At 37.1% G+C, this 51,674-nt stretch overlaps 2 protein-coding genes and 1 pseudogene across 2 annotated transcripts; 1 reads left to right on the forward strand and 2 right to left on the reverse strand.

The window, feature by feature from the left end:
• Positions 1-14,253: 14,253 nt before the first annotated feature.
• On the reverse strand, positions 14,254-21,593 carry LOC141250217 (uncharacterized; annotated as a pseudogene).
• Positions 21,594-39,039: 17,446 nt separating this feature from the next.
• Positions 39,040-41,567, forward strand: LOC141250218 (uncharacterized). Its single transcript, XM_073669886.1, has 3 exons — positions 39,040-39,877; positions 39,956-40,096; positions 40,402-41,567. Exons 1-3 carry the CDS (start codon positions 39,040-39,042, stop codon positions 41,565-41,567), a joined length of 2,145 nt encoding a protein of 714 aa, XP_073525987.1.
• A 1,937-nt stretch (positions 41,568-43,504) lies between these two features.
• Positions 43,505-45,946, reverse strand: LOC141250219 (uncharacterized). Its single transcript, XM_073669887.1, has 7 exons — positions 45,566-45,946; positions 45,337-45,428; positions 44,300-45,000; positions 44,151-44,221; positions 43,992-44,081; positions 43,725-43,913; positions 43,505-43,651 (listed from the first exon to the last, which is right to left on the reverse strand). The coding sequence occupies exons 1-7, from the start codon at positions 45,944-45,946 to the stop codon at positions 43,505-43,507; spliced, it is 1,671 nt and encodes a 556-aa protein (XP_073525988.1).
• Positions 45,947-51,674: the final 5,728 nt, after the last annotated feature.

Consider the following 51,674-nt stretch of genomic DNA (forward strand, 5'->3'; position numbering starts at 1 on the left):
ATATGTTGATATGTTGTTAATATGTTGTTGTTTATATACATGTTGTTGTATGTTGTTAATATGTTTGCAATATGTTGTTAATATGTAGTTCTTTATATACATGTTGTTGTATTTTTATATAATTTCTTGCTTTTTCATAAAATAATTTGTGGATATATATTAAATTTGTATAGATATGTTGTTAATATGTTTGAAATGTTGTTAATAAGTTTTTACTTTATATGTTGAAATTTGTATAGAAATTTTGTTTTGAAATTTATTAATGTAATATGTTGTTGATATGTTGTTTATATACATGTTGAGAATGACCCTAATTTGTATATATGTTGTGTTAGATCACGGATCCTTCATCAATAGGCAAGACCCCTATAGTTGATCGAGAATCATGTGAGGGGCGTGTTGTCTTGCGGGACCACAAGAAGAAAAAACAGGCCGCATGAATACCTATCTACAAGCCGAGAAAGAGGAAGGGTAACACCTCTATGCCCGATTCGTCGGACGAGGTCGCTATGGATATTGTAGGTGCTACACCTCCATAGTACTACCAGTCTCCTCCTGGCCAGTGCTTCCTGACTCCTCCACTGCCTGCACAACATTACCAGCCTCCTCTAGGTCAGTATTACCCGACTCCACCGCCTGGACATCATTACCAGTCTCCTCCAGGCCACTTTTACCCCCCCCCCCCCCCCCCCTCCACAGTACTACCCGCCTCCTCCACAGTACTACCCTCCCCCTCCACATACTATCCAAGTTAACCATCTTATCCTTCTCCCATTTTCCAGCATCAAATCCCTTACCCTCCTCATCCCATGTATTCATCTCCCAATCCACAATTTGTCTCACAATCTGGCGATTATTACTGAGTGTCTTTTGATTTACTCAACGCAACAGGCACATCTTCCAGTATTCGTATTACAGAGGTAAGACAAATGATAACTTTTATATCATGACGTAAATGTGTTCAAAATTACTCACTTATGCATTTTATTATTTCTGAATGAGGACAGGTTGATCCAGAAGATCATGCTGAGAGGACGGAGGAGAGGGTACATGGAAGTGAAGAAGAAGAAAGGGAGGCGGAGAGGCCGGATGAAAGGGAGGAACCACCGGTTGAGGAGAGAGCAGAGGAGGATACTAGGGAAGCTTCTTCGTCTCGGACGCGACCAAGAAGATCAAATGAACAATATATCCCTAAGTTATTACAAGGGGTGGACGGAGGACCCATGAACCCGGAATTGCTAATAGGGTTTGAGAATCATGTAACTTACGACATATATCGTAACAAGGTAATATTCTAAAATCTTCTATTGTCATTGAATTTATATAAGTTATTTTTCTATAATTATGTGTAATTTTAAATTGTAGGAGAGACAAACTATGACTTTTGAACGTCGAATTCACATGCTCTTGAAATGGAAACTGTCGAAGAAGAAATCATGGGGGGTATTTTTCTACGGGTCTTGTTTTGGGCACATACCGGATTTGATGTATACAGATATCAACATAAAGTTGATAGAGGCGTTCATCGAACATTGGCAGCCGGAGACAAGCTCGTTCCACTTGCCATTTAGAGAGATGACGGTCACTCTCCTTGACGTTCATCTCAATCTGGATGTGCCCATATTTGGTGACAGCATGGCATTCAGCTCAGAACTCAAGCTTTTAGGGACCTACAAGGCTAGGCACGATTACCTGGTACAACAGGCTTTGGAGTACTTTAATATAGATCCAGATCTTGCACCGTCGGGGATGATTCGGTCCGATATATTTATCGACATGATGAAGGACGTGTCGAAGGTGCATAAGTGGACTTCAACCGATAGGGCAACGACGTATTTGATTTTCTTGATGTCGACGACGATATTTCCTGACAAGTCATCAAATAAGATCGATCTCAAGTATTTAAAGTACGTCAACCCTCTCGAAAAGGTTGACAAATTAGCTTGGGGGACAGGCATCCTATGCCACTTGTACCGGTCCTTGGGCGAGTGTACACAGACTGGGTGTTGACAAGTATCGATGTGCTATACTCTTCTACAGGTAAATTCTATTTCAAAACATTATATTCATTTCACAAATGCTTATGACCATGTATGAATTTTCAATTGTTTTTTACCATAATAACAGGCTTGGATATATCAGTACTTTCCACAGTTCAGGCCTATTCAATCATCCGGATGGAGCCAGGATGCTCCAAATCCATGGGCATCTAAATGGTACCATCCCGAGAGACCGTCAGTAGTAGGGGGGGGTATCGAGCAATCCTCGACAGGATGACCGCTCGTGATGTAAGTACATTCTTATCCTACAATTATTACCTTATTAATCACACTTAATGCTAAATTAATTCAATTTGTATCTTATGCGTAGATTGATTGGATGACATACGGTCATCTTGACTTCAATAACACGGCATTACGTCCCTCCCTATTCCATGGGGTCTTGACATTGTTGTACCACACAGAGCCGTACATGCCAGACCGGGTGGCGCGTCAATTTGGGCGTACGCAACGGATCCCAAAGCCGGTGAGTGATCCTATTACAGCTCATAGACTACCCAAGACATTGGCATACAAGGTGGACTATGACCAAGGGTATTGGATATGGAGTTCTCAAGGATGGCATACCTTATCCATCGAGGAATTAGGTGTTGCCGCTAATGTGCCATGGCAGTCCGAGGAGCCTTACATGTCTTGGTTCTTACAAAGGACGCACCCTACATTACTTCTTCCGGTGTGAGATCATACCAGGTAATAATATGAATTTTTGCTCTTAAATTACGATTTTTAATTTTTATTTATTCTACTACATCCTATATTTTATACTTGTCAAGCAGAGTGCCAGCCGAGTACACGAGTACCTTCTACCATTTTACGATGATCAACCACCATATGAGCGAGTAGATGAGGTATATGAGGCAGTAAGGAAGTCAGTTGATGAGTTTCGACCTTTCTACAACCGGCCAAACCATTGATGAGCATGAAGCTATTTTGTATATGTTTATGTTTTGAATTTTGGTTTATGTTTTGGATTTGGTGTATGTTTTGGCCGTTGTTGACAATAAGTGTTATTTGCCCGTTTTAGTTATATGTGTTGTTTCTTTATTTTTACTATGATATATTCATTTCACAAACCTCATATAACAACATTCACCTTAATGAATTGAAAAATGGTTATAGGCTTGTAAAACATACTATTTTTTATCCAAATCAAATAGTTACGTATCTTAATATACAGACTTGTAAAATATATTATTTTTTGTAAAAATATAATTAAAAGGACTACATATGTGTTATGTTTTGTAAAAAATTAAGCAAAAGTGATTTATCGTATGCCAATTGGCATTTACACTGAATCGAGAGTTTATAACAGTGACTAACCGGCGGTTAATGGTGTCGAATAACCGGTGGTTAGCTCCAGATACGGACCGACAGTTGGTGCTCTCTACAAACCGACGGTTTATAAATACGAGGAACTGGCGGTTCCTACCTCGTAGTAACCATCAGTTCCTGCGCTGCGTTAGAAAGCAAAAAAAATGCGTCAAAAAGAATTGCCGTTATTTTATTGTGTAGTTTTTTTTGTTTTTTCTTATCTTTTCTTTTTTTTGTGCCCTAGTGGTTTTATTGTATTTTTTTCTATAAAGAATAATAATGCATTAAAATACTATATGAATATTATTATCCTGGTTTTATTGTAAATACATTTTGAATTTTTCAACAACTCTATCTAATTGACCTAATTAAAATGTTTTCTGTACAAAGCAATAATACAATTTAAAATACTCTATTAACATTTTAATCTAGTTTTATTTGATCTATATTTCGAATAATCCACCAACCTTATCTAATTTATACCATGAAAATGATAATCATTTACTTTTTCTATATATAAGTGTGTTTATATTAGTGACCTAACACTAATAATTGTCCCTTATTTTGGTATTTTATAAATTTTCATGTCATTGTACTTCATGATATTAGATACCGTAATATATTTGTCTACTAATTCTCATTGTTTTCCTTGAATAAAACTTACGAACATATCAACAACCCTATCTAATAAGCCAATAAAATGATAATCACTTAATTTTTATATGTATAAATGTGTTTATATTAGTCAGTCAACATAATAATTTCTCTCCCTCCATATTGTTAGTGGTGTAGTTAATCTTGTTGTGTAAATTGATTTGAAACAAAGGTCACTTATTTCGGTCATCTTTTTATTTTGATATCTTTGTAGTTCATGAGATATCGTAATATATTTGTCTACTCAATCTAATTGTTTTTCTCAAATAAAACTTAGGAATCCGTTTATTCGAATCTACAATATTACGTTGTACCATGTTGGTTGGTAAGAAAAAACATAGAAAAAAACTACACAATAAAATAAAGGAAACAAACAAAAAATACGAAAACGTGGAAGATCCTAGTAAAAAGGCAAAGGGATTTGTATTTTGGTGTATCGTGTTCCCTAGTGCACCGTAAGCATGACCAAGGTAGAGCAATTGAGGCAATGCCTTGTCCATTGGTGGTTGTGGAGCTCCAACGCGGTTCATTGTTTTAGACTTGTTCCTTATTGCTGCGTTACAGAGGAAGGAACTGAGGTGAGTATGATCTTGAGTGGTGTGTTTGTAGGGATGTATTTACACATCCGTGGTTTAGTATAGTAGAAGTTGAATAGTTTCTGAAACCCCATGGTTGAGATTTTTAATGGTGATTTCCCAAAAGCCATAGTCGAGACCTTTAATGGTTATTTAGGGCATATGGCGTTTAAGTTGACTGGGGATCTCAATGGTTCAATTTCTGTAATGTTTTTTTAATTGATTTTCTTTATACTTTAATTGTGATTTATGGCGTAGGACGTTTAAGTTGATAGGGTTCTTCACTGGGGGCGAAACGAAACAATAGAATTTAAAAATCTGGAATAACATTTGACGACAAATGTAATTTCATATTTATTGATTTGAAATCCGCCTAAATTTTATATATATATTAAGATAAGATAATAGTAAGATCAAGATTTATATTATTTTACTTTGAGGTCTTACTTATTAGTGTTTTTTAGATTGAATATTAGTCATTAATGGGGTTATTGTGAAAGAACAATTGAAAGTTTAAGCTCAAAGTTTGTAAAATATAGCATCAACAATATGTTAGAGAGAAATTCTGGATCACGAAATTTATTCTAACAACTTGAAATATATTTAAAATTTAAATATTATCTCACAAAGTTGAAAGATATAAAAACAGAAATCAAACTTTGGCATATATTGTTCTTGTTTTCCAAGCTACGTCATCATCAAGTCCTGCAACCCTCAAACATCACATATTAACCCAACTATTTGCAATCAACTTATAAATAGATATTATATAATATAAAATAGAATAGGTTTTTTATCTATACCAGATCTCACCATCATTACTTGTGAATTTTGAAATTCATATGCACTACTACAAAGTGTGCAATGTTATTTGGCTAGTGAAAATCCCACAATTAAAAGGAAATTCTTCTATACATCAAGTGTATCTGGAGTGGTTGGATGTCTGCATAATAGAGGTCTAATTGAGGCAAATATGAAATAGAATACTTAAATCATAATAAGGATAAGAAACACAAATAAGAATTACTCAACCAAAAGGGGAATTAAGAAACATTGATTTCTTTCTTACTTGATATAGATTCTTATATAATAATGGAAGGAAATTAATCTACGGTAAGTTTTTGATCGAAGAAGATGAAAGTAGAGGGGGTGGTGAAAGCCGACGGAGAGGTGAATTTGGCTTTTCAAGAGGCCGAGAATGCAAAAGAAGTCTCATGGCCGATGATTTCTGAGGTCGTACACTCATAGTGAGGATTGGACGAAGGAATGAGCTTATTAATCTGAAGGATATTTAATGGATGAGAGGCGAGTGAAGGGTTCAAGCTCCCGTTGTAACCGTGACTTTACTTACATGGGTATCTTGATGAGGGAGACAATAAGGTTCCTCAATCAATTAGTAAGTTGGAAGGTCATAAGTCATAACTCATAAGTTATGGTATGTGAAACATAAATTTGGATTGAGATAAGTAAAAACTATATTATTATTATTATTAAATTAGAGAAATAAAAATGAGTTGATTTTATATTAATTTAATGCTTTAAAAATCCAATTTTATAAGTATTAGAAATGGAAATCTTAAATTCCACATTTATTATTTGAACCCCCTAATCTTTATATATATAAAGATTAAGATTAAGATTAAGATTTTTTACTTTGAGGTCTTGTTTCTACTGGTTTTTAGATTGATTATTAGTTATTAATTCGGTTATTGCGAAATTAGACAATTGAAAATTTAAGTTCAAAGTATGTAAAATATAGCATCAACAATATGTTAGAGAGAAATTCTGGATCACGGAATTTTATTCCAACAACTTGAAGGATATTTAAAATTTAATATTATCTCACGAAGTTGAAAGATATAAAAACATAAATCAAACTTTGGCATATAGTATTTTTGTTTGCCGAGCTACTTCATCATCAAGTCATGCAACCCCAAACATCACATATTAACAAAACTATTTGCAATCAACTTATCAATAGATATTGTAGAATAGAAAATAACATAGATTTGTGATCTATACCGGATCTCACCATCACGACTAATGTGATTTTTGAAATATCATATGCACTACAGCAAAGTCTACAATGTTCTTTGGCTAGTGAAAATCCCAAAATTAAAAAGGAAATTCTTCTATACGTCAAGTGTATCTGGTGTGGTTGGATGTCTACATAATAGAGGTCTAATCAGGGCCAATATGAAACAGAATACTTAAATCATAATAAGGATAAGAAACACAAATAAGAATTACTCAACCAAAAGAGGAATTAAGAAGCGTTGATTTCTTTCTTACCTGATACAGATTCTCATATAAAATGGAAGGAAATCAATCTACGTAAGTTGTTGACTGAACATAAGCTTCGGATTACGGGTAGAAGGGGGCGTGCTATGGTTCGTCGTATGCTATTGAACTAAGGAGATGTAATGTTTTTGCCATTTATAAAATTATTTACCTTTGGGTTAAAAAAAAAAAAGTTGTTGACTGAAGAAGATGGAAGTAGAGGGGGTGGTGAAAGCCGGTGGAGAGGTGAATTTGGCATTGAGAGAGGCGGAGAAAGCAAAAGAAGTGTCATGGACGATGAGATCTGAGGTCGTACACTCATAGTGAGGATTGGACGAAGGAAGAAGCTTATTAATCTAAATGGTATTTAAAGGATGAGAGGCAAGCGAAAGGTTCAAGCTCCTATTGTAACCGTGACTTTATTTATAGGGGTATCTTGATGATGGAGGCAATAAGGTTGCTCAATCAAGTAGTAAGTTAGAAGGTCATAAGTCATAACTCATAAGTTATGATATGTGAAGCATAAATTTGGATGGGGATAAATAAAAACTATACTATTATTATTAAAATTAGAAAAATAAGAATTAGTTGATTTTATAGTAATTTATTGCTTGAAAAAACTCAACATTATTGAGATAAAGGGGTATTTGAAATTTTCAATATGAATAAAGGGGTATTTATTATTTCTTAAACCCCATGTTTAGTGATTTGAAGTCCCCTAATCTTTATATATATTAAGATTAGACTAGGACCTTCGGGCCCGTTTTCGTATTTTTTTTGCTTGTTTCCTTTATTTTATTATGTAGTTTTTTTATCTTTTCTTTTTCATGCCCTAGTGGTTTTATTGTATTATTTTTCTATAAAGAATAATAATACATTAAAAAACTATAGTAGTATTATTATGCTGGTTTTATTGTAGTTATATTTTGAATTTTTCAACAATCCTACGTAACTAAAATGTTTTCTATATAAAATAATAATACAATTTAAAATACTCTATTAATATTTTAATCTAGTTTTATTTGATCTATATTTCAAATAATCCACTAACCTTATCTAATTTAGGCCATGAAAATGATAGTCATTTACTTTTTCTATATATAAGAGTGTTTATATTAGTGACCTAACACTAATAATTGTCTCTTTTTCATATTCTTAGTGGTATAATTATTCTTGTTGTGTAAATTGATTTGAGACATAGGTCACTTATTTTGGTATTTTATAAATTTTTATGTCGTTGTACTTCATGATATTAGATACTGTAATATATTTGTCTACTAATTCTCATTGTTTTCCTTTAATAAAACTTACGAACATTCCAGCAACCCTATCTATCATTTACTTTTTATATGTATAATTGTGTTTATATTAGTAAGTCCATATAATAATTTTTTTCTCTCCATATTATTAGTGGTATAGTTAATCTTGTTTTGTAAATTGATTTGAAACAAAGGCCACTTATTTTGGTCGTCTTTTTATTTTGATATCTCTGGTTCATGATATTAGATACCCTAATATATTTGTCTACTCAATCTAATTGTTTTCTTCAAATAAAACTTAGGAATCCGTTTATTTGAATCTACAATATTTTCTACCATGCCGGTTGGTAAGAAAAAAACATAGAAAAAAACTACACAATAAAATAAAGGAAACAAACAAAAATATGAAAAAAGAAATAATGTAAGATTCAAGTAAAAAGGCAAAGGGTGTACTGTGTTCCCTAGTTCAGTGTGAGCACGACCAAGGTAGAGCAATTGAGTCAGTGCCTTGTCCATTGGTGGTTGTGGAGCTCCAGCGCGGCTCATTGTTTCAAACTTGTTCCTTGTTGCTTCGTTGTAGAGGAAGGAACTGAGGTGAGTATGATTTTGAGTGGCGTGTTTGTAGGGATATATATACACATTCGTGGTTTAGTATTGTGGAAGTTGAATAGTTTCTGAAACCCAATGGTTGAGATTTTTAATGGTGATTTCCGAAAAGCCATAGTTGAGACCTTTAATGGTTATTTAGGGCATATGGCGTTTAAGTTGACTGAGGATCTCAATGGTTCAATTTTTGTAATGTTTTTTTAAATCGGTTTTCTTTATACTTTAATTGTGATTTATGGTGTAGGACGTTTAAGTTGATTGTGGATTGGAATGGTCCGGCTACAATGAAACATATTAAGAAGAATAGGGTTCTTCAATGAGGATGGAAGGGAACAATAGAATTTAAAAATCTTAAACAACATTTGATGACAAATGTAAATTCATATTTATTGATTTAAAATTCCCCTAATTTATATATATATTAAGATAAGATAAGATTAAGATTAAGATTTATATTCTTTTACTTTGAGGTCTTACTTATTAGTGTTTTTTAGATTGATTATTAGTCGTTAATTGGGTTATTGTGAAAGGACAACTGAAAAAATATAGCATCAACAATATGATAGAGAGAAATTCTGGATCACAAAATTATATACATCAAGTGTATCTCGAGTGGTTGGATGTCTGCATATAGAGGTCTAATCGAGGCCAATATGAAACATAATACGTAAATTATAATAAGATAAGAAACACAAATAAGAATTACTCAACCAAAAGGGGAATTATGAAATGTTGATTTCTTTTTTACCTTATATAGATTCTCATATAATAACAGAAGGAAATCAATCTACGATAAGTTTTTGATCGAAGAAGATGAAAGTAGAGGGGGTGGTGAAAGCCGATGGAGAGGTGAATTTGACTTTTAGAGAGGCCGAGAAAGCAAAAGAAGTGTCATGACTGATGAGTTCTGAGGTCATACACTCATAGTGAGGATTGGACAAAGGAAGGAGCTTATTAATCTAAAGGGTATTTAATGGATGAGAGACAATCAAAAGGTTCAAGCTCTCGTTATAACCGTGACTTTACTTATAGGGGTATCTTGATGAGGGAGACAATAAGGTTGCTCAATCAATTAGTAGGTTGGAAGGTCATAAGTCATAAGTTACGGTATGTGAAGCATAAATTTGGACCGGGATAAATAAAACTATATTGTTATGATTAAAATTAGAGAAATAAGAATGAGTTGATTTTATATTAATTTAATGCTTTAAATCCCAACTTTATAAGTATTATTATGATGGGAATGGAAATCTTAAATTCAACATTTGTTGATTTGAACCCCCTAATCTTTATATATATATATATATAAAGATTAAGATTAATATTTATATTTATATTTATATTCTTTTACTTTGAGGTCTTGCTTATTACTATTTTTCAGATTGATTATTAGTCATTAGTCAGGTTATTGTGAAATTAGACACCTCAAAGTTTGTAAATTATAACATCAACACTATGTTAGAGAGACACTCTGGATCACATAATTTATTCCAGTAACTTGAAGGATATTTAAAATTTAAATAATTTTTTCACAACGATGAAATATATAAAAGCAGACATCAGACTTTGGCATATAGTGTTCTTGTTTGCCAAGCTACTTTATCAACGAGTCATGCAACCCTCAAACATCACATATTAACCTAACTATTTGCAATCAACTTATAAATAGATATTGTATAATAGAAAATAGCATAGATTTGTGATCTATACTAGATCTCACCATCACTACGAATGTGATTTTTGAAATTCATATGCACTACGACAAAGTCTGCAATGTTCTTTGACTAGTGAAAATCCCACAATTAAAAGGAAATTCTTCTATACATCAAGTATATCTGGTGTGGTTGGATGTCTACATAATAGAGGTCTAATCGAGGTCAATACGAAATAGAATACTTAAATCCTAATACGAATAAGAAACACAAATAAGAATTACCCAACCAAAAAGGGAATCAAGAAACGTTGATTTCTTTCTTACCTGATATAGATTCTCATATAATAATGGAAGGAAATCAATCTACGTAAGTTATTAACTAAATAAGATGGAAGTAGAGGGGGCGGTGAAAGCCGGTGGAGAGGTGAATTTGGCTTTAGGAGAGGCGGAGAAAGCAAAAAAGTGTCATGGTTGATGAGTTCACTCATAGTGAGGATTGGACGAAGGAATGAGCTTATTAATATAAAGGGTATTTAATGGATGAGAGGCAAGCGAAAGGTTCAAACTCCCGTTGTAACTGTGACTTTACTTACAGGGATATCTTGATGATGTAGGCAATAAGGTTGCTCAATCAATTAGTAAGTTGGAAGGTCATAAGTCATAACTCATAAGTTATGGTATATGAAGCATAAATTTGGATTGGGATAAATAAAAATTATATTATTATTATGAAAATTAGAGAAATAAGAATGAGTTAATTTTTTAGTAATTTATTGCTTCAAAAACTCAACATTATTGAGAAAAAGGGGTATTTCCAAAATTCAATAGGAATAAAGGGGTATTTATTGATTCTTAAACCCCACATTTAATGATTTGAAGTACCCCTAATCTTTATATATATTAAGATAAGATAAGATTAGATAAATATTAGATAAGATAGATATTAGATAGATATAGGATAGCATTACATAGTTTATTTGGAAAAATGTGAAGGCACTAGTACAAAACAGGCTATATATATCGTTTTCTATGAAGTGGATAATGGCTTTTCTACTAGTATTAGATAGAGATATCCACTTCCATATACCTGTTTACTTAAAAAATGATATGAAACAGACATTGATACCATTTTTGAAAAACCTATATTCTTATTTATTTTTTATAATAAAATAAGGTTGCATACAGGGTTTTAGATAGCAACCTTCTACATTGCAAATAAAAATAGAAAAATGATTCAATAATTTTCTATAGTTCTTTAGTTTCCTTAAATGCAAAGATTACAATTCATACCTAAATCATATCCTTGAATGTAAGGATTACAATTCATACATAAATCAAAATCCACAATCTCCATCAATGAATACAGTTCCTCCACTCTACAGTGTATATGAGATGAACAAAAAAAATTAAGAAGCTATTAGTCGATATCCTATATTAAGAAGTGTTGGGTTATAGGAACTGGCAACTTAGTTCCTATCTTTCGTCTTCTCAGTTTAATGATAACACTTATTTTTTTTAATATCTATCTTGAGTGAGACATTGCAGAACTATGATAGAGCTTCAACTAAAATCATGCTCAAGGCTAATCAGCCAGATTATCTTGAATAAAAGAAAGGGAATTAAGGAGCTTGGATAGCGTTGATAACGTTTAAGGGTACCGAAGAGAATAATACAAGGAAAAGTAATTCGCTGATTTTTCTCAAGGGAACAGACAAGACTAATGGAAGTATTTGTACGCAAAGGGAAGCGATGGATAAAGCTCAAGATGACCAAGCGTGTAAATAACGAAAGGATCTTCCTTCAGTTACTATATTTGGAAAGAAGATTCTTTTAAGGAAGAGGTTGATATTTCACTAAATATTATAGTTTATATTCATCGTGTCTTGCAGATTTTGAATATTTCAGGGAAATCATTTTAGCATTTGCCTTTTTAGTGTTGAGTTTTAGTTTTGTGTAAGTCGTCAATTTTGAATATTTCTATTGAGAGAGATATTTTGTACAAGCCTAAGTAGACAATCGTGTCTCGAATCTAAGAACTGTGTGTTCGACTTAGATTGTAACTCTTGTGAATTGATCAAATAGAAAAAAGTGTTTTAAGTTTTATTCTGTGTTTCACGAATTACATAAATCTACAATACTAAGTTTGAATTCCACTCTTAGGAACCGAGATCGAAGTTCCTAAGATCAAGCCCCTTGTTGATCCTACAATTGGTATCAGAGCAGGATCCATTTCTGAAACAATGACCAAGAACGATGAATTCACACTTGGCGTCTCCATCAACAAACAACATCAAGTTCAAGAGGGAGAGCTCGACTGGTGGTTGGGAGTTCACACTACTTACATTCAAACTCAAGACTAACAGTGCTGGAAGATCATCGAACTCGATGATGAGGAAATCCTTGCAACCATCAAGGATAGAACGGACTGGCAACTCGGGCACTATATCAAGATGGAGAAAAACGCCAAAGCTCGCCAGATCATATTCATCGGACTTACACAAACCAACATCGACAAGGTCATTAGCTTAGCTACTGACAAATAAATATTGGCGACCATCATAGCCGTTCACGGAGGGAGCGATGACATGAAGAACAACCGGAAAATCAACATTCAAAGAGAGTTCTGTGCCTTCAAGATGCTTCCTGGAAAAAGCGTGTCCGCTTGTCAATCCAGATTCACTATCTTAGTGGATAAATTAAGTGCCTTTGAAGTCACCATCCCTCAATGGGAATAATCTCTGGCGGTCATCTATGGAATGACCTATAAATATGAGTTGACTCGCCCTTATGTCCAATGAAAGCAAGTCCCTCCCAATGATGGACATCTCTGCAAAGCTCTTCGAGAAACTACAGACAACCAAAGAAGTAAGGCGATGAAGGAAACAAGCGGGACTTCTTTAAAGCTCACTAGAGTTCTAGAGAAGATGGAAAATGAAGAGGATGATGATGATGATGATATGGAGATCGCCCTTATGACAAGGATGGTAAAGAAGTTCTTCAAGAACAAAACCTCTCGATTTGTCTCAACTTCCAAGAGGGACCTCAAGGACTATACTTGCTACAACTGTCAAGAGAAAGGCCGCATCGCGAAGACATGCACTAAGGCTAAGGTGGAACCCGCTGAACAGAAGACCCTTTTTTTGTATGAGGAGAAGATGATGATAATTCTGATCTTTATGAAGGCTTCCAAGGCATATGCCTTGTCACTAATTCGGAGGAAGCAACTTTTGAGGTACATCTAACTCCTAATTTCGTCAATTTCCTTAGTATTCTAGGAAAAGATGAACTTGTAAACATGATTATAGGTCTACTTGATGATAAATAGACTCTTGAAAAACAGACTATTGAGTATGAGGATGAACTTCAAGAATTATGAAATAAAAGCTTAGATCTCTCTAATAGACTTGTTGAAAAAGAAAAGGCCCTTAAGAAACTTAGTGAACTGAGCTTAATAATTAAGTCATGCAGGGGATGCAAGGGAAAGAAACTTCAAGGGGGATCACCTAAGGTCGTAAGAAACAATATGGAAAGTGATATCCAACTTCAAGGGGAATTATGACTCTATTACTAATGCAGTTGCCTGTGATTATTTCCGCCTCAATAGCCCATTCTCCAAGGTGTGTTATGATCAACCTCATTCCGTTGCAAAGTCCTTTGGTGCGGTTAACGTTCCGTAGAAGCATGACCGGCATTCCCTTCTTCAGGTGGAGATAATGAGGTGGCATTCTTGTAATGGTATATAAGTGAGGTTTAAATGTTGTTTTAGGTCCTTTTCCCTACTCTGCAAAGCACTAAATACGTATGACATAGTTGTTTAAGTTGGAAGATGAGATACAGGTATTACAAATGCTGCTTTAATGAGGTGGACATTTTATTCGACATCGTTTGGAGCGTACCTGGGAATAGAGCTGAGCAAACGGATCGATCTGATCCAGGTTTGATGAGGTATTTTTGTGGTGTCTTAATCCAGGTTGCCTCGTTCTCATTGCCTTTTTTATCGCCGGTTCTTTCCCTTCCCCAACCCGTATAATCCATGCATTGAAATCCTAGCTCTCCGTATCCATCTCCCCATTTGCCAATTTTTCTGCAACCCTCATGCTTTGACTTAGCTTTAGTATCTCACAACTCTTCCATAGTAGGGAGTTTCTAATCGATGCTTGGACTATGTCTTGTCTCTTTCCCTTTGTTATAACCTACAAAATTTGACGGAAATCTCCTCCTAAGAGCACGGGTATGCCCCCAAATAGTCGGTTCCTGTTGCTCTCGTGTTTTTTTGCTCTTATGTCTTGCAATGTTCTATTAAGTGCCTCAAAAACAAACCTTTGTGTCATTGGAGCCTCATCCCAAATTAGTAATTGCACTTCTTGTATGAGTTGTGCCAAGTGCGATCTTTGGGGTATTCCGCATGTACTGCCTTCAAGTAGCTCTAATGGGATGACAAATCTACTGTGGGTTGTTCGCCGCCCATTAGAAGCAATGCCTCTATCCCTTCCATATAATACCATGTTAAGTTACATGAAATCGAGAATGCAAGAAAGATATTGCTCTTTGTATTTTAAATCATTTCTTAGCCTATTCCATGTATTGGATAGGTGAGTCCTCTCAACCATTCTTATTTAGTTGCAACTGCAAAGTGCTAAATAGTTAGCCGATTGGACAGTGTGTTAAATGTAAACAGCATATCGATGTGTTGAAAGTAGAAACCATTTCATCTGCATAATTGTACTCTCAGTTACAATATCAAATAAGATGGATTAGTATGACTGCAACGGATCTTTTAATCGGTTTGTTTTTTTGGCTGCAAATTTTTCCTTGTCCCTGTTTCATGTGTAATATATACGAAAATTTGGACAGTGTATTCACCTGATTGGCTAGGCTACTACGCTCAACCTTTCTAATCTAGCTGCTACTTCAAGGCCATAATACATTACCTGATTAATGCTGAGCTCAGCGCAGTTTATTAGTATTCCAGTTGTCTTATAATCATTACATCGGTGATGCTGGATTTTTTTTGTCCCTCATGTTTCATCTCAACAAACAGTGTGCTGATGTTTTTTTGCTATGGCTTCACACTTATTACATTAACAGCTAAGATGTGTTTTTTAGGATGCATACGTGTTGTAATATAAGAGTATCGTAACAAATTGTAGTTCCTGGCCGAATTAATTCAAGCTAAATTTTGCAGCTTCCTGTTTCATTTGTAAAAGCAATGTCCCGATTTTTCCCTCCTCTATCTTCACATTTGTATCAAGGGTGTTAAATTGTCCACTACTGCTGACTGTATATGTAGTGTATTATTTCATTTCCATAATTTATATTTACCTAGTTCAGATAATGCCATGTTAATCACAAATCTAGGGTGCTCTGAAATTGAAAAGTTTGTTGAATGTGTACCTGATGAAGCTACAGCTAGGACAATGTTCCCTTCAGAACGTATCTTGGCCATTATAACCTTATACAGGAATGTCTTTCCCGTGCCGCCTGCCCCATAGACAAAAAAGAACCCCCCGGTTTTATCCTCCACCGTTGTCAATACTCTTGTGTATACTAACATCTGTTCGTGGTTTAGTTGTGGCCTTAGTGATTCATGTAGCTCCACCATTCCTGCCGTGTTGTATGCCAATTCCTCCCGAATCAGCCTGTTATCCATAGGGGTTAGTAGTGATTTGTCTGGCATCGGGAGGTCAGGGTAGTCGGTTAGGGATTTTCCGTGCCTCCCCAGGTTGTCTTCTATGTGAATTAGGCAATATGTATGGATTTGCTCATCAGTCAGTTGAAGGGTTGGGAATCTAAATAGGAGTCTTTTCTAGTATAGTATATCCTCGGATAAGGCCTCCCAATTAGCAGCCCAAAGCTTCGACGGTGAGCTCACTTCACAAAATAATAGTATTGTTACAAATAGCTCCCTCAGCTGTGTCCCAGTTGCCCATAATTGAGCTTCTTTAATCGCGTCCGTCCACTCCCGGTCTTCATTTAACATTCCTCTAGCATAGCAGGCCTCCATGTATGTAGTGTACACATGGCCACTTACTGTTCGAATATCGTCATACGACAATGGTCCTTTCACCACATTCAATAGCATTCTCATATAGTACCTTTCACCCGCAATCGGGTTGTAGTATACTAACCTCCCAATGGTTTTCTAGCACCCGCGCTTTGTCCACTGTTTTGCTATCTTATTCCAAACATAATTTGTTGGTATTTTTGTGTAAGTGTATTGCCGTGCTGTTGGGTCTCGTCTGTTGAGTGTGAGCCACTCTGTGAACATGCTCTGTTTCACACGATTAGATGATACTATGCTGGCCAAGTGTTGGTTATCTGATAGTGTCACCGGAATCTGATTTGTCAAGTGGAAGGATAGGCGAATGACGGCGGGCCAGCTTTAGTGTATGTCGAACCTGAAGAGGGGCCAAAGGGCCTCGCACGCTGATAGGAATCTACGCATTAGGTAGCTCTTTATCTCATCAATTTCCCTTTCAGTGGTTGATCCTCCATTCTCTGATTCTCCTCCATATTTCATTACCACCACCTTCGCACGGTCAGAGCCCTTATTTATGTACATGAACCTGTGATTGATTGCACCACTCCACGTTTATGTGGGCATCGTATTTAAGGAGTAAGTAGTGGTTATATCGTATGACGTAGCCATTGTTCAGATCAATTGTCCCCTTTGTCACCTTTTTGTCATTATCTCGGCGCCTGTATACCGGGAAACCTTCCTGATCTAGAGTTATCTCTACGTAGAATGGCCTCGGGAAGCGCTTCGAGCACTCATCGTCAATCATGCACGGGACGCTCTTGTTTAAGTCCCCGCAAGGTCCGTGCATCATATGGTTTGTAACTGCTTTGTAAGCTTGCGGATCCGTCTCCTGACACGGAATTTATGCACATATGTAGTCGTCCAAATCTTTTCCCACTCTAACATTGGCCTTGTTTTTCAGCCAGAGAAGTATATGTGCATGTGGTAGCCCTCTCTTCTGGAACTCTATTGTGTATATAACTACGGGAAGATGTAAATAGAATTGTGAGCTTTTATTCCATTGATATATAAATTTAGTAGTAGGTAATCATTTATTTGCAAGCATATTGAATGTGTGCATAAATACATCTGTTGTAATTATATCCCAGCTGGATGCTGCCTCATGTAGTTTTTTATTCAACACCTACTGTTTCTTAATATTTTGGTATTCTCTGAATGTTAAACATCCTGCTGCAAATAAGTTTAACATTGTTCTGCTACTATGTAGCTCCCTGTACTGCACAGCAGCTCCATATCAGTACTGCTGCAGTTTAAAAATCAAGCTTAGTACTTCTGTTGATTAGTTATGATTTGAGGCCTGCGCAATTTACTAGAATGCCACAGATATTATAATCATTACGCTATGGATGTTGCATACTTGGTCTTTCATGTTTCATCTCTACAAACAGTGTGCTGATGTTTGTTTGGCTATAGCTACACATTTAGTAAGATTAGGACAGTATGTTCTATGGCTTCGATATGTGAATGTTGTCACCCTTTGTTATTGAGTTGCAATCACAAAGGGTTAATTAAGTAGTTGGTTTGAGTGTGTTATAATATTTGAGGGCGATGGAAATAAGTTCAAAGTGAAAACCATCACTTCTGGAGATTAGTTATGTTTTTTACATTATTAGCTAAGCTTAATTTCTAAGGATGCCGAGGTTTTTTAATAAGAGTAACGCAACAGTAAGAGTTTCTAGCCGTACCCTTAACTGGCGCTATTTTGGTATCTTGTGACGTATAGTTTTACTATGGTTTATATATGGTTAATTCGCGTTCGTCTGGTCAGATCTTGAAAGAGTGTATTCTTCACAAATGTCTGTCATTGTGAGCCTCCATTGAATAAAGATTATAAAACATGCAGTTCTGAATTTCTGATTTATCAGCTCAGCTACATAGACTACTGAAACCATGAGTTTGTTATGAGCTATGAAATCTGAAAATCCTGAATATCTGGTTTATCTACTCATAAACATGGACTACTGATACCATGAATTACTTATGAGTTGCATAGACTTCTGAAATCTTGAAAATCATGAATTATATATGACCTTACATAAATATGAGTTTCTGGTTTAGCAGCACTTGTTTACTGAAACTATGAATTATTTATGACCTTACATAAATGATGTGACCTTGTGTTGAAGAAGGCCTCAATTATCCGGTATTGATCGATGAATCTGCAGTAGGGCGAATCCTCCTTTGAACTCGGATCTGATGGAAGGTTGTAGAGATGAAAAGATGGCGATGCGGAAGTGATGCAGATTAAGAGAGTCTTCTCGATCTTAATCTGGTGGATGAATTCCAAGAGAGTCGTCTCGATCTTGGATTCAAGGAATGACGCTAATGCAACTTCGGATGGAGAAAGCTCTCAACAAAAGTTCTGAATTATTAACGTGCGTTCTAGGGCTGGCTTCTCTAGGGCTTTTATATGATAAGCCTTGGAGAAGAAAAGACCTAAAAATACATAAGTAGGCTGGCCATGCTATACATAGAAAGGCCTCCTAATGCTTCTCAAAATAACAAATAATGTCTAGGAAAAATACTGATAAAAGTCATAAATTAAAAATATCAATAACTAGGCGAATAGCGATCAATATCCCTAATCTGTAAGCTCCGGAATATCTGCAGCCTGTGAAGACGTCCCAACTGTAACTAAGCTCATAATGGATCCATCCTCGGTAGTTGGACGTCCCTGTCCTGCTACGAGCCTTGTCACCAGTGATTGAGTCGCAGCTTGAATAGCTTTGGCTCGTGCTCTAGTAATCGGGCCTGTGGACCTAAGAGTCATAGCCTCCTCCTCGTCTATAGTTGTCAAGGTAGGTGAGGTCACATCAATAAACTACTCGAAATCATGAGTTTCTGGTATATTATTAGCTCATTTTCATCGAAACCACGAATTAGTTATATGCTTAAATAGACTTAGGAAATTTTTGAAAATATGACTTTTCTGGTTTATCAGCTAATTTAATTTTATCTTCAATAGTTTTTTTCCCTAGATGAGATATTGCTATGTGAATGACCACCCTATTCTGCGAAGTTCTATTTTTATGTTTATATTTCCCTAGATGTGGTAATGGCATGTGGGTTCACAGAGTGTTAAAACCAAGAGGCATTATCTTAATTCATATGAATGTGTAAGCCTTTGCTGGCTTAATATGTGAATGTGGTTAGTAAATATCAGCATAAAATTGTGTAGATATTGGTCCTTTAAAATTCAGTCTAGAGTAAGGAGGTCTGTATCAAATAGTTGTACATTAAAACACAATAACAGTGCAGGTGTAGTTAAGTTGTACCTTCATGTAGTGGTCCAAAGGTTTCTTTCATCTTTATGTCCTCTATCAGCTGGTTCAGTTTGAGCTTGAACAGTCTTGTCATGAGGTCCGGTCTGTCATTGGGCGCCAGCCACTTGAATGGGGAGATAATGTTAGTCAATTCAGGTCATTTTGGGTTCGCTATGATGGTAATGAATAATGCTGGATTCCCATAGGCCCGACAGAGAGCCATAGCATCCTGGTAGTTTTGTGCCATATATCTGGGGCTTCCGGTGAATGAGGCAGGTAGGCTTATTCTCTTTCCCACTGCTCTGGCATCAGTATCTCCCTGTATAACAGCGTCGCAGATATTATTGTATAGATCTGCATGCAATTCTTTTTGGTTGAAACGGATCCATCGTAGCAACCCCTCCTCTACGGTCGTGTAAGCATCCACAATGTATTGGTGGAATAGCCTCCCCGTATGTGTTAATATGAAACCCTCATTACATCATTTTTGTATGCGGTAACAATAATATTCTCGCATGGTTACGTATTCGCGTTTGCCTCGTGTATATGTTTCATGTGGGGAGTACTCAATCTTGACATGAAACCCGTCTTCTCCATGTGGGAACAACAGAGGATATTGTAGAGCCATGTACATAGGATGCAGTTCTGAGATACACTGTGGGCCTGCAACCTTGATCCCGACGTAGATGTCCCTTGGGGCCGTGCTCTCTCCCAAATCCCCTATGATAAGAGCCGCGACCTCTGGAACCGATGGGAGATTGTACTGGCGTAAGTGGGGAGACCGTTGACCAATAAACTTTAGCTCGAAGTCTATCGATTGATTTGTTCGTGCCCAATCTCTAGCCATTCTGAATGCCTTTGTTGCAACTCTGTGCTTATCCAGCATCCCAATAAGGACACTAACAATTGCAGGACCAATATCAGTACTTGTAAGGTTCATACAACCCATTCTCTGCTGCACCTCAGTCTGGGTATCACAAAAATACAACTGAGCATAACGCGGCGGATTACCCTCAGTAGGCAGTAGGCTACCAATTCGGTGATAGTTTTGACCACATATACGAAAGGTATATGGACCTCGTGTATGATTGATTTTGTCATCAATTTTTGCTCCAAAAGATGTGCACGCGAACATGCTGTTGTAGACTCTCTTATTTTTCTGAAACCTGTTGCAATTGTAGTCATTCCAATCAGTAGGGAATTCAATGGTTCTGGTGGTGGGTGTATAATTGGCATTTTAACCTTCCCCTCCTTACAACATATCGAGAAGGATGGATTGTTTTTGTTGGAGGACTGGACCCTTTCTTCAATCCAAATTATCGCATTGAATGAGCTACATTGCGTTGGTGATGGATCAAGATTTGCGTACTTCACATTCTTATCTACTAACAAGATTGTTGTGTTAATTTGTGCAGGATTATTTATTGAATGACAATTTATAGTAAGCAAACTAATTTTCAGGATTGATTGCTGGTGGTTTCTTTGTCTTTCCCACTATAACTGGTTGTGGTGCCCCGCCTATAGTCATAGTATTTCTTAAATGTCAGATGCAGCATTTAAGAGGTATGGTTGAAGAAACATTTCAGGCAGTAGAGTAAATAATGGTAACATGCTTTTATAGGTCATTTGGATACCGCAGAATGTGTGAATGATCACATGTTCATCAGCCCGTGTTGCTATTCCAAATCTGAGGGGAAACCAGAACCCTCCGAAGTCCGGCAAGTTATATGCAGGAATGAGGGTAGATTAAATAAGCAGATTTCACTTGACATCTAAATTCTAAGGCAATTATAGTTTGTAAAGGTACCAAGTAGTTTGCTACTTTTCTTCCTTCCCATTGTAGCAGCTTCCAGGTGCCAGTTGGTTTAGCTTGTTGTAGTATCCACTCCATGTCGTTCTCTGGCTGTGATTTACTTCATTCTGGGTTTTTTCATATGTTAATGAATTTTGATGATCAAGAATTATTGATGGTGAGGTGCTCCATCTTCTTGTTGACTGTATTTAATTTGGTTGGCCTTTATATCTAGAGTTTCTGTAAAAGGCTATGTAACTCCATGGGTGAATGTGAGAAGGCTTATATATTATTCTAATTCCTAAATAAATTAATGGATTTTTGACTGCATATTTAATGTGATTGTATACCTGGATGTTTAGGCATTCTAAGCAAGTTTCTCCACTCCAGCAATTTCATTTCTGTTTTTTTCTAGATGTAATTGCTTGGCTATGCTGCAAATAAATTTCTATGTAGTGCGGGATGTATATGGAAATATAGTTTGGGAGAAGATTAACTTAAAATCAGGTTTCACTTAATCTTAGACTTCGTTATATGCATATTGTTTATTAAAAGAAACTACGCTATACCCCGATCTCATGGATGAAGGCAGTTAAATATAGAAGTAGGAAACCTAGACAGGAAACTAAGATGTATATTACAAAGTAACCTCTAATCAGATTTTAGAATAGGTATTGTAGTCGAGATACCAAGTCCTATGACGCATGTAACACTGGTGTATCAGTTGTACTGGTGGCTTGTGATTAGTTTGATTTTGTCTGTTTCATTTTTGACACTACGAAGTACCGGTTGCTTTCATCAAAAGTTGCAGCTCATGGTTTGTTTACACATCATCTACCCAACCATAAGGGTCTCAAACTGACGTGTGATGAGAATATTAAAGCTAATTATAATTCTATATGAGATAGGATATGAGTTTAAGGTTGAGAAGTGGACTGAGAAGCAGCTTGTGCTGATGCAGATTATGCTGATGCAGATTATGCTGATGCAGATACTGGACTGAGGAGTGAAATTCACTCAGTGGCAGTCCAACACATTAAGTGTAGTTCAAGGACATTGACTTCCGACAGTACAATGCCTAAAACATAACATAGAAGGATGCAGAGAAGCAGCTTCTAAACAGCTGCAGACCAACATAATATATGTAGCCCGGCCAAGTAGAGTGATTGTAGCAATTAATCAAATTGAAACATAACATAGAAGGATTCAACTATGAACCAAAGTAGTAAACTCGATGGAAATAATCCTGGCGATGATAACAATGTTCTCAAAGACAATGAATAAAAGAAGTGTGGCAACACCAGCACACTTGAATATATGTAAGCCTTGCTTAATTCTGAGAAAATGCGTGAAGCATAGCTATAAAGTGTAAGGTGCTGATGAAGGATGTAGCACAAAACATGTTATATTTCTTTGATTGTAGGAATTTAGTTCAAAAGTGTTCAAAATGGGACATTCATTCGAAAGGAAAAACATCTATTGTGCTTAAATGAAACCGAGCATAGTATAGTGGTCTATGCCTTTCTTTCTCCCATATTACTCCTCATCTGATGACCATACAATTGACTTCTTCTTGCCTTTCTGTTGCTTCAGGTTTGTGTCCACGATGTGGAAATCCTCCTCTTTTGAGTCACTGACATGAGGCAGAAATATAATGGTCAATAGTGTTGGGTGCTTTTTGATGATTTACATGGTCTATCAGACTGTAATCAGTTGTTGGCTGTTTGTTTTAGCATTTATATTACTGATGAAACACGCACCTGTAGTCACAAGGTGGGGACTCAGGGATTTCAAGATCAGGAGAATGCAGCTTGTATGGTGCAGTGGTGAATGCTACCACTCCTGCCTGTGAATTAAGCATTGGAATCAGTTGTGGCATCCAAAAAAAGGTATGTTTCTCAGAAGTCTACACTCTATAACTTACTATTTGTATAACTCTGATGTATATTCATTTGGTTAAATTTGAGTGTCAAATTATGCAGATGGAAATGAATCTGTCACTGTTGTGTTTACATGCTGTGGCTGCCACAATAATATGGACTATGAAAAAGCTAGAAAATGATTGTCAAACCACTACATAGTACCTAAATTCGGAAAGTGTCAAGCCTACCTCTATATATTTATACAACCCAATAATTGGCTATAACTACTCACACATACTGATTAGTTCTTTCCATTTGAACAGTGCAAAATATTTCATTCTAGGTAATTACAATGGCATATTTTCTGGTAATTGCACAGTACAACATAATTGATCCTGATAAATTGAATCAAATAAAACAGGGACAATTGACCCTGATGCTCAAGATATGAACCCTATGCTATCTATCCATTCGTGAAATCCATATCTACCTCTAGAATCATGTCTAGACAAGATGAAGTTAAGAGCCTTAAGTATTGCATATTGAAGTTATCTACACAATTATCATCCATACCCTTAACTGAATTGAAATCATTATTTGATTTTGGTACGTTACCGTTGTTTGTGACAGATCATCAATTATATCAGTGCAGCAGAATGTTTCGCAGTGACCAGTGTCATAATAAGTGTGGCTCTTCACTTCAAATCTCTTGTGTGCTCCAAGTAGAGACTTGATTTCAAGTGGAGCTTCACCTGGTTGCACACATTATTGAAGTGGCAAATTCGATACCAATTTATTAGGTGTTATAAACAAATAAGTCGCCACATAATCTGTGATGTTTACCTTGGTCTCTTCACGTAGTATGTATGCACTCTTGCCAATGAGTTTTTCAGCCTCCTCAACTTGAATTTTGAGCAGCACAATTGAAGTGTTGTCGATTACCTCAAGTTCAAGCTTCAACCTGGGTTCATATTCATTGATGTTTAGTGCCGGTATGTAATTTGATGCATTGAAATTGCGAGCTAAACATACTTGGTGGTGGGATCATTGCAGAAATCCTCACAGAAATTGCACCAAAACATTGTATGCACTGTCTCCACACCCTTTTTTGCACTCACATATTGTGCATGTTCTGTAAAAACAGTCAGACATGTTACAGATTCTCTGAATTTTTACTCAACAGTTAACCGTAGCGGATTCTTGTGTGGAAATCAAAGAGTTAGTCAATATACATGAAAGTCTCTAGGAGAAGGAATGTAATCTTTATCACCGTGTTCCCGGGTGCTGAGTGTGCACGCCCAAGGTAAAGCAGCTGAGTAAGGGTCTGGTCCATCTGTTGGAGTGCTGGTTCGCCTAGGTGTGGTGTTTAAGAGCTCGGTCCGCCGCGGAGCAGTTGCAAGAAAGCTACCATCTTCCCAATGTCCTCTGGTGTGATGTATGCCTACACATATATATATACTCATCCGGTGGGCAGCCGAAGCATCTCATCAAACCAAAGGTCTATCACAGTTAATCATGAATTGTCACTACCCATTTATTTGGAATGCAGTTCGTAGAGGCTCTCCACATTTCTATTAAAGTGGTACAGTCCATGTAAATTCTATCTTAATGCTCTTAATTAAGGAGAGGAGCAGGTAAATAGCCTCGGGAAGTTATGTATAAGATTATATATATATATGCAATTTCATTTCTAGTTCCTAGGATATTAAAGTGGAAGAAGTTAGCTAAGCAATCAAACCGTCATTCCTTTCAAATTTTACAACTAGCTCTAAAACTTTTAGCCTTTATGAAATCATACCTTAAAAAAATGCTCTTCACATCTTGTGTCAACATTAATGAACAACCAACAAACTCAGCTTATGATTCATTGTTCTAACATTAGTAGGCAGCTAAACACAGGACAATTACAAATAATGCTATCAAATGTTAACAAATTTCACTTACATATATGATATGCTTTTGTTCTATACAGAAAACCAGGAATTATCTATACACCTACTCACATCAATAAGCTTGATATCCAAGATGTTTTGGTAATATAAAATTAATCTAGATGCATCAAGGGACTCCGTACTTGTTGCTTTACAGGGATTTTGTCGTTTGACTTCTTTGTCAAAATTGGATAAAAAGGACAAAGGAAAGATGGAAGCAACTCTTCCAACCAATACCAATGCCAGCAATACTGAGCTCAGCCCATTTGAAGCTCCAGGACAACAATAAATAACATAAGTTATATATGTTCTTAACCGTGTAGATGAAATTCAGAAGATAACAATGCAAACATAACAGTGAACCTCAAACTGTTCTCTTCAAAAAAAATCAGTAACACAACATAGCATGATGTAGCAATTGTAGTCATCTTGTGTAGAACTGACTGGGAATAACCAAAACAACAACAACTGAATAAAGCAACAAAAACCAGATTTAGCTGCAATCTCCTTTTCACCAGTTGCTTGTTTCCAGTGCCGAAGTAGGCTAATCCTAGTGAACCTACACCTTGTATGATTTATGGATATTGTAGCCTAAGGAGATCACAAAGTGGGAGTCCAAGAGATGGTGATGATGCAGTACATGCGCAGAGAAGCGGAAGCTACACAATGGCAACCAACATAATGACTGTATACCAAGTAGAGTGACAATTGCGAATAAAATGAAGGAAAAATAACAAAGAAGGATGTAGCTGTGAACCAAAGAAGTAAACTTGACGGAAATAATCCAAGAGGGAAAACCAACATCTTGAAGACAGTGAACCAACACAGGCTACTTGAGGAAAGGAAATGGAAAATGTCAAACAGTAAAGCATTCAAAAAAACAACATAAAGTGAAATTAAACAGTGTTCTATGCAAAAAATAAATGTTTCCCAACAAGGATATTAATTTATCGGTGGCTGCACGTTCTTTGACGTTTCATCAGATGCAGCTTCGTTCTCCCTACTTGGGTTGCTCAATGAAGGCTTATCATTGATGCAGTCTTTACTGTCTTAAACCAAGTCAATCCCAGGCTGGACGTTCGATAACTGCAAGGAATTGTCAGATATAGTAGTTAGAACACGTGTAGTAAGCATAAAGTCAGAATATGTAACAAACACGCATACTAAGCACTTGCCTTGACATGTTCTCTATAGGGCAGAACATCGGAGACTATAAAGCTTTTAAAATGACCATGGTCATAGTAACTGTGTGTTTTGAGCTCGAAAACATGCTTGCTTCTACCAAACGTAAAATCTTTTGCGGTATTTCACCTTCAATATCCTCATCCTTGCAAAAAAAATTGGAAGTTTGAGAAATGGGCGTGTATAATTAAATATTCATCATACAAAAAAAAAACTAAATGTACCCCCAATGTTTCCATCAAAACGGGTGCCTTTTTGTTAATCAGAGACTCAGCTATTTCATCAAAGATGGTGAACACCGACGTTGTTGTCCCATCACCAGCATCAAGTTAAAGTCGGTACCTATTTATGCAAATACATTTGTCATTTGAATCTCATAGACGTTTTTTGTGATAAACTACACTTACTAACCTGACAACTGGGTATTCACATTTCCTCTCACATGCCTCGCACCAAAAATGGTCTTGCTGAGGTGTTAATCCCTTTTTACATCCTCCAAAACCGCATGAATAGTAGTTTCAGCTGTTGCGAGCATGAACACCAGTAATCTCAACACTAACATACAATGTGACGGACTGCAAGCCAATTAAAGACACATGTGTCAGATTATTAAAATTGAAGTAGAAATCAATTTGTGTCATTTAAAAGACAATAAGAGTACCAAAACAATTCAGATATGATAAAAGAAGTCGAGGCAGTACATTTGTTCATTGCTATTAGATGTTTTTAGGATTTTAAGAAATGGGCGAACTCATTGCTTCCCAAATTAAAGGTGACACAAACAGAACATAAATTCAGAGAGAAGGAGTGATCTCAGATACAATAGCTTAAGGTACAAACATAACAGAATGTAAAGGGGAATAATACCTCAGTTTTGGTCTCTTTTTGTTCCCTTCCAAGCTGCAACAATTGTTGAAGTGTTGCTCTATTATCCGCGGGGGATGGGGGGAGGGGGGGCTATTTAACACTCATACACAGGAATTATAAAGAGAAATTAAGTTTTTTAAATACAATAATCATAATGGCATAATTGTAAGCCATACCCCATCACATGTAGAAAGCTGGCAATTTCCGGAATTTCTTTGCTATCGAAAATTGATGTTCCAGACATACTCGTCAACTGTATGCTACCTTAAGAAGGTCAACATTAAATGATTGTTAGAAAGCAAACTCTTATAGTGTGAAGCTAGAACAAACAATGACAAACATAATTAACCTTTGTACTCTCTGATGTTCATTGCGGGCAGTATTATAACATACAGTCTGTTAGGCTCACCACTCCGCCTTACTATTTCCTCGCACAAAGATCCCCACAACGTGGCCTTCACAGTTTGAGACCTGAAACACAAACATGGAAATTAAGTACATTCCTAAAAGCATGTTGTTTTAATTTCCTAAGATGAACTTAACAAAACCTCTCATTCATTAGTTGCAGCTCAATGTATTGAGATCCATTTTTTTGTTGGCTTTGGCACGCCCAGATTAACACACGTCCAATCACATCTACAATAGTCATTAGTAAAAGTGAATATGTATGTAAATACTCGTAAAACATCTCACAAATTCTGAACCTATTAGAAGCTTGTTGTCGTTCACAACAATTTTATCGATGTCTTGTAGATGGAACGGGTGACGCTTGAAGCCTGAACCGGAGGACTCAATCTGTTGAATGGTCGTGTTTCCTTCAAATTGTATGATGTATGGATCGTCCCGCCGAACACGATAACTTTCCTTGTTTTTGACCAAGATAAATCGTCCGATGATGTATATGTCACCAACATTCAGTTTTGGAAAGATGCAATGAGCTATGGAACTCTGAACAACACAATGAAGAGGCGTACCCTGGGAATATACAAAAAAGTCAAATTTCAATTACGTATGCGACGTTTCAGTAATTGGTTAAACTGAAACTGTGGATTCCTCAACTATTTTACATAAAGATCACAATCTGTGAGTACACATGTAAGCATTACCTGATCAAATTACCAAACTCTCATCCATAAGGACCATAAGCATTAGTAATGTAACATAACAGACGAAGACCAGTGAGTAAACTATAAGCATTAGCTGAACAAAATGACAAAACCTCATCCATAAGCATTAATAATATTCCAACTAAAATACCATTGCGTTGCCTATACTAAGTGACCACACAAGCCTTTGAGGCATTGATTCAAACACGTTGCAGGCAATATACAAACAAACAGGAGAACAACGTATACTAAACTAACAACCCAGATTCAATTCGATCGGAAAACACAACAGTGACAAACAAACAATGACAATTAATCTGGTAAACCAAGAATTTGGAAGATCATCATAGGCTCCATTTCAGCAACTATTGAATATACGGAATTCTCCATCAATGGAGGTTCAATTTGATAACAACCCAGATTCCAGAAATTGAAGAATTTGACATACTTGATCATCGCTGATAATGTACTTTGTTCCAAGGTATTTTTCGGACGGGTTCTTGGCATCCCACAGACGACACACCATAGCCTTGACGATAGCAGAATCACTGGGCAGCAACTCCGTGAAAGGCTTGAAAGCTGGTGCAGGGGGACCACCACCAATTGCCATCTTCATCCTCTTTCCCTGAGACGATGCAGCTTTGCTAGTGGACCCAAAGAGAGCTTGGATGATCCGGGAGACATATTGGACTAAGCGTCGCAGAAGAGAAGGGAGAAGAGAATGGGACTGAACACCTGATGGCGGTAAACACCAGTATATATATGATGAAGTTAGGAGCCAAACAGTCGTAGAAAACATCAGGGGGACTCTCAATCGATGAATTGCTATGGCAATTAAATCCAATTACTCTGGCGATTACTCTGCGTTAAATGCCATTACTTTGGCCGGATGGTGAAGATCGTGAATGAAAGTGATGAATTGAATTAGCCATTACTGAAAAAGCAACAACCTAGCCATTATATATAATAGATAGATTAACGGGAGATATAAAGTCACTCAATCCAGTTTTTTAATGAGACAACCATATTAGACTAATAAGTGATAGTTGTAACTGGTGCTTGCTAATGAGCTACATCACTTTAATATATAAACTAGGACGACTATGCCAGTGCTTCACACGGGGTTTTGTTTGAGGCCCGATATCTTATATGTAATGTACACATGTCTACCTCTCCTCAGTATGTCGAAGATAAGATACACAATGTTTTTTAGTTATGTATAGTCATATAAGTTATGCGATTTATACTTTATACGAAAATAAGCATTAATCGTAAGTTTTCACCCATATTGTATAAATATTAGGCAGACAAAATATTTTTGTATATATTTTTAAGACCTTTTATTATTTTTTAATTAAATTTTGTAATGTATTCTGTTTAGTTAGTTTATTTGTTATTGTTTTCTAAATTCTTGTATACATACAATATGACATGATCTTGAATTTTAATGTGTTTCTACTATCATAATTATATTATTATATTGGATTGTTCATAACCTAATAAGTTTAACTAAAATTTAAATATCATCATGTATTTTGCTCACAACAATATCCACTAAAAAAATCTATCTTAAGCTTTAATCATAATAGAAATGTCTATAAATTTCATAAGACAATAATAAGATCTTATCCAAATGCATTCCTACTTCTTCAATAGGAAGGGATACATCCTCCTCCAGGTAGGCGTTTCTCGGAGTTCCTTTCGGGAAAAAAACTAAAGTATATCTATATCTATATCTATTTTTGTACTTAATTTTTGAAAAACTGAAAAATAAAGTACAATGATTAATTTAGTTTGATGAACTTACTTCTTGGAGTTCCACTCGGAAAAAAACTTATTTATGTAATTATTATGGAATAATTTAACTATTGTCCAAATTGTGCTATAGTATGTGTGGGAGGTGATAGAGATGGAGATTGGAGAGTGCACTTGTAAGGTTAGTATAGGGTCCTAGAAATGAAAAGATTTGAAAAAAGAGTTAGGTATGAAAGTTTATGTATTAGGGTTATTATTAGGATATTAAAGGGTTTAGGTTTTGCTCTTATTCAATTATTAACAATGAATTTTTAGCCATTATGAATTTTATAATATACATTATATGACATTACATAAAGATGAAAAGACTCAATAGAATAATAGAAAATACAAAAAACAAAGTAAAAAAATCAATAGTTGGTTTAGAGGTAGTGTATTTTAAATATAACATTGTATAAAGTTTTTGTTTTCTCCGTTCTATGTATTTAGTCATATAAGTTCTACAGGTTTATACTTTATACGAAAATAAGCATTAATCGTAAGTTTTCACCCAAGATCGTACAAATATTAGATAGACACAATATTTTCGTACATATTTTTAAGACATTGTATTATTTTTTAACTAAACTTTAGTAATATATTAGTATAGTTAGTTCATGTGCCACTATTTTCTGAGTTTTTGTATATATACACTATAACATGATCTTGAAGTTTAATATGTTTCGTAATTTTTTAACAAATATTTTATAAATATTAGGTAAATAATACATTTTTGTACATATTTTAAGACCTAGTATTATTTTAAAACTAAAATTTATAATATATTTTTTACTAAGTTTATTTGTCATTATTTTCTAAACTCTTGTATACATACATTATGACATGATCTTCAATTTTGATATGCTTCCTCTTTTTAGTATATGCATATTATTGTATTGATAATTCATAACCTAATAAGCTTACCTTAAATTTGAAATTATCATGTATTTTGCTCACAAGAATATCTAAAGAATAAACATCTATCTTAAACTTAAATAATAATAGAAATGCTTATAATCTTAAAAATACAATGAAACGGCCTATTCCAAATGCATTCTTACATCTAGAGTATGGAGGGGGGCGTTCTTCTCCAAGTAGGCCTTCCTCTATAGATCATTTTAAAAAAAAAATGGAGGAACTCATTTTTTGGACTTCTTTTAAAGAAAACTGATTTCTTTGATTACTTGTCTAGAGGGAGGTTCTGGTGCGTACCAGTCATTTCGTGCGTACGTGCGTACATGAACTTTTTTGTGTAATTAAATGAACCTCCATGTCTTATTTTTTGAACCACATATCTGTTATGAACCTCCATTTCTGGTATTTTATGTGGTTCAAAAAATAAGACATGGAAGTTCATTAAATTCCAGGTTCATAACAGATATGCGGTTCAATAAATAAGGCATGGAGGTTCATTAAATTACACAAGAAGGTTCATGTACGCACGTACGCACGAAATGACTTGTACGCATATGATCCTGAACCATGAAAAAGAGTTATTTATAAATATTTATGTATTGTGGGTTACGATTAGGATATTGAAAGGTTCATATTTTTACTCTGATTTAATTATAGACAATTAATGTCTAGTCATTATGAATTTTGTAACCTCTATTAAGTATGATGTTATACAAAGATGAAGAGACTTAATAAAGTTTAGTAAAACACAAGAAGGAAACACGAAAAATATAATAGTTGAATTTTAGAGGTTTGTAAGGTTTATATAGTAGAAATGAAGAGATTGGAAAAAAATGGTTATTTACGAAAATTTATGTATTGAATTTCAGGTTTTTGGGTATTAATAACTCCGGGAAAGAATTATATTCTTATATAGATTAGATTAGATGATGATTTTTTTATTTGAAAGTTTTTTTTGTTTCTTTTCACATTTATTTCAAGAATGATATTTGAAAGTAAGGGTAAATTAAGAAATTTTAATAAAAATTAATTTGTGTTTGGAGGCAATTAATATTTCAAAAAACTCAACTCTATAAGTATCATGATGATGATAAAATTAATGGAAAAAATTAAAATCATATTTATTTATTTCAACCACCCGTAATATATATAATATTAGTTAGAAAGCTTAAAAACGCATTTATTGATTTGAATCATCTCTAATCTTTATATATAAAGGGTGGGATGAATTTTTGGCAGAATGGAATAGTACATGTTCGTCACTCAATATGAATTTGGTGCCAAGATACTTCCCGCTTGGACTGTTTGCATCCCAAGATCTGCATACCATGAATTTAATAGTAGAATCTTCGATTCTTGTAGCTGAGAAAATTATATATATATAATCCTATGTCGGACAATCGATGGTACCGATAGCCATCTTCATTTTTTTGTTCTTGGACGACAAAGACGCGGCACCGACGCTGAAAACACCTTGGGAAGAGCTAGAAGACATGGCTTCTATTAGGACTTCTAAACAAAATTTGAGGGAAGGTTTTGTCGGTTCAACACCATTGACAAATGATGAAATTGGTCCGTGTATATATAGTAGGGTTAAAGGAATTTGAAGAGGCATGTCATGGAAGAAGTTTAACAGATGGAGAAAACCAATTTTCGAGCTCAACATGTTGAACAATAAATAAAAGGGACACCTTCAATCAATGGGGAAACAATGGAGCACGCATTTACACCGCCAGGAACTCAAAGGCCTTTTGAACTGCCGATTGATGTTGATATGTGTTGCCGTTAAATTTGGTGCACACTGAATCAAGCATCTTTTTAACCTATTTACTTTCCTATAGAAAGTTTTAATCTCATTTGACCCAAAAAAGATAGTTTTAATCTATCATTTACTATGTTTGGCACATCTCTTAGAAAAAGGCAAGTAACTACAACCTTTCAGAAAAAAAAGCAACTACAAAAACCAATGAAGACATTAATGAAGAAAGCAACTACAAAAACCTAAATTGATATATACAAGATACTTCCCGCTTGGACTGTTTGCATCCCAAGATTTGCATATCATGAATTTGATAGTAGAATCTTCGTTTCTGTGGCTGAGAGAATAGTATATATATAATCCTATGCCGGACAATCGATGGTACCGATAGCCATCTTCATTTTTTTGTTCTTGGACAACAAAGACGCGACACCGACGCTGAAAACACCTTGGGAAGAGCTAGAAGGCATGGCTTCTATTAGGGCTTGTAAACAAAATTTGAGGGAAGGTTTTGTCGGTTCAACACCATTGACAAATGATGAAATTGGTCCGTGTAAATATAGTAGGGTTGGAGGAATTTGAAGAGGCATGCCATGGAAGAAGTTTAACAGAAGGAGAAAATCAATTTTGAAGCTCAACAGGTTGAACAACAAATAAAAGGGGAACCTTCAATCAATGGGGAAACAATGGAGCACACATTTACACCGTCAGGAACTCAAAGGCCTTTTGGACTACCGATTGATGTTGATATGCATTGCCATTAATTTCGGTGTACACTGAATCAAGCATCTTTAACCTATTTACTTTTCTATAGAAAGTTTTAATCTCATGTGACCAAAAAAAAGAAAGTTTTAATCTCATCATTTACTATGTTTGGCACATCTCTTAGAAAAAGGCAAGCAACTACAACCTTTCAGGAAAAAAAAAGCAACTACAAAAACTAATGAAGGCATTAATGAACAAAGCAACTACAAAAACCTAATTTTATAATATAATATGATAGGATTAGGATTAGGATAGGATTGATGATAAAATTTATTAGAAAAGTTAAAATCACATTTATTAGAAAATGGCAAGGGATGTGACTTTGCTAATGGAACAGATTTAACGAGTGTCTTAGAATCAATTGTCATATAAGGGATGTTTCAACGAAGAATGACCCATATAAGGGGCGGTTCTTAACAAATCTCTGTAAATTTTGCTAACTTATATGTTATGAAAATATTTTAAATTTTTGTGATTTATATTTATTTTTTATTTTTTATTTTTTATTTTTTATATATTAATCTATATTTATAAGTGTATGTTTGACATAACCATCTTATTTCACAACTTAAGACAAATATTAGAAATATAAATAACTATTATTCACCTTAATATATTATAAATTCTTTCGGTTTGGTTGTAAAACTTAATTAGCACACATGCAAATAAAAGAAGTTGGCAAGAGTTATGAGTAATGCATTCAATGACTAAAAGAGTAGAAAAACATAAATTTATAATATATTAGGATTAGCAGAATATTAAATTTAAGCAGAATTTTCAACAAATCTGCTTTCATTTTATGGAAAACAAAGCTTATAACATAATTTTGATGGCACATACACTACTAGAAAAAACGATATTAGCGACGGAATAATCCGTCGCTAATATCGCGAATTCCGTCGCTATTTGCTTTTCGCGATGGAATTCCGTCGCTACATGTCCGTCGCTAACTATATGGTCATCAAACCAGTTTGGCGACGGAATACCGAACCGTCGCTATTTTTGCGACCGAATTCCGTATCCAAATCTGGAAGTAGGAGACCGATATTCGCGTCGGTGTTGGCGACCGATTTCCGTCACTAACAAGGACCCCTGGAGACCGATATTCGCGACGGCTTTGGCGACCGATTTCCGTCGCTATCGAGGACCCCTGACCTCAAATTTTGAGACGGTTTTCCGACGCAAATCCGTGTCTAATGCCTTTATAATTTTAGATTTTTCCAATTCATTGGTTTTAATATTGGCAGAATTTGTAAATTTTTATTTGAGCTTGGAAATATTATAAAATCAATCATAAACAAACATAGAAATCATATATTGAATCGAAATTGTTATTACAAACGTCGTTCGTTGAAAACAAAAAACAAAGATACAAATTATTAAAAACCTAAGACTCGGGGCCGTTGTCGTCGTCGTCGTCTTCTTCTTCTTCCTGTTGTTACGGACGATATTGTGGTCGAAGGGTCGCATTCATCATTGTCACGTTACCTCGTACGAACTCGGACATTTGCGCATGTATGTCTCGATGCAAACGTGACTGCATTTTCGTATACATTTCCGCTCGCATCTGCCGCATCTGCGATTGCACCTCCGTTTGCGCTGAATATCTTCTTGGTTCGTCTGAGAGGACGAACCGATGTGAGATGGCCTGGAATGACGCGCCTGACCGCGTCTTGTGCCGACATATACCCGGCCGCTGAACCAAGTCCGTACACTCGGTTCTTCTTGTTGACGCCCTCCACCTCCACATAGACTTGCGTCGGGTTCACGTCAGCCATACTCACATCCTGACCCTCTTAGGTCGGTGGCTGGGACGAGGAACCAATCCTCTGGGAGAGCGCTTCCTACAATCACCGATGAAAACATGGTATAGTTAGATACTAATGAATAAGTTATAACGTAATACAGTTTACGAAATACATACCGACAACTTCTTCGCCTCGAGTCTACTAGGACAGGCTTGTCCTTGTCTTTCCTCGACGTGTGTGTGTGTGTACAGCTCGGGAGCCATCGGTGCACGACCAAGCTCCTTGGACTAACCAAAAACAAGACGAATTATTAGTATGTCATAAAATTAATAAGTTTCATTATACGAATCGAAAAGATAAAGTTAAGAATCAAACCAAGCTGTCGTAATGCCCAATGAAAGATCGGGAGCCTCCCGTGTGGCGCACCAATCCGGTGCCCTGACCCTCAGGCTCGCTCATGCGATTGGCATGAGCAGTGCGGGACCTTTCCTTCTCTTCTTCTGTGTCCCAATGGGCCTTCCACTTGGCCCAAACGTCAGCACTCACTGCGTGATGCGGTTTTCCAGCCGTCTTCATCTTGTGAAGGACGTCTTTGTACCTATAAAACAAAATTATTAAAAAAATTACAAAGTAATTTAATGAATTATTTTAAACGATAGTGATTTACAACTTACTGGTTCCCCGTATGTCTCAAAAAGACACGATACATGTAATCCTCGTTGTACTAGCCTTTCCAAGTATACTCTTTCTGAAAAGAGTAAAAGATATGCTTGTTGTTATCAGACATTTGTACATTAACGTATTTGTGAAGTGAATAGATAAATAATTACCTTGAATTTTGCCAGTAGTAGTCCACTTGGCTGGCCGATAAAAATCGCCACGCACTACCCTCGGCGAAGAAACATTTTCAGAAAATCTCCTGTATAGAACGGGAGACTGGTCCGGACGGCTGAATCAACGACCCGAACTCGTCGGGTCGGACAACTACCTTGTCACCGACATCCAACGGTCCCGGTGCAGTAGAAGAAGAGGGACCGGCCTCGGGGACTACTCCCAATGACCGGCCACGGCCACGGCCACGACCTCGACCACGACCACGACTGGCGGTTTGCTCACTCGTCGATCCTTGTCCTCTCATGACTTCAATAATATGTATTAAAATGGAAAGACACAACCATAATTAATAAATAAAGATATTATTATTTGTCAACAATACAAAACACTAATGATCAATCTATATACAACAAACAACCTATTTACTTCAGTCAAGTTCGTCGTCATCTTCTTCTTCACCTTCCCCTTCATTTTCCTCTTCCTCATCGTCGGATGATGAAAAGATAACATCTGGATCTTTGACGGGAGGAACGTGCAACGCATCTTCGTCAGCTTCTTCATTCTGATCAACCAAGTTTGTCGGAACTTCATTTGTTTCAACGATTAGGGGGTTTTCTTCGATGTCGTCTTGGAAGGCCGGTACCACTTTCTCTGGCATGTCAAGATCTGACCTTGCCTTAACCTTGAATACTGCCCACCAATTAACTTTATCCCGTCTTTTGCTCGGGTATGGCAAGTATTGAACTTGGTCGGCCTGGTGTGCCAAGATGAACGGTTTGGCGACGGAATTCCGTCGCCAACCGTAGGGGTTACAAAAACTAGCGACGGATCTGTAATCCGTCGCTAGATCCGTCGCTATTCTATGGAATTAGAGACGGAATGCTATTCCGTTGCTAATTTAGTGTTTTCTAGTAGTGATACACTGGTTCAAGGCAAGAGAAAGAGATTCACCTCTGAAATTTGAAGGTCCTTTCTCAACAGATGCTCCAGGATGCATTCTCAAGCAACTAAATTTCAAAACATAAATCAGTAAAGAAAGACCTGAAGTAAGTTCTCTTAGCAAAAATAGATAATACTGAATTAATGGTCATAAACGAAGAAAATTGCAAAAGAAGTGCACATCTTGAATCATACTAGGAAAATCTCAAGTGCCTTAAGTTCCATAAAATCAAAAGAAAACAAACTATGCCTTGTCTAGTATCTTAGCATGTCTATTAATAATGACATCATAAAATTCTAAAATAAACAAAGTTCACATTAGTGCAACCCTTAAGTACTTGAAAGAGTACAATCAACTCTCTAGTAATATAAAATATACTCCCTCCGTCCTCAAATGATCTTTCCATTTGGGCAAAAGGTTGAAAATTAAGGAAATGTTGGAAGGGGGCGGTACAAAGTACAATTAAGTAATAATGGTGTATTGGTAATCGGGAGAGAGAGTAAAAAATAGGAGAGAGAAATAAATGTGAGAGATGAAATAAATGGGAAAAAGAAAATGGGTTGTCTTGTGATGTGATGGATGTGAAAGAATTAAATGAGGGTGTGTAAGAGGTAAAAAGTGGGTAATTTTATGAGTTGTATGAGAGTATTATTGGATTTTAGAAATTGTGATGAGGGTAAAATAGGTGATAAAAGTTGTTTATAAATGAAAAATTTGTGAAATGGAAAGAATTTTAGGGAACGCCAAAAAAGAAAACAGGTCTTATATTAAGGAATAGAGGAGTATAAAGGAAGACTTTCCATCATCAACATCTACATCTTTTTGAACTGCGTTTAGCGTGTCAAGTGCTTTCTAATGCACTTGAAATCGCCAAAATTTTCAAATAAAGAATGCTGGCAAATTTTTCTCTTGGCAAAGTTGAATATAAATTGAACCAATGCTCTTAATTCCTTGCATTTTTAACTCAACATTTGTGCCTTCTAATTTTTTAAGATAGAGTAAAATTGCAAATTGAAAGAAAAATAGGTATTTTGCAACTTCAAATGTCAAATAGCGTACTTGTGAAAAATCCATCTTTTCGTTATGTCTTAGTACATACTTTCTTTTGATACAAATAATTGTAACTAGATATTAAGGTAGAATTTTTTTTCTTAAATAACCCTATTAAAGTATAATTGAAAATGTAAAAAATAATATCTAGATAATTAATTTTAATGTAATAATTATATAAAAATAAATATGGTAAATTAAAAAAAAATTTAATAAAATAACATGTATTTATATATAATAAAATTGCCTTAAAATGAGAGGTTCTCCTACGTATCTAGAGAGACTAGTATATTTCAAAAACAAACCGAGTGGATAATACGAGTACGATGAATCAACCAACCTAATCAATTGGATGAACATGGAAAGAAACATGTGGAAAGGTTTTCGTTGTACAAATTCAACATTCTCCAAGTCTCCACCATTTTTGTCACAGAGGGTTCAACAAAAATCTGTTTTCGATATTACGTGAGATGATTTGCAATATAGAGACGTAGTATTAAAAGGGAACTAAAGTTCTTCCCTCTCGTGATTAGTTGTTATATCGTTTTCAAAATTTTGACAAGCTTGCAACTATTGGGTCTTCCCTGGCCGTTGAACATTAGATTCACACACTGTTTTCCTCATCAATAACTGCAACAATTTACCCTAATTGGCTACAAGTCATAAACAATCAATATCTAATCAGACAACGAAACACCGTGGAAACACAAAACAAAGATGACTTCTTTTGACTAACTTCACCCCCTCACCATTTAATCCATCTACTCATGAAAGCAGAGCCTGCAAAGAACAATGGTGCTCATCGTAATATTACTCTCATGTCTAATTCTCGCTGGATCATCAATTTCACCTCCACCAGGACCACCACTAGCAAAGCAAGGCTGCCAACAGAAATGCGGACACGCCGTGATCTCATATCCATTCGGAATCGGCTCCAATTGCTACCACAACGAATGGTTCGAGATCACCTGCAACAATTCATCTAATCCAGCGAAACCCTACTTAGCCAAATTCAGTTTAGAAGTGCTCAGAATTCGTCTAGCCTCACAATCAGTGAAAGTCAACATGCCAATGACCTTCAATTGCACAAAGGGAGTAGCTCCATGGACGAGTTTAGAATTCGGCGGAACCCCATTTAGCTTCTCCAGACGCTACAACGTGTTCGTCCCTGTGGGTTGTAATGGAAGTTCATTTTCTTACTACGAAAACAGGGTCATGGTGAGTTGCGGACAACCTGTTTGTGGAAATGCCTCTGAGTTAGATGAAGGCGTTTTTGATGATGTTTATCCCTATATATTTGAAGGGGTTTGTCAAGCGAACAACCCGCCGTATGGACTCAATTATTATAGTGTCAATATTACTGAATCGAATGGGAGTTGCAGTTATGTCGGTTTGGCTGAGAGTGATCCTACAACTGGTTATCACTTCAACCTTTCTGCTGCTTCCCTGCAGAAAGAAGCTTCTGTTCCTGTGGTGCTTAATTGGTTGTATGATCTTTTGTTGGATCCTTCAACAACAAATTTTCAAGATGGTCGCTGTGATTTGAATGCTTATCTGGATACAGGACTTTATAGCTGTTCTTGCCCAAATGGGCAGGTGGGTAATCCTTATCTTCCTAATGCTTGTCATGGTAAGGGGCTGAAATCAACCAAGTATTAAACTAGTTCACTATTTTTTTCTGAAATCTTTCATTTGTTGTTTTCTGTAGAGGTTGAAGAATGTGCAAGCTGTGATGGTAACTGCATAATTTTGGAAGTTGATTCATATAACACTACTATCAAGTACGAGTGTTTATCAGATTCTCGCACTTGGAAGAAGAGGCATCCATGGGCAATTCCAGTCATTATAGGTAACTAGTTCAACTCTCAGTGCTATATTTTTTATTGAAGTGCCATCATGTTGTATATATAATTATCATTTTCTATTGTATTTAGTTACATGATATAATATAATACTACATCATTGTAAATGGCACATCTAAGCAAAAATGGGCCAGAATCGACGTGTGAGGTTGAAATATGAGAGCTTTTAATATATAGTTGTAGATAGATAGATAGATTTGTTCAGTGACTTGCATAATGACTTAGGTTAGCATTACCCGTGCCATTTTTTCGTTATGTCATCTGATTTAGTACGATTTGAATATGTGAACAGGCGCATCTTTCGCCATTGGATCTTTACTCTTGCTCCTTGGTTGCTCCTGGTTATACCGGTTGATGAAGAGATGGAAGGCAATCAGAAAAAAGGCCAAAAACTTTAAAAGAAATGGTGGGTTGTTATTGCATCAACAAAATTCTTCAAATGAAGGTTCCATTGAAGGAGCAAAGGTATTCACATCAAATGAGCTAGCCACAGCAACAGACCATTTCAACGAAAACCGAATATTGGGTCAAGGAGGGCAAGGGACGGTCTACAAAGGCATGTTAGTAGACGGAAGAATCATTGCCGTTAAAAAAGCGAAAAAAGTTGACGCAAACCAATCAAACCAATTCATCAATGAAATGGTGATCCTATCACAGATAAACCACAGAAACATAGTAAAGCTACTAGGATGTTGCCTAGAAACCGACGTGCCTTTACTCGTATACGAGTATGTTCCAAACGGAACTCTTTACCATCACATACACGACCCAACCGAAGAGTTCCAAATCACTTGGAAAATGCGGTTACAAATTGCTATCGACGTAGCAGGAGCAATCGCGTATCTCCATTCATCATCGTCTGTTCCAATCTACCATCGTGACATTAAATCCTCAAACATACTCTTAGACGAAAAATATAAACCTAAAGTATCTGATTTCGGAGCGTCAAGAACTAACCCTATTGATCAAACCCATCTCACGACAGGCGTTAAGGGAACATTCGGTTATGTTGACCCAGAGTATTTCCAGACTAATCAACTAACAGAAAAGAGCGACGTCTACAGCTTTGGAGTTGTATTAGTGGAACTCTTAACAGGGGAGAAGCCAGTTAGATCAGCCAGTTTTGGAGATGAAAGAGGTTTAGTAGCGTACTTTTTATCATCATCGGAAAGCTCAAACCTTTCTGAAATGGTGGATAACAGGATTGTGAAAGAATGTTGTGAGGAGGAGTTAATGGCTTATTGTAGCCTTGCAAAACGGTGTCTGCAATTGCATGGAAAACAGAGGCCTACCATGAAAGAAGTTGAGTTTGTTTTGGAAGGGATGAAGCTCCGTCAACAAACAGGTAACATGATTCTAGCTGATCAAGTAGCAGAGCTGGATTATATATCTTCCAGTACAGCTTCCATGGATTTGAGTTCTTCTGCTGATCAGCCATTATCAGTCAACACTTTCTAAGAAAATTTTGTGTGTTGTTGCTGCTCGTATTTTGACTGTAAATTATGTGTACCTTTTTTTTCGTTAAGGAAAAAAATAATACGATATTGAAAATAATACGACGCCGCAAATAAAAGGGCAGCTGGCACTTTCTCGTTAGGGTTTGTATTTTCGCTCGCTAAATCTCTGTTATCACCTTCAACTTCAATTTCTGTCCTCCGCCATTTCTGTTGATCTCGAAACGATGGGCCATACGGAATTCGCTATGGTACGCCTCTTTCCTTCTCTTGCCTGTGCTGAAACCAGTTTGGGATTTATGATAATTGATACATCGGATTCGAGTTCACCCTTCAGCCGTTTTTTTGGAGAATTAGGGTTTTTTGGTGCTATGCTCGAATTTTGCCCTGTTTTTGGTTCGTTTTACCTTTAAAGTAGTCAATTGAGATTCATTACCAAGAAGGAAATAAATTTTAGTGTAATTGAAGAGGAATTTGGGAGTTCTGCAAATAAAATTTTACTACTTTTCGACAATTGAGTTATGGTCTGATATGCAAGGTTCAGGAGCTGGCGTTTCTTATCAAAGATAACCTCCCAAGCAAGCATCTTGTGCTTTCAGTTGAAGATGCTTTGGTGAACTTCGTCCAAGATGATGCAAGGTATCGTTTTCAATCGTTTGAAATTCAATTTGATTAACTCGCTCGTCCTTTATGGTAGTGATGTATCTATTTAATTAGCCATTAACATAAGATCAAGCTTCTATCTTGATACTCTGTCTTGCTTGCTTTGTATTTTACCAACCTGTCTCTGATTATTGCGAATTCCTTTACAGAAATGTAGCAATTATCTATTTATTTTTTACAATTACAGTCCTGATGGAACTCTGGAGCTCCAACCTATGGATTCTTATCACCGCCTTCTTGTGCACCGTCTTGCTGAAATATTCGGGTTAGTTTTGCATTACGATTCTTAGTTCTTCCACTTTGTCTTATCCTTTCAGATCAAATTTTGCTTCGTCAGATTCGCTCACGAGTCCATCGGTGAAGGAAATGACCGGCATCTAGTTTTGAAGTGCTGTCCAGAGACATCATTGTATGTTAAAACATCATATCTGTTCACTTAATTTCGAATTAACTTCTTTTCATTTTACTGAGTTCTGAGTTTTTATAGCTGTAACTCTGCAGACCCTCTATCCTTGTCAGCGATATTCTCTACCAGCAGGACATGTATAACTCTCCACCTACACCTCACGAAATACTGAAGCGTGAAGATGGATCCAGAGGTACGAAGTTTTTCTACCTCAGTTGGAAATCATGTATAAATTTAGTAATTATGATTCTTCTGTTTCAGTGTTGAAGATTAAATCAGCACCAACATCCACGACACTGGAGGAGAGAGAAGAAGCTTATCTGGCTGCACGTTGTAGAATATTTTCAGTAGGCGATGATGATGATAACCCAAGAGAAGCAATTAGGCAAAGGCCAAGAAATGTTCCTGCAGCTGCTCAACGTATGATAGCTCATGCTTTAGGTCAAAGAATAAATCCAAGTAGCCCCATTAGAGGTCAAGATCACGCACAAGGACCCAAAGAGATTATCTCTGCAAACAGAAATGGAAGTCACTCCATAGATAACATGAAAAGGGAAAATCTTGGAGCTGCGAAAAGGATGTTTGCCCAAGCATTGGGTATACAATCCAGCAGGAAAACACCAAGTTCAGGGAAATAAATGTGTTAGTGTAAGAGCTTATCTTGTTGTGCTTTTAAAATGGAACCTTCAGAAAGAAAGAAAGCCAGGTCATGGTTCGTGAAGTTGTGCTGAAGGTTCAAAAGGAAGAAAGCCAAGTCATGGTACGAGTTTTGGCGTTAATATCATCTCAGAAAGTGAAAATAGCTCGCGTTTTGATTATCTTTATTTATTTTTTGGTATCAGGTCAATAGTTAAGTACTTGGATATAATTTTCTATTCAAGTGTGGTATGAGCAAGCTTGTTTGTAACAGAATTTAGCTTAGATTGAACAACCGCAAGCTTATCCCTGAGAATGATGTTGTACTCATACAAGCTCTGAATACTATTTTGGGTGTCTGAAATTCCATCAGCTTTGCAACCCTAGACAGTAAACAACAGATAATCAGTATTAACCGAAATCTGAACTATTGAGCTTCATATGAGTTATGCCTACCTGTTCTTCGGGAGAGAAATCTCCTTTGTCAAAACTAATTGAATGCAAGTCAATCTCCTTATGCAAAGATCTACGCATTCTAAATAGGTTTGTCATGGAAGTGGAACAACATTCGTCGTCTTTGACATCATGGAGGTATGTCTTTTGCAGTTTCTTGCATCCCCATGTAAATATGACATATTTTCTCAGCTACAAACAAGATGAACAGCAAATATGTTATTATCACTCCAAAAATATGTACTTCAAAAACACAGGGAAAATACTTACTTTTTCCCAGTGATCCTGTGCTTTACGTCGACTTCTAATGTTTCTAAGAATTTGATCCTCATTGCACAATCTTTTGAACCTGTACTCACACTATCACAATTTGGTTTAGTCTCATTTATGTTAGCCATGAAAATCTCTTAGATGGAAAAGAACACATACTTGAACTATCACGTAGTAAAAGATCCCAAAGCTAATGCAGTAGAGACCTCCTAGATCCGCAAGGAAGCTGACTGCAATTCCCCCAAGAAAAATAAATTAAAAACATAAAAAATGGAAGATAATAGGTTTGAGTGAAGTAATCTAACTACCTAGGCTCAGAGTGTTCTGATTATCAATCTCAATGACATAATCAGACAGAAAGTTTATGAACAATGTAGTGTTGATTAGCCCTGTACTAGAGTTCTGAAGCGATAACTGTAATTTGTTTGTATCACTGATGTATGAACCAGGAAGAAATTCATGGAATAGAGGTTGAAGAAGCTTCATATTGTGCTTGTTTTTATATACTCGAGGAAATAGATTGAACTGGAGTACATTTGTCTCTGATCCTCTGAATGTAATAGGTTGATCATCAACAAAACTACCATTCTTCGCTATTCCACTAACAAAACTAATGTGTCCTTCATAATCTGGATTTTTTGCTGTAAGGTTGAACCTGAAACCAACTGAAGACGCAGGTTGATTCATGATATCAACAAAGTTCCATGAGATATAGAGATATGTATATGCAATTTGGCAATGGGAGAATTTAAGATTAATAGTTGGGCCATTGTTTGTGTTGAGGCACGAATGGTTTGCAAACGTTGAAAGATTTGCTTCTCTGTAGCCAATGATGCCCGGTTTTCCAATGAGTATAGTCCTCAAACCGTGGAGCTGGGAACAACTCATTGTAGAAACTGTTGTTATGTTGAATTCGAGATCGTTCACAAAGGAGATAAGATCTAATGCACTTGTTGCCCTTAGATTGTGCACTTTTGTTATTCGTTTGGATATCATTTGGTACAGCAGCCTGAAAAGGGTTAAGGGTGAGGCTCGTTTGGTATTGATACTATAGATATGAGATATACGGATATATGTATCTATATTGATAGCAAGATATGGGTATGATTGTTATGAAGATATCGGATATAAGTACGAGTCATATCTTTGATATACCAATTTTAAAGGATGTATGTAACAATCAGTATATCCATATATATATGCACTCTTATACCAAATACCAGATATCATTTTGATCTGATATTGATATATATGGATAAACCAAACATTGATATGCGTATGACTTATATCCCAAACCCGATATCCTGATATGTATACTAGACATAACATAATATTTGATGCTCACGCTGCAAAGAGGCCGATGAACAATATGCAGCTAGCTATGGAAAATGCTCCTCCAAGTTCGGTTTTACGTTTCTTAACTACCTTATGATCATCCTGCAAACAGCAAACAGTAATCATACATGATTGATGATATGAGACACATTTGTAGTGACCACAATATCTAAAGAGAACGCATACAAAGGAAAATTAGTATAAAAGCACCAAACTAGAGGAATCTAATGGTGGCTTACCAGCCAATGTCTAGTAGCAAAACAAACATCTAAGCGACTAATCCACCACCTAATCCTAAACCAAATACTTCTTCCATCTTCCAAATTACCAAACCTCAGAACATAACAGAACACCAACCAAGAGAGCAAAATCACAACGGTTGCCTCCAAGAACACAGTTTGTGATTGAGTAAACTTGCTGATTTGGTGAAGAGAGAAGATGTTCTCTGGGAAAACAGTAGCATAGTCAACCCCTGATTTTATTACCCACTCTGAAGGAGAGAAGTTAAAGAGACTACATGCATTTGTGGTTGAATTGAAGAGGTAACCAGGTGAACAAGCACATTGTGAATTGTTGTAGAGAATAGAGTTTTCTGGGCATGGAGATTCTGAAATCGACATCGTCAGTGCCAGAATTAGCTGCAAAATGTGATCACAAGTTTCTTAATTGAGGTGAATACATAATTTGGGGAAGTTTCAGTCTACAGCTGTGGCTGTGCGAATAAATTAGTTATTTCTGTTGAAAATGGAGTATTGATTGGTGGCGGGAGGAAGAAGAAAGAACAGTCTGGATTGATGTCAGCGTTACTTCTTAGGTTCTCCTTGATTAATAAGAATCTATTCGGCGATCCTGAACTTCAACCTCCAGCATATGAAATGATTCCATTTAGGAGTCTTGATAAGTGGCTCAATAATTGATACTCTTGTACAATTTTCAAAGATGCTCCATTTATTATTAGATTTAACTAGCTAATCAACGACCAGACTTTGCAAATCTGAAAACAGCTGGGAAAATCGGAATAAACTTGTTAATATTCAAGAATCTCGTCGAGACAAAACTTTTTCGTCGAGAGGCTGAATATCTACTTTTTCTCTTTGTTGATGCCCAGAAATCTCGTCGAGAGAAGACTTCTTCGTCAAGAGGCTGAAGATCTACTTTTGCTCTTCTTTGTTGAGAGAGAGCTTGATTAAGGGCGCCAAGAGTCTTGAAACGCCAACGGGTCGTCGATCGCCTTCAGTTCCTCCTCACCGAAGTACCTACACAACCAAGCTCAGAGGGGATCTTCCTCTGGATTTGGCTCTCCGATGCTCAAGTCAATCGAGGCACAATCGACGGTTAAAAGTGTTTAGGGAGAGAGAGAAAGACAAAATAAGACTTTCTCTGTAAATTTTGGCAGAGTTCCAGTGCTCTAAAAAGCTGACCCCTGCGTACTTCTGACATTTCACTATTTATAGGGGAATAAACGCCCCCTACATTTCCTCTTTCTTTGAGCCTTTGGCTCATGAGCCTTTGGCTCATGAGCCTTTTCTCTTATAAAACCAGGCTATAAGGACCGTGAATTAGGTCCACGAAATCCATCCCAATATCCAGCCCCGCAGGTCTCTCGAACGATCAGAGCTCAAGGGACATGTGCCTTTGTTGGTAGAGACGGGATTTCTTAGGTCTGAGGAAGGTCCTTATAGCCTTGCTCATCGAAAACCTTTAAAATTTACTTACCTGTTTGCATCTCGGAGGTCTTCCTCGTCGAAGATAGTGCTATGATGGGTCGCTTCCATCCATATGGCTCGATTTGCCGTCCGCCTTTCCCGGTTTTTCCGTCCCTGTGTGCCAATTTTTTTGAAAATAAACTGCTATTGGGCGGGTTGCTCCTGATCCTGCGCCACGTGTTGCGCCAGGGCTTTCCGATGCTTCGTCTTCCACTATCCTATAAAATGGGCCTCCTTTCCGTCATTTTCACTTTTTAACCGCTCACCTTTCTCCTTTACTCTCTCAGAAAGAATTTGCTTCCTTCCCGGAGACGCTTCATCCATCTCTCTGTTTCTCCGGTGCTTGTGACCCATCTAGTCAACTCCGTCCATCCATTCTTCCCGATACTGAATCCGCCATGGTAGGTTAGTCCTTCTTCTCTCTTCTTGAAACTATCTTCATTTTTGCGTTAGGAATCGTATCTCTTTAAGCTTTTCCACTTTTACTCTGGTTTTCTTCATTTTTTCTATGGTGTTTGGGTTGGGGATTTTGCTAAGTCTGTTACCGTGCTTATAGGAAAATCTCTCCGGCGTAGTTTATGACTGTTGACCTGTTTGCTTCTACGAAGCCATTAATGACAAAGACAAATGTTCTTTGCCATTAATGCCCCCCCCCCCTTTCGTCTCCCTTTGTTAATTTCTCAAAGAATATGGGTTTTGAATCGTCGGCATGGGAAAACGTGCCTGGTAAATCAAATCATATATATCACTTTCAATTCATTAATAAATGTGTTCACACTGCTCAACGTATGTGCTTTCTCCTTTATACCCTTTCTCCCTTTTTACTCTGTCTTACTCTTCTGGTTTTCCGGGTGCCTCACGAAGGTTCCCCCTCTTGTCCATTTTTTTCTATCGACGTCGGTTAACAATGAGATTTCTTCTTTTCTCTTCGCGAGGCCGTTTATACCCCTAAAACTAATTCCTTCTATTCTTTTATCGAGAGTAATACATCCATTGTACGAGACTCAGAATTCGACATCGAGGAGTCAAATTCCTCGTCGACCATCTTTCGATCCGTGTCAATCGGGGGTGATGACGCGCGAAGGCGGGCCGGGGATGAGGCGGGCCCAAGAACACAGACGGTCTCCCCAAGGACTCAGACGATTATCTATGACACCTTTCCCCTGTCTCCTAAGGTCGTTCGATACACGTCTGTCGAGGTTCCGTTTGTAGTAGCGACCCATGCCCCTCCCATGTTGATCTTAGACGACCGAACTGCTACTGTCCCGTGCTCACTTCCGGGCTACAATACAAAGCCTTCAACGTCTACCGTTAGAACCTTCCATCTAGATGACTACGCCGCGGAGTTCCCCTTCTCTCAAGGGACGGTCCTTTCGCTACCAATAAAAAACGGGCGACTACTCGACGATTACGAAGCATTCTTTCCCATCAGTCATCATGCCCTTTGAGCGGTCTTCCGGATTCCGATTACCTAAATCATGAGGGATATCCTTGACGAGGAGGAATTAAGACCAACACAAATTCACCCAAACTTTTGGAGGCATGCGACGGCGCTCCAGCTCAGGTTCCAATAGATTGGGTACACCCCATCGACCCATCTGTTCCGAGCTCTATACAAGCCTTACACTTATGTCTGAGGCCTTATTACTTTCTTCTGCCAGTACAACCCCCAATATAGGATGCCGAGCAACAAGACAGGGTGGCTCCGCCGATGGATTTTGGTGAAGCCTACCAAGGAGCACCGTGTAAATCATAGTATCTGAGTGTCCGCGTGTCGTGAGTGGATCTCTCTATATTCGAACAAGCAGCTTAAGAAAACCAAGGAGGATTTATATTCTTTCAAAAAGACGGGCTCGAATAATTTCAACGATATCGTGACCATCAATTTTCTTGCAAAACGCGGGATAAGCCTACTTCCACCCCCTCGTCGTAGGAATCTAGAATCTTCCTTTAGACTCATATGTGCTATCTGTGTTATGTTATACTTGACTTTTTCTCTGTGTCTGATTGAGCAGAAAAATGCTTCGCGTTCTTGAACCTTGAAGATGATGAGGACTACCAGGCCCACCAGACCATGCGCCACCCAATGTGGTCATCCCTATTTCTAGCTCGACAAGACGGGGCTCTATAGACCCTCCACTTGCGCTGCCGAATACCGAGATCGTCGTTGAGGACTCGGTTCACCTGTCTGACCAGCTTAAGCACAAAAGGCCAGCTCGTCCAAGAACTCCTCCCGTCCGAACAAGAGAAGATAGATGGAGAAAGAGACCGATGGGCCGACGCTATCGGTTGTAGCCCCGGAGATCCTTAAGTCCCCGAACATGGTGACGGGTACTTAGAGCATGAGCACCGACGGCTTTCTACTGACTCCCGACCTTGCTCGTCGGACAATGAATTGGATGGTGCTAGTGTCGAACCCCCTCCCCCCCCCCCCCCCCTTTCATCGAGAGGATGACGAGGGACAACACCATCTACTGGATTTAACTGCTAGCGGGGGTAAGTTTGGAATGATACTTATTTTGGGTTAATACTTAGTTTGGATTTTTTCACTTATCTTTACCTTCGCTCTTTAGGCAGTTCATCTTTGCATTGTTGCCACGTCGAAATTTGAGAATGGTGATAGGCAGCGTCTTATACAGCGTAGAAAGTGACAGTTATCATCAATTACGAGTGATTTGGCATGTTTATGACTCGTATTATCGTGATCCGGACCAAGCAAAGCAAAGGCGTTAAACACAAGGATTACGAACATTTGAGGAGAAGGTTTCCAAGGATACTAAGCCAGAGCCGCGCACACAGGGACGCGACCGCGCAGGGCCACATAAGCATAGGCGCGACTGAGCCTTGGCGCGCGCGACCATGCCACTGGACACGGGCAAAAGTCAAGATCTCGGCCCACGCGCGACCGTGCCCGTATCGGGCCAAGAAGCCTCCAAAACCCTAATTTCACTTAGAGCTTTATGTGGGATTTGGGCTACTTTTAGATGAAGGTTTCGGCTAGGTTAATTAGCTTTAGCTCTTATCATTAGGTTAATAAGTAGAGGAGCTTTTACCTCCATCTAGAAGAATCCTATCTGATATTTTATTCATTTCATATTTACATAGTTTTCACAATGAGCCAGGAGTAGTCTCCTATACTTAGTTATGTTGGTGGAAGCCAATGAGTTGATTAAATGTAAGACTTCGATCCTTTGGTTCTAATAATATGTCCTAGATTTCTTTATCATCTTGCTTATAATTATCATTGAATTGAATTATCTATCTAGATTGATCACCTAGGTTTTTAAGTCAATTTCATATAGCTAGGCATGACTTGTCCGAGTTGGAGAGCCTTGTCCAATTACTAGCAAATCATTTACCTGGACTAGTTGGATATGTAGATATGTGGAGGATAATGATGTGTTAGTATCCAAGTGGTGCTGCACATTCCTATCTATTCTTGATCTTAATGCTGCCTAGAATTGACCTTTGATAGTTTCAAGGTTAGGTTTAGAGGTACGAGCTATTAGGGCTAGTTGAACTAATTAGCTACAAAGGAAAAAGGATTATGGAAACTAGAAGATATATAGGCATTAGGAAAGAACCCGAATGGATAAGTCTAGGATCATTTAATCAACTTGTTAGGTGGATACCAATTGTGCAAAGTGTTTTCCCATATTTGTCTTCAATAAATCATTTCTTAGTTAGTTTCACAATCCCCCCTGGTTACCTTTAGAGTTGATTGAACCTAATACCATAAAAACTGATCTCCCTTGATTCCATGTGGGATTCGACCCCTACTTACCGCTTTACTTTTGTAGAGTAGTTAGAAGGGAATTTAATTTGACAACACCTAACGATGCCTCTCAAATGGTTTGAAGAAGGCTACGACCGACCTGTCGAGGAGCTACGATGAACAAAGCGTGTAGGTCCAAGAATTGAAAGCTCAAGTTAAAAAGCTTCAGAGTGACGCGGAGTGGAGCTTCAGAAAACAATAAATGAGGAAAAAGGGGATTTAAAGTTGATGGTCGCCGAGCTGACCAGGAAGAGCGAGGAGGTGGTTAAGGAGAGGTCTGGTCGCGAGACATTGGCCCCCGAACTCCAATCTCTAAAGAAAATCCAAGCATTGGCTATTGAAAAATCCTGCCAGGATGCGATCAATGAGTATGTGTGTGGTCATCGCGAGGCCTCACGTATGCGTTTTCTCTCCCAATATCAAGTACGCGTTTTCTGTGAAGCAGCTAAGCTTCAGGCGGCCGAGAAGGGCCTGCCTAACTTTAAGATTGATAGTTTGAGGTTGTATGACTATCCCCTTGCGCCGGCCGAATACACTCCCACTCCTCTTGGCGCTTATGTTATGGACAACGACCAAAAGCTCGAGGCCTGGTCGGTGACCAATATTCCTTTTGAGAGCCCCATTACTCCTGGTCACGAGCCTGAGGTACCAAGCTGTCCGGCCTTCTTCTCGAGGACAAGGAGAGCTCGTAATGCCGCAAAAAATATTGCTAAGGGCCATGAGAAAGATATGGCCAAGAATGCCGAGATGGATGTTGCTCCCGCCACCAATCATCCACCGGCGTCGACCACAACTTAGGACATTTTATGTTTTTAATGACTGCAAACAATCATAACTTTTTTGGGTAGCCCTCGAGAGGCTTGTAAT

Source organism: Phyllobates terribilis, unplaced genomic scaffold, assembly GCF_046119375.1.
Source record: "Phyllobates terribilis strain yellow unplaced genomic scaffold, ASM4611937v1 Scaffold_5438__1_contigs__length_51673, whole genome shotgun sequence".
In the NCBI taxonomy this organism is placed as follows: Eukaryota; Metazoa; Chordata; class Amphibia; order Anura; family Dendrobatidae; genus Phyllobates; species Phyllobates terribilis.

Bases quoted from the DNA above. Each gene is read 5' to 3' on its own strand.
- LOC141250218 (XM_073669886.1), top strand. From the start codon at position 39,040: ATGGTGCTCATCGTAATATTACTCTCATGTCTAATTCTCGCTGGATCA. The intron at 39,878-39,955 runs GTAAGGGGCTGA...TGTTTTCTGTAG, and splicing joins TCTTCCTAATGCTTGTCATG to AGGTTGAAGAATGTGCAAGC. The intron at 40,097-40,401 runs GTAACTAGTTCA...ATATGTGAACAG, and splicing joins GGCAATTCCAGTCATTATAG to GCGCATCTTTCGCCATTGGA.
- LOC141250219 (XM_073669887.1), bottom strand. From the start codon at position 45,946: ATGTCGATTTCAGAATCTCCATGCCCAGAAAACTCTATTCTCTACAAC. The intron at 44,082-44,150 runs GTATGTGTTCTT...AAATTGTGATAG, and splicing joins TTTACTACGTGATAGTTCAA to TGTGAGTACAGGTTCAAAAG. The intron at 43,914-43,991 runs GTAAGTATTTTC...TCTTGTTTGTAG, and splicing joins CACAGGATCACTGGGAAAAA to CTGAGAAAATATGTCATATT.